General features: G+C 60.1%; 1 protein-coding gene across 1 annotated transcript; it reads left to right on the forward strand.

The window, feature by feature from the left end:
• The first annotated feature begins 27,402 nt into the window (after positions 1 to 27,402).
• Positions 27,403 to 57,040, forward strand: LOC119236926 (uncharacterized). Its single transcript, XM_037500857.1, has 6 exons — positions 27,403 to 27,526; positions 49,124 to 49,278; positions 53,821 to 53,919; positions 54,787 to 55,135; positions 55,395 to 55,478; positions 56,658 to 57,040. Exons 1-6 carry the CDS (start codon positions 27,403 to 27,405, stop codon positions 56,696 to 56,698), a joined length of 852 nt encoding a protein of 283 aa, XP_037356754.1. The 3' UTR covers positions 56,699 to 57,040.
• Positions 57,041 to 64,763: the final 7,723 nt, after the last annotated feature.

Genomic DNA, 64,763 nt, shown 5'->3' on the forward strand with positions numbered 1-64,763 from the left:
GCTCGCATCACGCTGTGTGTAGCACCTGTTTCTGTTTTCTGAATAACACATCATCTAGGAAAACATGTAGCCATGTTAGTGTAACCAAGCAACCAAGTTAATCATATACTGGGAAAATTAGGAAAAGGACTGTGCACTGTTAATGATCATTAATAATTTCTGAAACCATGTAAAAGTGAAGTCACATGATTGTATGACGTAATCACATAAGGAATTTCTGATGTGTAAATAAAGGCCTGCTGAGACCCTCGGTGGGAGATACTTGCACCAGAGAGAGAGTCTGTGTCTACCTCACTCCACTTCCCCTCAGCCCCCCAAGGTTTCGCCACCACCGTCCTCTCCTTTGGGGACTCCTGACAGGACATTCTGCTGGAGCGGGCCTCCAGCGTAGGTGATGCCCTGTGAGAAAAATGACACAAGGGCATCAAAGGGGAAAATGATGAGGAAACGCATCCCCGAGGACCTGCGCCGTACTCCCCCTGACTTCACACGGCCGGCGCCCCTGCACACGGGTGCCGGCCTCTTCCGGGTCACTGAGGCCCTGATGTCCTGCATCTCCCCTCGGGACATTCCCACAGCCTCCCGTGGGGGCCCAGCTTCCTGGACGTCCTTCACGTGGCAGGTTGAAGATGACACGTGTTTTTGACGTGCTTGACAGAATTTAAAGCCCTGACCTCTCCGCGGGGCTGGTGCCCCTCAGCCAGCACGTGAATTCCCCCCGCCCTAGTCCCGTGGGTGGGAGGTGGCCTTGGTCGCTGCTTCCTCCCGTCGAGGCGGGTGGCTCTCGAGCCGATCTGCTCTCCCACGCCGGCATGTCTTCCCGGGGTTTCGCTGGCGTGGCCATCTCTTTATTTTCAAATCGTGGAGCTCTTTCTTACGACGTCGCCAGTGCTCCAGCGATGAGGAAGTATGTAACTGAGCAGGTGAGTGCAGTGAAGATCCCAGCAGGACGTCCAGCCCCGGCGGCGCGGGGAGCACTGCAGCGCAGTCGCGGTCGGCAGGGCTGCGAGCTCACGGCCCTGCCCTTCAGGACGCGCCCGGCCCCCGCGCTGCGCGCTGAGCACAGCTGCGTTTCAGGAGGGGGGGCGGCCGGCCAGCCGGTCTGTCTCTCCGTGGCCGCCTCTGGTGTCTGCCTCTCCCCGTTCTGCCTGTCCTCCGCTCGTCTGGGGGCTTGCGGCAAATGGCTGCGCCTGCTGAGAAGTGGTGCCAGGGGTGCGGCAGACGCGGACGGTTACGGTTCTGTGTGAGAGGAGCCCTTGGTCCTTGAGCCTGGGCCCACCTTACGGGCGGGGCTCCCCAGGCCTGGGGCTCACGCACGAGTAATTCATCTCCTGACCTCACCATTCCTGAAGGACCGCTTGCTCTTCCCCTGCCTGGTGAAAGGCCAACGTTTCTACGACGTGACCGTCCCGCTGCTGCTGTTCCCTCCTGACAGGCTTCGCGGCAGACGTCAGTCCTGACTTCACGTTCCTCGCTTTTTACTCTCTCCAGCTACGTTTCTGCATTTGCAGCTCACACATTGCATGCCCTCAGATGATGGGAATCTTTTCTGGTTATTTTCCCGGTTTTATCTACCCTTTGACTAATTATTCAAGAGCATTTAGGATTCACTTGGACGAAGAGTCTCCCTTTCCCCAGAGTGATTTTCTGACTGATCCATCCTCTGGTTTCTTATTGGAAATGTCACCCTCGTCGTAAACTACATTTTGGGACACGAATGCGTCTGTTTCTGGGACTTCGCTTCTGCCTCCTTCATCTGTCTGCCGTTTCCGCAGCCATCACCGGAATTTTAATAACCCGGATGTCACAGGCGTTTGCGTGAGTCACCGTCAGCGCGCGCCTCTGACATTTCTTCTCTAGGCCCTTTGTTGGAGTTGTAATCCTTTTGTTCATCGATGGAGAAAGCGTCATCTCCGCGGAGAGTCAATGAGAAGAACGTTAATTGGGGAGGCAGCGTTTGATCTTGCTTTTTCAAGCACGTGGCAACCTTGACCCCCGTGCGGGCTCCTCCCGGGCTCTACCCCGAGCTTATGCCACATATTCCGGCACAATTCTAGGCCAGGCCAAAGTGCTTTCTGGTTCTGATTGTTACCTCAGCAGGATTTTTAAAAAGCCACGCTAGAGCGGGTTTCCACAATCCCCGTCAGGTTTCCATCATTCATGCAGACGCGGGGGGACGCGGCAGCCCCTCAGCGCCCCGCTCTGCTCTGGCGCGCACTCGCCCCGGGTGCCCAGTCGCCAAGCACACCGTTCCCCACTCTGCGCTCCGAGAGCTCCCCAAGCGCGTGGGGGCAGCTCCACTGTCTTCGTTCGGGCTTTAGGTCGGACGCTCTTGTCCTTTGGCCTGGAAAATCCCCTGGAAAATCCGGGTGCGGCTGCGCGGCCGGGGCTTCTGTGGTGCAGGCGGCGGCAGGAGCGTGGAGCCACGCCGGGCCGGATCTCCGCAGGCGGGCCTGGGCCCCTGAGGGCCTGCTTCTCCTTTGTCCGGCTCCTGGGCAGCTTAGACGTGAGGGCCCGGTGTGGGGGCGGGGGGCAGTGGCCACAGGGTCAGTCCCGCTGTTCATGGCATCTTCTCACGAAGGCTTTGGGCAGCCGGTTTCCAACTGGGCAGCAGCAGGCCTACCTTTTCCACTGGCGGCAGGGATGTGAGGGGAACTTTCCTGGTATCCCCACTAGGTTTTGTTCCTTGGGGCTGTGTAGCATGTGGAGGGTGACCGGGGGCGGGGGAGGGGGGGTTCTGCTCCTGGGCTCGCTGCCAGAGCCAGGATGTGGAGGTGAAGCCTGCACCTCACTGGTGTCCCCCCACTGCCCGTGCACGGCTCACTTTCTGGGGTCCCCCTTCGGAGACGGCGCCTTGGAGGTCACACAGGCAGCGCCGTGGAGGTCGCACAGGCAGCAAGGGCCACATGCAGCTCCCAGGCACTCAGCCGCCCCATCCTCGCCTGTCTGCAGCCAGTCCCGAGGCATCTGCCTGACGTCAGGTGGGACCTGCCCCAGGTCAGAGCCCGCGCAGGTGCCGTTCCCACCCCGTCTGCTCCTCCAGCGTCCGTGCTGCGTTTCTTCCATTTATTGGGGTAGCATTTTGTAGGTTTCTCCGAGGCCATTTTCATCTCTGCTCCCGGCCCAAGAGCAGCCCGGAGCAGCCCACCGTTTCCCAGCCCAAGTGCTGTGCCCAATACTCCTCTGAGCACTAGTCAAAGAAAAGTCTGATAAAGCACCTCGAAACCCAGTCTGCTGCCCTGTTCTGCAGGAGGCGTTCTCTGGGGTGCAGCCAGCACCCCACCTCCACATGGAGGCAGTTGGGTTCCTGTCAGCCTGCCCCATGACCCTCCCGTCACGGTAGCCCTCATCCTGCCACGTCCCCTCCTTGGTGCCCCAGCGCTCTCCAGGCTCCTGACTGCGTAATGGCCAGACGGGCTGCCTTTGGTCTTCTCCAGACTCGCACTCTGTTCGCGCCCCTTCAGGCTCGAGGCCTGCCTGGGCCCTCCCCGTCAAGGCCCGGGTGTCCTGGTCACCACGCGTCCCTGCCACGCGTCCCTGCTCCGGCTCAAGGAAGAACCAGTGGACATAAGTTTCTGCAAAGTGGACCTGAGCTCAGTAAGAGGTGGGGCTGTCCATCTAGGAGACCATCCCCCCAAAGCAGAACATGCCCCCTGAGGGGAGCTTCAGAGCTAGTCCCCAGGACTAAGGACCCAGGGCACGTGGGTGATGGGGGCTCTGAGTCCCCCTGCCTTCCACGTGAGCGCCCCTGTCCATGCGCCCGCGGCTGTGGCCCCTCAGGAGCTCCGTGATGCTCCTGTCCATGGGGCCCAGAGCCGGCTGATGGGCAGGCAGGGCTTGAGAGGCACGCGGGAGGCAAAACTGAGTGACTCGAAGGAGAAAAATGTCGCAAATCAATTTTTCTGCACTTAAGTCTGTCACAGTGGGGGAGGCAAGCGCTCTGCAGTATGTTAGACGCCAGCTGCGGTGAAGACCAGGAGGTCTCCCTGGAGGAAGCGGTGTTTGCGTTGCACGATCTCCAGGGAGCCCGGCAGGGCGCGTGGAAACAGCAGTGACATTCACTCGACGACTGTTACTTCCCGACTGCTGCTTCCCTGTTTCAGGGACACAGGGCTCCCGGGACAGAGTCGGGTCCCGGACAGAGACAGGGTGTCCCCCCGCTGCATGTCCCTTCAGGGACGCCTCGGTCCTAGCCACCCCTTCCTTCGGGAGAACACGCTTGGCTGCGGGGGCAGAAGCCCGCCCAAGGCGCACAGCGGCGATGCGGCTTCCAAAGCCTCCGTTTGCCGGAGACTCAGTGGGGCCTGGCAACGACGCCGTCCCCCAGGGCCTTGTGCCTGGTGGCCCCGGACGGCCCTCCGCCCGCGCACCTGGAGCAGGAAGCAGCGCTTGGCGCCTGCGTCGCCGCACTCCCCGGCCTGCCAGGCTGGCCCGGTTTCCACAAACCGCAGGTCAGACCCACAGGGGCGAGGAGGCTGCTCCTTGGCTTTCTGGGGCAGAGCGTGCCCCGTGGGGGCTGGCGTGTGGGGCACAGTGTAGGACAGGTGGCCGCAGGGGAGCAGCCGCCGTCACAGCCCAGCTCAGGAGGGGCAGACCACTCCCCGGGGGCTCGGGCCTGGCACGCTGCGCCCTGCACCCCGGGATCTCTCTGCCACCCAATGCCACAAGCGGCGGCCTCCAGCAGGCGGAGGCAGAGGCGCGGTGCCGGTGGCCGAGACGGGTGCGGCCGCACTGCTTCTCTTTGACTCGGGGATTTAAAGCAACTTTTAGTGGGGGCCGGGAAGGGAGACCCCTCCGCTGAGCCCCGCCTCTGCACGCCCCTGCATCCACCAGCGCTGTGGTGGTGCAGCTGACGCCAGAGTCCTCCCAGAGAACGCAGCGGTTCCGGGAAGGGACACTGCGGTGCTGGTCTTCGTCTTGCCGCAGGGGCAGCTGAGACTGAAGGGCAGCAGCTGGCCCCCCGTCCTCTTTCCCCGCACGTCGCTGGACCCCGCTTTCTGCACAGAGGCCGAGCCCAGCGGTGGGTGGTGCAGCCCGGGGTGTTTCCGGAGGACTCGGAAGCCCCATTGGTCTCACAGGGGCGCTGTGATTAATGGGTGCTGTGCGCCTGCCTCTGGGGTCCTCCCTCCCCCGCTCCCAGCCTCGCTTCCTGCCGGCCACCTCATGTCAGCAGCTCCCCCTCCCCCCCCCCCCCCCCCCCCCCCCCCGCATTCCCAGCAGGGCCTGGACAGCGGCAGCATCTGCCCCTCACTGCCTCCAGCTCCCAATCCCGTCCCCAAATGGGGCAGGCGGGGTTCAGTTTAATTTAGCTAAGCCCTTGGGTATGGCGGTCGCTCCGCCGGCCCCCTCCCGCCGGCCTCTGCTGAGCTTGTTGGTGACTCCGCGTGTGGCGTCGGGCGGCGACGGGAACCCTCGCGTCGTATGGATCCTATCGCTCACGCTCAGCCCTAGTTCTGCTTCACTTTTACACTGAGAGCATCTGCGAGCCAAGGAAAACGCGACTCTGCTCGGCACCGACTCCCCCGGCCAAGTGCATTCAGATCTAAGCAGGCACGAGCCAGAGCCGTCCGCAGGGAGGTGACCCCGCCTGCCGCCTCGCAGCCGTCCTGGCCTGCTCTACCTCTGGGTCACGGGGCGCTTGTTAGGTAAGGTCTGAGGGTGTTGCCGTGTGGGTCGGGGGGCTGCCCCGCTGATCTGGGCCTGGCGCTCGTCCAGGACGTGATGCATTGATGCGCCCGTGGGTGCACCTGGTGCCCGCCTGTGGCATGTGTCCCTCAGGGCTGCGCCTGACCCTGCCCTGTGTCCGAACCCTGGCCCTACTGACGGGGAGAGGTGCTGTGGGGACCAGACAGAGCGAGGGTCTGACCGGGAAGCAGCTCATAGATTTTGTTCTGTGAGGGCTCAAGACACACCCACACGCGGGCACGCTGGGTGGCGAGTCGTCCACATTCAGAGCACAGCTCCCCGGGGGCGTCCAGCTCTGAGCTGTCCAGACCTAAAGACCGGCGGGTGCCGGCACGGGGTCCGCTCTTCTCCTTTGTAGAAATGCACTGCAGGGCGCCAAGGCCAGGCCCCCACGTCGACTCTGGGGGCCCTTGCGGGTGGAGTGGGTGGGGCAGATGTGGCGCAGCTGTCCTGTCTGCCAGAGCAGGGAATGTGGGCACCAGGGCACAGTCATGCCCGGGGCTGGGTGCAGAGACAGACCTGCTCTCCAGGACAGCTGCCCCCATGCCAGGGCTGCGGGGGCTTGGTGAGCGGCCTGCGGTCCCGCCTGGGCCCAGCTGAGGGATGCCCAGCACCACGGCCACCCGCTTCCTTCGCCCGGACAGCTCCGTGCCTCCCTCCTGGCTCTAAGAGCAAGGATCGTGATCTCACCTCTCGGTGTCAGTGCCCACGGGTCCGCAGCCCCCTCCAAACCACCGTCACCAGGCAGTGGTGAGTGTCCGGGGGTCACTGTAAGGTCCCCCAGAGGGAGCTGCTCTCAGAAATAGACTGACCTACGCAAACAACGAGACCATAAACTCCAGCCTAGAATTAGATTTTCACCTGAACGTGACAAGAGCCGAGCGGGGCGGGGGAGGGTTGGGCGAGGCAGCGGGGAGAGAAGTCCTCCGGGGAGGAGATACTTAAGCTGATCCGTGTTGCAAAGCAAGTCAGAGCGTGTTAGCTGGCGAAGCAAGTGCAAAGGCCCTGGGGCAGCATGCGCTTAAGCAAACAAAGGAATCCAGGCCAGTGTCTCTTGGTCACAGTGTTGGGGAGAGAGATGAGGTGTTGAGACAGCGGGGTGCTCTGGGGAGCACGGCCGCTTCTCCCCGAGTTGTGGGAGGGATGAAACGGCGCTGAAGGTCTCGGTGGTGTGGCGGACAGCTGGAGGGGTGATCGCAGGCGTGGGACACCGTTCAGTGTCGGGGATCACATCCCAGGCAAGAACGCAAGATACGAGGGTGGCGTTCAAGGAAAGGAGATGGAGCACAGAATAAGCTGGAGGCAAATAGAGGTTTCTAGTAGCTTTGAAGTGAGTAGTAATAAAAATAAGCCAAAGGTGATGTCTGGGTTTTGGGATTTGTTTGAGGGGACTGGGGCCCACAAACTTGCCTGCTGCGAGGGGCCCCGCCGCCGCCACGTGACGACAAAGCTCACTCGGCGTGAAGAGCTTTACTGGGACGGGGGTGTGGAGAGGGAGGGTCGCAGCTCCCAGGGAAGCACCCACAGCCACCCAGCCCTCGGTGCAGACCCCAGGCACCCTGTCAGCCCAGGCGGGGCTGCCGAGGCCTGGAGACACCAAGGGTCTCGGGCACCTTCCGGGGGGACCTACGGGAGAGGGGCAGGTGCCGGCCTCCCCACGCCCTCCCCTCGCGGGATCGCGAGTCCCTGCGGCACGCAAGGTGCAGGAGCAGGCCCTGTCCTTCTGCACCCCCCACCCCTCCTGCTGCGCCCCGGCCCCCTCCTGTGCCCCTTCCCGCCCCTCCTTGCCTGGCGCAGGAACCTCCCTCGGGTCCCAGCCGCCGTCACTGCGGTGTCCCCTCTCCCGGGGTGCCCCCGCGCGCCCCCAGTGGGCCTCCACGCGAGGGGGTGTTTTGGCCCGAGCCGCCTCATTCTGGTGGCCGCGTCTGTAACTGGAGGGACAGTCCATGCCCCTCGGGGCCCAGGGCCCAGGCTTCTCTCCCGGCGTCCACGTTGCCTGGGGCCTGTTGGGCTTTGCTGACCCTGCCCTGGCCTCGAGGCTGCTCCTGAGACCCCGACTGGGTCGTGTCTCGTGTGCCCCCTGCGCAGAGGCACAGACAGACACACAGACCGAGGAGGCGGTGGCCGGGCCCCCTGGGAGGGCGGAGGCGCCTCGAACCCCACCCGCGTCCAGGACGCCCAGGCTGCCTGCCGACTCCCGGGAGGTGGCAAGGAGGCGGTGAGGCCGCCCAGCGCAGCCCGGGGCACCGGATGCAGACTCTGAGGTAGGGAGAGTGCGGGGGCGGGTGTGGGGCCCTGGGGTGAACGTGCTGCTTGGTGGGGGCGGAGGCCCACAGCTCCCTGGGGTGAGCGCCCCTCGGTCCTTCCAGAGGGCCCTCGCCCCCTGTCCCCACCCTGGGGAGCGTCCACAACACAAGGGGACGGAGAGGAGGTGGGGGAGGGGCCGCCCCCCAGAGTTGGGAGTCTATGAAAAGCGCCCCCACCCTGACAAGGCAGCCCCCCGCAGGCAGGAATCCGAGGGGCTGAGCAAAGACTTTGCGGCTCAGCGCCGGCCCAGCTGCGGCGAGGGGCGGGGGACCTGCTGACCGAGCTGTTGCTCACACCGGACCTCGTGGGGTGCTGGGGCCTCATGGGGTGCCAGGGGCACGTGGGAGGGGGGCGTCTGGGCCGCGCAGGGCGGCTGCTTTGGGCACGGCGGGAGGTGGCCAGCGGGCGCGGGAGCGGGTGAGCCGAAATGCCCCGTCGCTGCCGCCCGGTTCTGCAGGGTTTCCCTGCTGTGTCCTAAAATCTTTACCACCAGCCATTTCACATCCAAACGGTTTAGAGGATGAAGTTTCACATAATTGTGGCCCCAGCAAAATCTGTTCAGCTATAAATTTCAACGATTGTTTTTAAGATGCAAAAACATGGAGGCTGGATATATCCCTATCACCCGCCTGCCGGCCTGCGGGCCTTGCTGGCCGCGTCCCACGCTGCCCGAGGTGGCCTTCCTGACCCGCCCGGCTGGCTCGCTGGGGCCACGCCGCAGTCTGCGGGCATTTCCTTTCTCTTCTACGGCGGGTGCCCCCCACCGCTCCCCACAACACCCTGCTCCCGGCTTATTCCTGGGGGAGCTGCCTTATTGCTTTGCTTGTTGAAGCCACTTCTTTATAACCCAGGACTCTAGTTGTAGTTAAAAATCCCAGCTTTGGAGTCAGACTGGAACTTGACCCGCGTCTCAGCTGCTGAGCTCGGGGCTGGGTCACCTCCCGGTCTGCACCTCAATATTTCAGCAGGGCCTTGACATCCTCCCCTTTAATTTACTCCGTGTCCAGGGCTGAATGCATTAAAATAAAGTGATGTTTATGAGCCATTCGGCAGTGTGCTTGCAGCAAACCCAGTGATGAAAAATAATAACTAGGAAGTGGGGGTGGCAGTGGGGCATCAAGGTGGGACTCAAGGTCACTGCAAAGGATTCAAAGGCAAGTTGACGCTTTGCTCAGCCCAGTTGGGTGAACTTCCGAGAGCAGCGCTGCGCGTTTCCTGGCGGAGGGGATGCCTCTTTAATAAGGCCGTTTTCTTGATTATGCAATTAAAGCCCCATGGCTTGTGAGACACCCTCGGGGGTTCAGCTTTTCCAGAGAAAAGTGGCTCTACCATGTTGCGTGTGCGCGTCGACTGCAGTCCACCCGCAGCTCAGAGCGCGTGGCAGGACAGCGTGTGTGTTTTAGAATCAGGGAAACGGGATGTGGCGGGTGCAGGCTTGGGGGACGCACTTGCCTCCCGTGCACAGAGAGCTTGAGTGTGGCTGCGTGTAGACACGCCTGGCCCTTGGGGGTGCCCGTGCCAGGACGCAGCTGCCATTTCTCCAGGGAAGCGGCGTGCTGGCAGAGGTTGGTAAGACCTCAGTATGAGATTCTGCCGTGCGCTCCCAAACGAGCTGAGGTCCCCGCATCTGATGTGGCTGAGGCACCAATAAACCCGCTTTTTTGAGAAATAACTGCCAGTGTCACTGCAGAGCAGACTCACAATTCACCGATGTCCCTGGGCCAGTGGGTGGCAGGCCGGGCTGGAGCAGAGGTTTATCTGACCGAGGAGTCCCGATTCCTAGCTGTTGCTGCCAAACCAGCTCCCTGCAGGGTTTGCCTTAGAATCCATCGACTCACTCACCCCTTTCGGCCTGGGACTGACCTGCGGGGCTTCAGGAAGCTGATCCGATGCCCAGGCCCAGCGCTCCGCGCACCTCTGACAGCTGTAATGGGCACCTCCCCTGCGCAGAGCGGGCGAGAGAGGGGCTTTCTGCACTGTTGGCTTCCTCTGGAGGAAGTAATTGGCCATCCTGACCTTTCAGGGGGCGCTTCCCTGGAGAAGGGAGAGTGGGCGGAGGATCCAGGGGGCGTGTGTGAGAAGGGGCTTGCGAAGAAAGAAGAGTTTAATTATACTTTCTGGTGCCAATTTGGAGCTGAGACAACACGCTGCTGTTTTTTCTCCTCTAACCCACTTCGTGGTTTGTGCTAAGCATCGGCAGAAACAATGATTTCCAGGTCTAATTGCAAGCGATACGAGAGGCGCAGGGCGGTCCAGACTTGTCTCCAGGGACAGAGGTGGGTAGGCTCATTGTTTGGTAAAGACGGTCAAATTCAGGACTTCGGATGAGACCGTGAAGAAAGAGGAGAGTGGACTGAACAGCTCAGAAAGCTGTGGGGACACTGCAGTGACTGATTAGCGATGTCTGCGGAGGGCACAGCGTCAGAGAGACCGGCTTGCGCTCGTCTGAGCTACTTACCTGCCTGGACGTGCAGATAACACCTCGCGTTGCTCCCCGCCGGACCGGGTCTAACATCGCGTGGCGTGGCCCGGACTGGTCTATTAAAATAGGCACTTGTGATGCCTGGACCCCTGCTCAGTCGAGGCAATAGTGGTCCCTAGAGCAATGTGAAACGCATGATAAAAATGGAAAGACTTGCTCTGGCCCCTGGATAAGCCCGTTGGCAGCGTGAATTTCTCAGGAGGGCGTCAGCTTTTCCAGATGACTTGAAAGGAGGGAAGGAGCTGATGGTTCTAGCTCCAAGGATAGTGAACACGCCTGTGTTGCAGCCCCAACTCTCCCGAAGTGTCCAGGGCACCAAGCCAGCTGTGGGGACAGTGATGACAATTTGCTGAATGTTCTAATTGAATTAATAACGGAAGAAGGTATGAAGCATGTTAATTGGATTCAACTTGCTTGAAATCCTGGCTGCCAGTTGGCTAGAACTTTGGAAAGAGCCGTGGAGATTTTTCATCTTAGCAGAGAAAAATAAATGAATGCGAACCAGCACGGAAAGTTTCCGAAATACGTAGCACAGCGCAAATCTCTACCTGAAAGGATTTCCCTGGAAGCCCAAAGAATGATCTGGACAGAGTGGGCTTCGTGGACACATTCACCTGCTCTCCACTCCTGCTGCTTCCCCAGGAACATCAAGGTCTGTCTTGAGCTAGAACACGACTTGCAAGAAACCTGATTTTGTTTTCAGCGGCGGAGCCTTTGAAATACAGGATGTCGGGGCGGGAGCTGCCTCGGCTGGGGACGAGAGTGGAGGCCATGCCTCCCGTGCGCGGGCTCTCGCCCTGCGGGACTCTCCCTGCAACGTCTGAACCTCTGATCTCCTCCAGCCCTGCACTGTGTGAAAGAGGAGCTGCGATTCCCATGCGCCTGGGGCCGTGGCGGCTTCCTCAGGGTCACGCGTGAGTCAGCGCCTGAGCCGCTCCCTGGGCATCAGCGCCCGGAACGCTGTGCCCGCGTGGAGGCCTCCCCCAGGCGCCGCTGTCCCCGGCACGCTTGTCCGCGACATTGTTGAAATCCCTGGAACTCGGTGGGGATTTCGCCTTTTGAGATTTTGCCTCTGAGAGTCCGTTTGTTTCGGAATCTGATGTTTGGGTGATTTAAGACTCAGAAGCATTTGAATGAGCTCATTAAAACTTATACTTTTTATTAGACTGTTTACGTGCTAATTTATTCCTCGAAGTCACAGGCTCCTCGGGGCAGAGTCTCAGCGTAGCGGAGCTGTCGGCTGAGTGTGTGTTGACACGACTGAGCAATGTGAACAAACACTCAGACGCTAGGGGTGGAAAAGGAGCTTCTGAAACGACCCCCCAGCACCCTTGTGCAGCGTGTAGCGATGTGCACCCCGGAAGCTCCTCTGCACTGACGCCCCAACTTGGTCATTTCAGACGGGTGATCCCCCAGAGCTCCTTCCGTGAATGCCCCTCACCTTCCAGATCCGTCTATGCACGTTTCTTCCTGCATCATTGCACCGCCCCGGCCTGTGTGTTCCGTTGCGTTCTTCTTCTGGGGTATTTTATCGAGGTAACATTACGACACTGTGTCCCACCCAGGTGTTGTCAGAAACGTTATCGCAGTTCCTTAACTGCGATGCCACATGTGGCATCGCATGCCACACGGGCCCCGCTGGTCAGAGTGGCCGCTGGCTTTGAAAATGGGGGCGATATACACCGTGGACACTCCTCAGCTGTCAGATGAACTGATGCCGTCGCGGAGCTGGGAGGGGTGACGCTGAGTGAAATGGCCAGGAGAGAGACCCAGCGGGCGCGCTCACGAGTGTGTGGGCACGAGAAGCCCAGCGAAGGGCAGATAAAGACAAGCTTGAAACCGCGGCCTGCAAGCGGACGCGCCTGAGGCCTCCAGAGGGGGAGCCGGGGGCAGCGAGGAGCAAGAGGGCAGGGGGCGTGGGGAGGGGATGCGGGTGACGGGGTGGTGGGTGCACAGGGCGGGGCTGCCCGATGGGGTCCTGTTCCAGAATGCCGGCAGTCCTGTGAGCCGGCACTGCCTCGTTGGAAAATAGAACCCAGCGAGACACAGCCCGTCCGTGTGGCTGGGACACGGGGTGGGCGGGCGGCCGGGGAGGGCGACAGGGGCTTTGGTGGCGGGCTGGGCGGTGCCTGCACCCCTGCAATGGGACATACTTTTAACAAGACTTTAAGTGAAAACAATCACCGTGGCCTGTTGGTACCACCTGGGTGTCCACCCGAGCAGGGGAGGCTCTCGGCAGCCTCTCCCCGCCAGCCGCCCCAGCCCTCCTGCCAGGGCCCACGAGACCCCCGGCACCCCTCCCCGCCCGCCGGATGGCTCTTCCTCGGCGTGGCCTCTCCCCTGCCCGCGGCCGCCCCTCAGCTCCCCCCGGATCCTCCCGGCTCTCTGCCTCCTGGTGCTCTGGGGCCGGCGGGGCAGGGTGCCCGCTGCCTGCTGCCCGCTGCCCCCTGCCCACCGCGCACACGTGGGAGGCTGAGGGAGTCAGGCTCCTGGGAGCAGCCGCTGCCCCGGGAGGCAACAGCTGTTAAGGGGCCCCGGGCCGCGGCTGGACGAGCCTCTGAAAACTGCGGTGCTCACAGTGGGGCGGCCAGGACGCCCTCGACCCCGCCACCCTCCTCCCGCTCACGAAGCCTCAAAACTCAGCTGTCCCGACCCAGCACTGGCTTGATGGAGCCCGGCCCGACATCACCTACCACTTTTACAGCTTCGTCTGTGGGCAAGAGCCGGAGGCCGTGGGCGGGGCCCTGGGCAGGTGGGCGTGGGGAGGCCGGGCTGGGGAGTGTGCCCTGGGGCTGGGGTGCGGGAGGTGGCGGGACAGCAGGACACGGGACAGAGGGCGGGGACTCGGGCGAGAGCCCTGCCAGGAGCCTGAGGACCAGGGAGGACGTCCCCAAGCGCGGGGCTGCCGGCGGCCGAGGCAGCTGTGTGTGGGCGCCGCGGGCCCCGCAGAGGCCTGGTGGGGAGTGGACAGAGGCGGGCGGGCATCTGGGAGTGGGCAGCGCCAGCTCCGCAGTGGAGACAAATGGCATTATTTTTTATTGCTATTGTAAGTTCAGTTTGAAACTGCATTGTTCAAGATAATTTTTTTGTGCTGAAAATGAGAATGCACATTTTGACTGGACAGCGTTAGAATTCTAGTAAATTATATTTATCGTTAAATTACTGAGCAGTAATTTGTAATGGTAAGAAAAACACATTTTTTTATTTTTATTTTTATTTTATTTTTATATTCCCTATACAATTACAACCCCCTTATTTTGACCCAACCCCTCCTCCCCCCCCCCCCCCATAGTAAGTCTCTGGTTCATAATTGTTTGTTGATTTTGATTTAAGAAAAACACATTTTTAAAGGCAAATGCTGCCAAGAAACTGATCAAAGTCATTGGTTCGAGCTTATTCTGTCCCTTTTATTTTTCATGTGCGGGCAGGGTGATGCTGACAGGGCTTCCTGACTGCGCCCAGGTGTGCTGCGTGTTTATGTGAAAAGCACTGGAAAGTATGAAGCATTTAAAAGCTGAAGTGCAGTCGGTGTCATTCATGGGTCCACATGCTTAGACGGCTCCAAAAACTCGCACTTGTTCACCAGTCCAAGTAGTCGCTGCAGTTGTCGACGTCTGCGAGCATTTGCATGAACGCAGAATCGCAGCAACCGAGCCCCAGCATCGGGCTGACGAGGTGATGCTGAGCGTGCTTGGAGAAGAGCCTTCCACACGCCAGCACTCGCGTGTGCCGCTCGCTGTCCAGGCTCGCGGGCGTTCAGGCATGAATACTTGGGTTTTTCCTGAAGTCAGCTTGTGTGTCTTACAGGGTTACTGATCTTTTTTGGTAAGTGAATCCTCTCGATCTGCAGTGTGTTTTCTTCAAAATCTGCAGGAAACTCTTTATTCAAATTCTCAAACAGTGGCGCGCACGGCACATGTGCTGCTTGGTTTTGTTTGCAGCTCTAGAAGGTTGAGTTTTTGCTTTTTGGCCCCAAATCTTCTTATTGACAGTCTTCACCCCATCTTTTGGAGGAATAGTAGTAACTTTGGGCAAGATCTTCCAGCACTAGCAGCAGAGCTGCTGCCACACCTGCTGTGGACCTGAGGACTTGGCTGTTTGAGAACTTTTCGGGGGTGGTTTTCCCGCCGCAGGATTTGCAGGCAGTCGGCGCGCGCTGCAGTAGGGACTCCACGCTGCCATCAGCCGTGCCTGGTGACCACCTCGGCAGACCCTCCTGGGCTCCATGGCCAGCCCTCCCCCACCCTCCCACCCCGTGACCTTGCTTTTTCCGGAATGGGGTGAATCCCACGGGGCTGCTCACGGGCGTGGGCCTTGCACACGGGGAGATGCGCTGGAGTCGTCTCGGCCCACCGGCAGCTGGCCCAGCCTGTCCTTCATCACCTGGGGGGCATTTGGGGTTTAGCAGTTATCAGTTGAGTGGCTGTAAACACTCGTGGGCAGGGTTTTGTGTGAACGTAAGCATGTGATGACTGAATTCCATAGTAGGTAGGTTTGTCTGCCATGGCAGAACCTACCCGGCTGGTTTTCAAAATGGTGGCGCTAACACTTGAGCTTTTGTAAAGTTCTTTTCTTATATTAGTTGTGATAACGTTGATTTACATCACTGGACGTGTTTCAGGCACCCGGGCCACACCCCTACAAAAGTATGTCCGCCCCCGGCCACAGCGCCCCCGCGACCCTCCACCGCTATCCGTGGCCCTCCCCTTGGGTCAGACCCGGCCCTCGCCCAGCCTTGCTCTGGAGTCAGATTTCAAGGGTTGCTTTTATCAGCTCCTTAGCTTTATTTCCTTATATTTCATCGTTATGGGATCGTCTGGCATTTGACGTCCTCTTTCTGACTTATGCCCCTTAAACCCACTCAGTTCCATCCATGTTGTCACATGGCAGACCTTTCCACTTCTTGTGTCGTCTTCTGTTTCTTTTAACAGTGTCGCGCAGTTTTCACGAAGTAGGTCTTTCACCTCCTTTGTTAATTCCTAGGAATTAAATTATTTTTGATACTATAAATAAATTATTGATACTATAAATTAAATTATTTTTGATACTATGAATTTTGATTTCTTTCTTTTCTGGTTCATTGTTTGCATATAGAAATGCAACAGGCTTTTGCGTATCAATTTTGTAGCCTGTGGTTTCTCTGATGGGAGGGTCAGAAGGTTTCAGTGGCATTTTCATGGTTTTGTATGTGCATCGACGTGTCGTCAAGAAGTTGTGAGAGCCGTTTTCCCATTGGGTTCCTTTTCTTTCTCTCCCCAAGTGCTCTGGTAAGACTTCCCCTACCGGGCTCGCTAGCAGTGGTGAGAGTGGGTGTTCCTGCCTTGCACCAGATTTTGGGGGAAGCCTGCAGTTTCTCACCTTTGAGCATGAGGTCACCTGTGGGTTTGACAGGACAGCCTCTGCTATGTTGCCGTGGGTTCCTTCTAACCCTACTTTATTGAGATTTTTGAACTCAGTAGGTGGATCTTGTACGACACTTTCTCTGCATCCCTTGCTGTGCTAATGTGGTTTTTGTCTTTCCTTTTGTTGATGTGATGAAATACATGGGTTGATTCATGTATTTTGAGTCATCTTCGACTCCCTGGAATAAGTCCCACTTGGCCATGATGTATGATTCTTTTACTGGATTGTTGATTTGGTTCACTGAGATTTTCTTGAGGATTTTTGCATCTCAGTTCAACAGGAATATTCATCTTAATTTCCTTTTCTTTCTATTTCTTTTTTTTTTTTTTTATGATGTCCTAGTCTGCTTTGGTTATCAGAGTAGTGTTGGCCTCATAAAATGTGTTTGGAAGCTTTCTTTCTTCAATTTTTTAAAAGCATTTAATAAGGATAGCTATTCATTTGCTTTTGAAGGCTTGGTAGCGCACACTGGTGAAACCATCTGCTCCTGAGATTTTGCTTTTTGAGAGACTTTTGTTTAATGTTTCAATTCCCTGCTTGTCATTGGCCTGTTCAGATTTTCTGTTTCTTCCTGATTTAGCCTCAGGAGATATATGATAAAATAATTTGCCCATTCTTCAACTTAACTAATTTTTTGGCACGAGGATGTTCACAGCAGTGTGCGATGAGCCTCTGCATTTCTGTGATGACTGTCGCCACTTCTTCTCTTTCATGTCTGATTCTATTTATTAGCGTTTCTCTCTTTTTTCCCTTAATGAGCCTAGGTACAGGTTAGAGCATTTTACCTTTTCAAAGAAGCAGCTTTTCGTTTCACTGATCTTTTGGATTGTCTTTTCAATTTCTGTTTCATCTACTTCCACTCTAATTTTGATTATTTCCTTCATTTATAAAGTTCTTAGTGAACAGCAATTATTAACACAAAGCATGCAAACTGAGTGAGATCTTTCCTTATCAAGCAGGAGGAGACCGAACTGAAACCGCGAGAGCATATTTAAATTGAATTCACATGCAATTCAGTCATTGTGGTTGGAGCTTGACTTACAGGGAAAACCTTTTGCTGGAGCTCCTACGTTAGCAAGATAATCAAATCAGAGCAATAGGTGATTTGAAATATTTTTCCAAATCTTTTAAAGAAATAACTGAATTGAAGCTAAACCATTACATAATATTTGAGGACAGAGACTTTCCCTTTTAGCAGGATGGACAGCTCACAAGCTCACGCCGCATCTAGAGAGAGAGCTCTCTTGGTTCCTCCTCACCATCAGTCCCTCTTCCACACGTAGCTCACAGGCCGCAGCGGCTGAGGCTGGTGGACCAGGGGCTTGTATCAACTCGGGGCCTGCAGGGAAATTAGAACAAAAATTAGCCCTGCCCTTCAGGTGCATTTTCTAGTAACTCGACAGCCAGCAGGGGAGGTCCCGCGTGCAGACGTGGTGGCCATGAAGCGTGGAACGGAAGTGGCATTTGCTCTTTCCCCCTCTGAGGTGCAGGAAGCTCTGAGACTGTGTTGTTCTGGGAAGGAATCGTGCGCGCTTACCGCCTGGGCGCCCGGTCTAGCCGGGGAATAGGCCGTGACATAAGCCGTGACTGAGAGGCAGCTGAAAAGCTGCATTAGGCAGCATGTGCTTGGGCAGAGAAGTATATGCCACGGAAACAGCCAACCAGGACGGCCGGAGGCGGCAGCGGGGGCTTCGAGGAAGTTGGTGGACGAGCAGAGAGCTGGCGCGGACTCGGGAGGCAGCTCAACTCCAGAAACTGAAGGGAGAGGGAGGTGAGGCATCTCGGGTCACCCCACGCTCCCCGAGTCCTCATCCAGACTGTGTTTGGCAAACGCGTCAGCGCTGCATTGTCTGTCATGTTCCAGGGGCGACGGGGGTCCCCCGGACCTGAGTGGAGAGAACACGGTGGGAGCGCCCGCTGCATGTATGGTGCATTAACACTGAAAAACACACGTCTGAGGAGCAGCCTCAGTTTGTAAACTTCTCGAGAGCGACATTGTCTGCTTCCCACCCACCTCCACACCTTCTGCTCCCGCTGCACGCCCCGCACCCGCCGCCTCGTCCCGGCACTCAAGAGTGCTTGGTAAATATCAGTTGCGATGAATCCTCGGCCACCTGACTCTGGTGGGATCCCCGGTTCGCGGGGCTGCGTCTCCAGCTCGCTCTGTGTGGTGCTGGCAGGTGCAGCCGTCGGCCGGGCTCACGGTCGCCAGCCCGTGCTGCTGCTTTCTGGGGAGCACTCGGCCCAGCCAGCCTCGCTCCAGAGCCAGTGCTCTCGGCGCTGCCGGGCCCGCTGACCCCTGGCTGACCCCTGGCTGGCCGCTGCCGGGCGAGCCAGCACCGAGCCCAGATGGGAGGGGGCCGGGCCTCTCCCTCCTCCAGCCCCGGCCAGGCCGCGTGTCCTGGGCGCACAGGCTGACTCTTAAGGCTCGGCTCTAAGAGCGTTTCTCCAGGATTTGGAAACTTATCCTCCTGCTTGAAAGGGCTTCCCCGGCAATTTCTCTGTGTCTCTGCCCTGGGTGCTGATGAGACACGAGGCAGCTGTTCTCAGTTCGTGAAAAATGAAGCGCGTCGCTGGCATCTGTGCCCGCGCCGCTCGGGACCGTGCCCGCGGCGCGGCGGAGACGGGGTGTTCATCATCCCCGCGCGGGCGGCTGCGGCTCGTGAGAGGGAAAAAAGAGGAAAATAGGTTCAACTTTGTGCAGACACCTGTGAGATGATTGAATTTTAATTCAACAGCGAAACAAAGTGATGAAAATGTTCATTTTAAGATCCCGCATTAACGTGTATTTTCTGGGCGACTTTAGATCTGCGGGTCGCGCGTCAGCTGAGGTGGGTGTGGAAGTCTCGGCGCCTGAGAACTCCGGGCGGCGGCGGGCGGGTCCGGTTCCGTAGCCCAGGTGGAGGCTCGGGCATCACCCCCGACTCAGGTGGGAGAGCAGGTGTTAAGCAGAGGGGACGGATCTTAACAGAAAAGAAGGAATTTTCTAAAGCCACGCCGAGGCCGGGCTCGCGAAGGGCGGAGAGACACTGGTGGGCGTCGTTCGGTCCAAGCCAAAGCCCAAGAGGGAGCTGCTTATTTCTCGTCACTGGACGGCCAGGTCCGGGCTCACGCTTGCCATCGGGGCCCGTTTCTGGACTCCCCTCTTGTCTCTGGCACCCCCGTGCGTCAGCCCCCCGGCCCCAGGAGGGCCCTGACCGCCCCCGAGAGGCCCTGGACAGCATGGTGTCCTACGGCGGCTCAGTGCCCCCACATCAGACATAGGGGCTGTGGCCAGGCGCCTGCTGTGACCCTGGCTGAGGCCGGGAGGGGCTGGGCCCGCGTGCTGGCCTGGCCGGATGCAGGCCTGGGTAGGGCCCCCCCAGCAGCCGTGCCCCCTCTCGCAGCAGGCTGAACCAAGATGTGGGGGGTGTTCCCCACTGATGGCAAGGCTCGGGGGCTCAGGAGAGGCAACGGTCACCGCCAGCGATGCTCATTTCCATCAGGACGCGCGGAGAGAGTTTAGATCTGGGGTTCCCAGTGAACTTGCGCGGGGGTCAGCAGCGGCAGACACGCACCTCCACAGAATGGTCCTCCGGCTGCAGCTGGTGCGGAAGGGCCCCGAGGCCACCACGGAGGCAGCCCTTGCCTGCTCGTCTTGTCCTGGAGGCCACCCCTGTTCGGGAGGGACAGCACAGCCAGCCTGGGCGCTGCCGTCCCGTCCGGTCCTTGGGTCTGGGGGCCACTGCCCGCCTCGTCGCAGCCCAGGCAGCATCTGAGTGAGCTGAGTTCAGACCAGGCGGTGCCACCTGCCACTGCCTGGCATTTCCTTGCCCCTGCCCTGCTCTCTGGCGTCCTCGGAGCCGAGCAGAGGCTGTGCCACGTCTCTGATTGTGACTCCCACGTATTTCTGGGCTGAGGGGGGACATCACGCAGCGGGCAGCTGTGCCCCTCCGGGCCTGCAGCGTCCGGCACTGTGTTCGTCTGTCTGGTCTCCCTGCTCCTCATCTGTAAAGAACATTGCAGCTGGAAACCCGCTCTTTGCTACCCCTATTTAATTTCCTGCCCGGGAGAGAGCACGATCATGAATTTCAGTGCTTATAAACTCTATCCGTGTTTCTCTGCCTCATGTTCATAGAACATACATAAATTTTGTTTTGCATTTTACGTAACTGATATAAAACCGTATGTATCGATAAATCATATGACCTTGGAGTCCACTGTTTTTACCACTTGTCTAGATGTGTGGGCGTGCACACGTTCTTGTACACGTGTGTGTGTGTGTATGCATATGTGGAGAGAGCGAGAGCTTGTTTTCCCCGGCCAGAGGAGGGGTTTAAGCGATCAGTTCAATTCCAGTGACACAAGCATTAACTCAGCCGTATTTTTAGGTGTTTTTTTCCATGTTCTTTCTTTCATTTCCAGGAAATGTTGACCCCCAGTCAGTAGCCGCGGCAGTTCTGAAAACAAGCACCACACTGCCAGATGCGCCTCCCGCAGCACAAGCCCTGGGGGCAGCGCCGTCGGCCTGTGCCCGGCGCTCAGGGCTAGTCATGAAATTTTCTGGGGAGCCCTGTGCTTTTCTTTGGGATCGCAAGGAGAGCTCTAACCTGCAAACTCAAGCCACTGCCTTAGAGCGTTCATAAAATATTTAGCACCCACTCCGGCTTGTAGACTCAAGGCAGAGGCGGTGGGGATACTTTTTATCCCTCTCAGTAGCTAGGAAAATGACATTTTAAAAAATTTCTTATCTTTTTTTAAAGATTTATTTATGCGTACAAGAACTGGGGTGCAGGCCAGAGGTGTGGGGGAGGGGTGAGAGGACTCCCCAGAGACAGAGTGGGGAGCAGAACAGGTGGATCCACTGAAATCCACCACTGAGGGGAGCAGCAGGGAGACAGGAGAGGTCTGCTGCGCCCTGGGGGTAGCTCCCTGGCCGGGGATCGAACTCATGCTGCAGAGGCTGCCGATAGCTGATAGCACTGAGACTAACCCCTGCGCCACCGGGGAGGTCCTCTTAGCATCTGTTTTATGTTTTCACTGAGGTGACACTGGTCCCTGCACTGAGACTAAGAGGCGGGTCCCTCCTCGGTGTGTCACGTCGGAGCAGGCAGACGTTCGAGAAATGAGTCTCAGCAAAGGTCAGACGGCTCACTTCACACTTTGGAGACTTGACACAAAAACCCTAACTCCGTGCTGGCCTTGTCTATGAAGGGGCCCCCCCCCTGCACTCACTGGACTCAGCTCGCCCAGGCCCAGCCCCACACGCGCCACGAGAACCTGGGAGAGGCCCGCGTCCAGCACGGGCACGCAGGCGGGCGCCCGCCTCTCCCAGCTCCTCGGGCTCCAGGCTGTCGCAGCTGCGAGCCTGTTTGTCACGCCCCACGGTGACCTCGCGAGCCTGTTCCCGTGACTCCGAGCCTCTGCCCATCAGAAGTTGCTGATGCCTTCACTTGCGAGCTGTCTGGAGAATTCTAGTCCCTTAGAGGTTTCTTATCTCAAACCTAGAATCAACCATTTCTCAAAAAAAAAAAAAAAAATAGAAAATAGAACCTGGTTCATTTAAATTAGAAAACGACAGTGGAGCCTGCAGTGTAGACGGGGCTGCTCTGCTGCGGGTTTTGTATCCTCTGCCGCTGGCTTCTGTGCACAGACGGGAAATAAGTGGGGGCAGGTACTTATTAAATACGAAATTGTTACTCCAGCTTCGGACTGCGGGACTGTGCTTGAGCGCTTTGCTTCGCTTCATGCCTCATCTCTCGTGCTGAGTTCCTGGGCCTCCAGCACCCCTCACCCGCCCCCCGCCCCCATGTCCACAGCTGTGCGCGTGACCACCAAGAACTGCCGAGATGCGTGTTTGCAGGTTTAGGATTAAGGTTGAGGGCATTTCCCAAGGACTCAGCCCAAACGTTCCGCATCCGAAACCCTCCCCCGTGGCTGCCTGCCTTCCGCACCTGCGCCCCCTCCCAGGGCCTCGTGTTCTGAACGGAAAGGAATCGCCTTCTTGCGAGGTCCTGCACCTCCTGCTGGGCACAGATGGGCAGTCAGAAGTCAGGGAGCAGCAGCCTCCGTTCTGGGGGTTTAAGTGCCTCCCGGGGACAGAGGGGGTGGGGCGGGCGCATGGGCCCCAGATCCAGAGCCCGCTGGGAGCTCCCGAGTGCCCCTGCCCACGCGGAGGGCCTGTGAGGGCACGTGAGCACCGCAGGGCGAGCAGCGCCCCCTTGGTCAGGCCCTCTCAGTGCCTGGGAAGAGCGCGGCCCCGCGCTGGGAGGGCGAGGAGGGAAGGCAAGGACAGGCTCTCACAGAGGCCCCAGCAACGGCAGAGCAGGGCCTGGAGCTCATCCAATGCTGGGGGCTCGCTGCACTCTCACGCGCCTCAGGGCGGAGACCAGGCTCCTGGGCCTCTCGGGCTGACCTGCCTGCCGCCCCCCCACGCCGCCCGCCCTCCCTCCAGCTTCTCTCACTGCACAGCGCCCGGGTTCAGGTTCTGGGCCCGCCCCCAGGTCGCTCTGTGGCCTCCCCGGCCAGGCCCGCACGCACGTCCCCGCAGAGTCCACCGCATCCAGGCGGTCCTTCCCGTGTCCATCTCTGGTTCTCTGTCCCCCGGGCTCCGTGTGTGGAGCGTGGGGTCCCCCACGGGCGGTTTCACACCACCAGCTCCATGGTGCCCCCGACCCAGGTGTCCCCATGCCGGCGCCCTCCCTCCCCGGAGGCCAGCCAGGGCCCCACTGTGCCTCCTTCCTTGCTGGACGAGCCTGGCCGACTCTGTGACTCGGTGGCCTGCGCTTGGCCACAGAGGACGTGGTGCTGGACTGGCCAGTTGAGTCCCAGCTCGCAGTCCCAGTCGCCGTGGCTGTTGGCATCCAGCCGCTGGGTCACCGCGACGCCATCTTGGTGCCTCTGCCCACAGCACTGCGCGGCGGGGGTGCGGGGGGGCTCGTGTTCCTGACCCCCTCGAGCTCCTGAGGTGGTTTCCATGATGCCTTGCGCTGGTCACCTGGGCTCACCATGGCCGTCCCCCCCAGCAGGACTTGGTGGCCACTCGCAGCGTGGCAGGGTCTGCTGCATCTCGGGCTCAGTCCCTCCTGCGTACCCGGACACCCCGCGTTCACTGTAGTGCGACACCGAGTGCATGTTAAAGGGGCGGACGGAGGCACAGACTAAGGAGTGTCGGGACCAGGGAACTCCTGGGTTCTAGGTAGACAGAGGCTGAAATGGCTGCCGGTGCATCGGCGAAGGGCCGCTGGCAGAGCGTCCTTGCGGGGACCCGTGCGTTGTACGGTCTAAAGAACTGCCGGGTGGTCAGAGACATTCACTCTGCCTGGGGCCCTGCGGCGTCCAGGGTGGGGACAGACGGAGGCTGTTGTCCTCTCGGGAGCTTGTGGGCTTCTCGCAGGGAGAGGGCAAGCTCGCCGACAGCCCCACTCCTGGGCGAGACCCCCAGGGCACCACGTTCTTCTCAGGGCCGGGGTGGGGGGGTGCAGTGACCACGTCCTCTGCTGGGAAGGGGCGAGGAGCAGGTGAGGGCCAGTCCTCGGCCTCCAAGCCTCACGCCCATGCCCTTGGCACCCGCCTTCTCCAAGTGAGGCGCAGACCCCAGGCCCCCCCCACCCGACCTCTGGTTCCCGCACCAAGTGGCACCTGTGGGAGACCCGCCCTGGCAGGCTGGGGAGAGCCCGTCTGAGCCTCTGGTGCAGCCTGACCCCACAGACACGGAAAGGCGCCAGGAAGCGTGAGCCCGGACGGCGTCTCCTGAGCACGTCAGGCCCAGCGAGCCGGCTGGACTGTCCCCGGTGGGGGCTGCTGGCCGCAGGCGGAACCTCCCTCCAGCCCTGCTGCCGGCCGCGGCCTCCCTGCGCCAGCCTGTCGGCCAGACGGCCGTGGGCCACAGGCCCCGAGCTGTTTCCGGCTAGTGGGTTGACGCGGGACGCGGCGCCCTCCTGGCGGAGCCCGGCTTTTCACAGGAAGCACATTCTTCAGATAAAATAATTTCTATTTTGCGGGCAGGATTTCAGGCCCCACCGGCTGGCAGAAAGAAAATATGCTAATTTCTTGCTTCTCAAATACAAGATCCCATTGTTCTGCGGGTGCGGCGGGAGACAGCTGTTTGCAGGGTTTCCACGTCACTGTGAGAAATAGGTTCCCCCCGGGTGGGCGCGAGGGGATGAGGCAGAAACTCAGGCAGCGCCACAGACGCAGCCTCCTCTGTGGCTTCACCACCCGCCCGCGGGGTCACGTGTCCTGGTTTCGGGGTGCTGGGGGGTGAGCTGCGTCTTTAACTCAGCACCTCTTTTAAGTTAAACTTGCAGGACCGCGGGTGCCCATTTATGTGAATCAATCACTAAAAAGGGTATTATTCTAAGTAGCAATTAAGACTTAAATGTCATCCTTTGATTTCTCCCTGGAAAGCATTTGTTTGTCATCCTATGACGGAGCCGCTAAATGGGCCACATCTGGAGAGAAACCGAGGCGGACGCGCCATCAAGCCTCATTTTCCGAAGGCGCATCTGCTCCTCGGGAGAGGGGCGGCCGCGGGGACCGGGCCGGGCGGGGGCGGCTCGGCCGTTTCCATGGAGAGCGGGGTTCGCGCATCCGCTCCCCGCGGGCCTGAGCGCGCAGACTTGGGGAGACCCGGGCCGGCGCCCGCTGGGGTGGGGCGCCCCGTGGTCACCTGGCGCCCGAGCACGGGCCGGCCCCCGCGGGGTCTCCCCACCACCCGGGGGGCGCCGAGCGCGCCCGTGTCTGCGGGGAGAGCCTCGCGCGGGGCCGGGGTGCGCGTCCAGGCGAGGGGGGCCGCGCGGAGCTGCTCTGCGCCCTGGGGCGCCCGGCCTCCACCAAGCGCCCAGCGCCTCGCCCTTGCTGGGCGGAGCTACCTGAAGCCCATTTTCATAACCGCAGAGGAGGAGACCGTCTTCGGAGGCGGGAAGTCGGTGCCGCTGCCTCGCCGCTCGGCTGTGGGCGCGCAAGGTGCCCAGGGGCTTCCGCGGCCCCTCCCTGCTCGTGCCCAAGGCCCGCAGCCCCAGGCGCGGCCAGGGCAGGTGAGGCCGCAGCCCCAGGCGCGGCCAGGGCAGGTGAGGCCGCAGCCCCAGGCGCGGCCAGGGCAGGTGAGGCCGCAGCCAGGTGGGCGCGGCCTGGCTCCTCCACGCGGCCTCCCCCCGGGGCGCGCGGAGCAGGGTCCCCCAGAGCCTGGTGACACTAGCGACCCCGGCGTCGGCTCCAGCCCCGTGGCAGGAGGTGGCGGTGCCCGGCCGGGGTCGGCACAGGCTCGCGGAGGATGCAGCCAGGTCCCGGGGCCGAAGGGCGGCCGGGTAGGGTGTCCACTTGGGGAGCCACTGGGGCGACTCCAGCACGCCCGCCGGGTCCACCCCCGGCCCGCCAGGTCCACTGAACGGAGGCCGCGTTCGGGCTCCTGAACTTTGCGTGGGAGCGGTCACCGGGGCCCCATGCCGCACCCCCACATCCGCGCCAGCCCCGTGGGCCTCGGCGGGCCCAGCCTTCACGCCGGGCTGGAGGCCGCCCTGGCCCATGGAGCCCGCCCTGCTCAGTCCACGTGCGGCTGCTCGGCCGGGTCGGCGTGGCCCGGGGTGAGACGCCTGCCACCGCCTGTCAGTGCTCCCTGGAGGTGCCGCCGCCTGGAGCAAAGCTGGAGTGTGTTCACGGCACCGGCGCCACCCTCCCGCCCTGGCGTCCAGAACCCGCCCACCCGGCGGTGAGCTTGGGCCTGCACCTGTGCCCTGCCCTCCAGCGACTCTGCTCAGGATGCAGGTTCCTCCCCTCAGATTCCATAGGTGAGGGCGCCCTGCTCTTTCCTGCAGGCCAGGTCTCGCTTCAAGTCCCCAGCAGGCTGACCAGGTTCCGGACAGTGGCCATCCGTGGGTGACCGGGCAGGTGACACCCGCGTCTTCCTTGCCAGCACCCTCTGGTGAAGCTGAGGCTGTTCCCGCATCGTGGCCACTGTGGCGGCGGGACTGCGGCTGCTCCAGATGTGTGAGGGCAGTGCGCACCCTGTGGAGGCTCAATGATCCATTTCTGGGGGAACGGGCATCTGCCCCCCTAATGTCTGCTGATCTACACCCCCAACATCGCTCACAGCCGCTTTCCTCCGCAGTCCCGCCTGCGTTGTCACCCCCAGTCTGAGCACAGTGGGCCCAGCGGCCCCGCGTGTCTCTTTGTTTTTAAGAAATTGTAGAAAAGGTTTGGTTTCACTGAATACGGGCCTCGGAAATCGCTTCTGCGTAAACCCCGAGTTAAGTACGAAAGGACTGAGCTGCTGACGTCGCCCCAGCTTGTGCTGAGCTTAGAGGGACGGCTTCGCCTCGTGCCAAGTGTGATGCCAGCCGTGCGTGTCGTGTGTGGCCTTGGCTCTGCGGAGGAACTTTCCTCGGGAATCCAGTTTGCTGAGAATTGCTGTTGCCGTGGAAGGATGTATGTTCCTGAATTTCTTTTCTGCATCTAGTGAAATGATCACGGGGTTTCTGTCTCTCGTTCTGTTTAATTGGTGGATTAGGCGCTAGTTTTGTGGGTGATCCCTGCTGGCCTTCCGGATGAGCCCTGTAAGGTCAGGGATGGACACGGTGCAGGTTCTGATCCAGCAGACCAGGTAAAGGAGGAATCAGGGTCCTCCGTGGTTTTGCAGGTTTTTATTGGGATTACCAGGTACACGGCAGGAAGGGCACTGGGGGGCCGGTAGGCTGGCAGGCCTCCCAGCAGGTCTTCACTCTGGGCTCTCCGGCCTTCTCTCGGCTTCTGTTTCTCTTGCTTCTCTCTCGGCTTCTGCTGCTGGCGTCCCCGTGACGCCGCCCTTAAAAGCCCAGTCTCAGCCCAGGTGAATCCCATCTACCTAGGCCCACAACCTACTCCAGGTGCCCGCCATCAGGCATGCATTCGGGACCAGAGAGATCCATCATCTATCCTGATGGCGGGAGGGCAGAAAAGCCTGACATTTTTCCTTACCCTACAAGCCCCTAGGACCGACCGCGGTGTGCAAGCTCCTAGTGGATGTGTATTTGCTCAGGAGCTCCTAGTGCGAGCTCCTAGTGGACGTTGCATTTGCTTCGCTAATATGTTGTTGAAAACGTTTGCACCTGTGGACATCCGGGCACCGCCTGCAGGGCTGCCCTAGTGCTGGAGCCACCTTGGACAGCAGGAGATGCCGGCCTCGGAGATTGAGTTTGGGAACGTTTACTCCCCTCAGGTTTTTGGTGCAGTTTGATAAAAATTGGTTTTCTTTTTTAAATGTCTGGTAGAATTTACCAGCAGAACCACCTGGTGCAGGGAGCCTGTGATGACCGACTTAATCTCCGACTTAATCTCTCACTTCCTTCCCGCATTTCCTGCTTCTGTGACTCAGTCTGGCTAGATGGTCTGTATCTGGTTTACCCAATTTATCCAGTTAGGGGCATAATGTTTCTCTCTTGCTCTTCTGTAGTACCCGCCGCGGACTTTCCTTTCTCACTGTTTATGGAAGGGCTCGTTCTTCCTTGTTAGTTCATCTGGCTAAAGATTTGTCCATTTTAAAAGAGCCGGTTCCTTTTGGAGGGTTGAGGATGACCGCCAGACGCCACATTGGCGTGAACGCCGAGGATGTTAGTCCCTGGATCCCTTGGGAAACGCCCTCGCTGCCCCCTAGGCGGGACACCGAGGGCTACGGGGCTGAGCGCTCGGGCACAGGCAGGGTTGGCAGAGGGCACTGGGCCCAGAAGCCAGGCTCCCCAGGATGGTTCCGCTCCACAGACAATCCATTTCCCGTTTAAATCTAAGCTAGCTGGGATTGGGTTTTCTGTCAGTTGCAAACAAAATAATCCTGAGAGACTCAGGCATTGAATAAGAGGTGGAATTGGAACCAAATCTTAAAGGTTGGTCAACCCCTTCTCCCCACTGCTCGGCTCTGCACTGAACCGCAGCGAGCATGGTGGGCGCGGGCGCAGCCGCTGGGTGCTCTGGACGGTCGCTGTTCCAGCCCCGGCAAACCCCGGTTCTGCTGCGGCAGGTGAGGCGGCACCAGCCATCTCGCTTCTACCCCGAGGCTATAAATGATTCAGGAGCCACAGGGGGCCAGGCCCCTGGGGGGCGTCCAGGTTGGTGGTGAGTCATGTCCCCTCCTGCGCTGACCAGCATGGCCGCCCTGCTGGGGAGGCCGCTCTTCTCTGGAAGCAGCCCTCTGCCCGCTCCGGGCTGCGGGTTCTCACCCAGGCTTCCTGTCTTGAGAGAAGCGTGGATTTACAGGTCTAGGAAATAGTCGGGGAAGACTGTTGCCCACACTGTTGCCCACAGGTCACGTGACCGGGTGTGGCCCGAGCATCAGCAGGCGCACAGCAGGAGGCAGCCGGGACCCCACGCCCGGCCATCTGGCCACATGTGGCCCTTTGTGGCCCCTTCCCACGTGGGGTCGCCCTCAGCCCTCCCCAGCCTTTGCGCTCACTCCCTCCTTATTCGCGTCTGCAGCGTGTTCATTAGAAGAATATCCAGTCCCTGGCGTCGCTCGTAGCGCATCTCCCTCGCCAGGATGCACCGTCACACATTTGTCCCCGAAGACCGAGGAATCAGGAGCCCCCTCTTCCTTCTCTGTCCCGGGGATCGTCTGACCACTCACCTGCTCAGGGGAGCCTGGTTGTTTCCAGCTTGAGGCAGTTACAGGTGAAGCTGCTGGGCCCCAGGGCCCAGGCTGTGCAAGCACATCCTCTGAGATGGTGCAGGCATGTCCATGAGCACATCTCCCACCTGCTTTAGTTTATTTTTGCATTCGAGAGCTGGGGTGCAGGCCAGAGGTACAGGGAGTGAGAGGACTCACCAGAGACAGAGTGGGGAGCAGAACTGGCAGATCCATTGAAATCCACTGCTGAGGGGAGCGGTGGGGAGACAGGAGAGGTCTGCTGCGCCCTGTGGGTCAGCTCCCTGGCCGGGATCGAACTCAGGCTGCAGCAGCGACAGCCTGAGCTAAGCCCCCAAGCCACAGGAGGCCCCACCTGCTTCATTCTTTCATGAGGCGCCAGGCTGTTTCCTCCGAGTGGCCCCACGAGTCTGCCTTCCCCCAGGACGGGGTCGAGGCACCAGTGTTTGCTGGATTCTCACGCGTATCTGGTGGGTTCACTCTTTTCTTGCCATTTTAAAATGTGTGTAGTGACATTTCATGCGGCGTTAATTAGCATTTCCCTAAAGGCTAATGGTATTCAAGCCCTCTCCGCGCGCTTATCGCCCGTTTATCTTCGTGGAATCTGTACCTGGTGCCCATTTTCTGACTCAATTGTTAGATATTTTATGTTACATTTCCCGAGTGTTTTCTCTGTTTTGCGACACTGGTCACTCACAGAGCGGTGTCCTTGCCTCGCCCGGCTCCCTCTCACGGCGGACGCCCGAGACGAGGGTCTGGTGCTCGGTCCCTTTCCTGGGCCGAGTTCCTGTCGCTCTCAGCCCCGGCCGAGCCGGTGCCGTGCGTCCTCGCGCTGTTGTCTAAGTGCCTGTCGCTTCAGTCTGCGACCGCTCCGCGGTGACTCCTCTGCCCGGCGGGGCCTTAGCCCATCCGTCCTCTCTTCCGGCTGCGGCCCTGGCGTCTTGGCCCCGGCCCCGGAGCTGCCCTGGACTTGGATCAGCATCGCGAGCATCTGTGCGTCCATCCTGGTCCTCACCGATGACCCGGCCCGTCTGCGCCTTCCTGGCGCCGTGGGCTTGTGTGGGGGCACGTGCAGGGAAGGATCCTCGGTGGGGTCCCCGTGGGCGGGGCTGGGAGTGGTGCTGCCTCATGGGAAACCGCAGGGGGCGGCCCTCGCCGGAGGCAGCCCCACGGCCCCGGAAAGGCTGCTGCAGGGTGCCCCCCCCCCCCCCCCCGAGAACAGGAGCCCGTGAGCCTGCCGGTCACTGGGTCACTGCGTGCTGCCGCAGCCCGGGCACCCTTCACCCGCCACGGACGCACACGCTTCACTCACCCCCCACCCCACCCCCGTGCCCTCCCGGGCTGCCCTCCCCCGTGGCCCTGGTGACAGGCGTGTTTTTCAGAGTCTGAGGTGACCTTCGCGCCGCTCTGCCGGCTTCTCTGCTTTGGTTACTCAGATTTCATGTAAGAGGAGCCGCCTGGCCTCTGCCTTTCGTGCCCTGACTTCCCTCACTCAGCACCGTCGCCTCGAGGCCCACGCACGCCGCCCCCGAGGCCCTGCTCTGTCCCTCCAGCCTGCTGAGCAGCGGCCGTGGGTGCTTCCCCGCCGGTTCTCTGCCCCGGACACCCAGTCCTCCGTGACTCGGCAGCCGTCGGTGCTGCCCTTTGCCCGGGGCCTGAGTCCTCCCGCACCAGTGCTCCCTGTTCTCTGGGAGAGCACCCCGCAGCGGCCGTTCTGGGCTGTGGGGCCTCCTCTGCCTCCAGCGAGGGCCTCCCCGTGCCATTTTCCACGAGTCAGCGCCACTCTCAGCCCCGTCCGCGGGGACCCCACCGAGGGTCCTTTCTGCACGTCCTTCCACATGCCTGCGGCTTTGTGTCTGGGGGGCCCTTCCCAGGGGCGAGGCGGCCCCGCCCGGTGGTGGGGGGTGACTCGGCGTGACCCATGGGCCTGCCCCGTGTGCCCTAGAGCAGTGTCTGTTTGGGGCTCTCGCCCAGTTTTTCGCCGGGTCGTCTGCCTGGCACTGTTGATTTGAGTGAGTTCCTCGTGCTTGAGAAACGAGCCCTCGCTGGCGTGTGGCGTCCAGAGCCCCTCTCCCGGTCTGCGGGTGGCCTGTTTGCTTCTGTGGCGTTTCCTTGACGCTTTCAAGGCCCAGAAGCTCTTTCACTGCACAGTCTTGATGCGGGTCTGTTCATTCCCAGGAACCGAGTCTTTATCAAATTGTTTTTCTCTAGTCATTTTCTCTATTTCTGCCATTCTAGTTATCGTTTCCTTCCCGCTGCTCATTTTGTCTCTTTCTAGGTGACTGGCATGAGCTCTGTAATGATTGAACAGTTTTCATCTTTTTTAATGTATACGTTGAGTACTAATAGTTTTCCTCACTGCACTGCTGTAGCTGCATCGTATGACTGTTGATATGTTGTGTCTGTGTATTTATCATTTGCATAAGGCTTTATTTTTCTAGAGCGATTTAAGATTTGCGCCAAGTTAGAGACACGGTGACTCCCCACGTGGCCCCATCTGCCACACGCGCACGGCTCCCCGGTTATCAACATGCCACCCCGGGCACACCGCAGTGTCACAGCTGACGGACTTCACAGGTGCCCCAGGCCCATGGCATGCATCACAGTTGCCCTGGCTGCTGTGTGAGCTCTAGACCAGACCACGTTTAGTGCCACTGTCAGGGGAGGGGGCGTGCGTGACATCGTCACACCTGCTCTGACTGGCCGGAAGCAGAGTGCTGCTGTCCTGCTTTCAGTGACAGACATGCTCTGGGAAGACTGCCTGCCCGATGTCAACTTGGTTTGTGTCCATAGATGCCTTCCTTTGCTTATAAAGCCTGAAGGTTCAAAAAAATGAACCAGGGACCAGAGAAAAAGAGGATGATGAGTTTTCCGTGGTTGGCGAGCCACGTGGCTAGCTGGGATGGGCCAGGCTCTGGTCAGCCCACAGGGGAGAGGCTGCAGTAGTGAGCTTGGGCAGTTTGGCTTTGGTGCAAATGGGAAGCCGTGGGAGTCTGAAGCTCAGGTCAGGGGCGCGTTCCGGATCGTCCCCTGTGACATGCTCACCTGAGCTGATGAGCTGGTGACCGGTGAGGCTCCCAGGGCTGGAGGCGGAGCGGCATCGCAGGTGGCACTGGCCCTTGACACGCTGTATGTGGCTTTTGGAACAGAGTTGTGCATGGTCAAAGCAGAGGCTGACCCAGACTTTTAAATACCTAATAGAAAAACACTGACAATTATTCACCGCAAGGCTAGGAGCACCGTCCCGTGGATCACCACATATACCTGTGATCTCCACAGTTTATTTCATAATGATGAATTATGCAATTAGGCTTCCGTCACTATAGATATAAACACCACAGAGAGGCTGATTACAGCTCCCTGTTCCCTTGGTGCATTTGCAGAATCAATTATGCAGTATCTTCAATATGACAAAGTGCGGGAGAGATGGCACAGGATTTTTTTTTATCCTCATTTTTGTATTGTAATTCGACAAGTAATTATCACCCCGGGCAAGACTCGCCGTGGCTGAGACAGGCCATGTGGGGGACGAAGACCAGAGCGAGACGCCTTTCCCAGGCTCGTCCTCGCCCCCTGCCCTGTGGTCTGTCTCCCCGGCTGCCTGCTGACTTGGAGCAAACATGTGGGATCATTTGGTTTAGGAGAATAATTTTTGAGGTGAAGTCGGATGACGCAGGACTGAGATATTTCTTCTAAAGCTTAAACACTTTTATAACCATCTAGTTTCTGCAGTGCACCATTTTAAAGTGACTTTTCATTTGACCCTCAAATGAAAAAAGAGATAAGCAAGAGGTTGCGAGGCTGAAGTGGGGGAGCTGAGCCGTCGGCTCCCTGCCTGTGCCACCTCTTCTGCGCAGGTGACCCCCGAGACGCACCTTCTGAAACTAGACCTGGTCGCAAACACGGCAGCTCTGCCTGACTCGAGTCTGTGTTTGCTTTCTCTGACTTTGCAGATGGGAACATCATTTGCTCGATCATTTATTCCTTGCATGTGTATTGCATGTCTGCACTGTCGAGCGCTGTGCTGTATGGAGGATACAGCAAGCGTGCTCGGGGGGGACTCGGTGTCTGCCAGCCTTGTTCTGCTGCCCTTTCAGTCTCTGTGCTCCATCCAGTGCCCCGCTAGCACCCATGCTGGTGTCCACGCTGGCGTCCACGCTGGCGTCCACACACACCAGGCGTCTTGTGTCCTCACTGCCCTTCTCTTCCCCACTCAGGGCCCAGCACTGGGGCTCGGCCTTCCTGACAACCCCCACAAGCAGAAGCACCCACCTGCCAGGCGCCCGTGGACGGATGCTAGAGAGCATGGGCGGCACCCCACAGACAGTGCGCCCTCTGCATCCCGGCCTCCCAGAGCCCCTGGCTGCAGAGGGGCCTCAGCAGCCACCTCCAGCCGCTCCTCGTTCTAGAGGCCTCTTCCTTTGAGGAAAGGCAGACCTCTCATCCCAAACTCATCCCTCCCCTCATGCCTCCAGCCGAGGACGCAATGCAGCACGGGCTGCGGTGCCAAACAGCACCCACAGGTGACCCAGCCAGGTGTGGCAGGCGCGGGCCCTGCATGTGGGGAGAGTGGACAGGCCGGCACACAGACGCCGCACCCGCATAGCCGCTGAGTTAGGTGTTTATTGGAATTTAGTCTCTACCAGCACATCTGCACGAGCACTGTGTGTGTGAGTGTGCATGCATGTGCGTGTGCACGTGTGTGTGTGTTCCCTAAAGGACCCCATGCTTGGGGGGGTGCACCGCCCTTGGCATTTGGGGGCTGGTGAGGGTGGGACGAAGCCATGGAAATACAAGGGGTCAGGTTTCCTGGCCTGTTCAGGGGAGAAGCCGAGCTTCACTTCAGAGCTGCGTTGCCCGTGGGGCAGCCCGGACGCGCTGTCTGTCTGTGAGGCCGCCCCGGGCAGGCTCGGCACCGCTGAAGTGGGTTAGTGGTTCCGTCCCACGTGGAGACGCCCCATCATGTGCTCTGGCTCATTGTACACAGCAGCCAAACGCCCCCTTCTTTCTGTCTAAACGCGTGAGGCCCAGGGAGCAGATTATCTGGGCGTCCTGGAGCTGCTTGTGAAGGTGCTGGACGCCAGCGGTCCCCCCGCCCGCCCCTGCCCCGCCTCCTTCCCGTCTGGCATCCAGTGATGGAGCTGCCCCGGCCCTGCAAAGCCTTAGGAAAGTGGTGCCGAGGCGGGGCGGCCCCTTGGGTGGGCTCGGGACCCGGCGAGCAGCCGGCTCAGCCCCGGGCCGCCCATCTCCCGTGAGAGCAGGACACGCTCCTGAGGCGCGGCAGGAGGCTGGAGGATCAGGGCGGCTGCAGCTGCCGAGACACTGCGAAAAATATCAAAGAATTCAGGAGACTCGAAGGTGTCGGCATGGAAGGCCGGACCCCGGCAGCAACGGGACGGAGCCTTTGCTTCACTCGCGCGGGGCTGGCAAACTCCTCCCGCGGCGAGAGAAACCCTCCCCACGCCCGGCCGGCGTGATGGGCTGGGGGCTGAGTTGAGGGGGGACGCAAGGAGGAGGGACCGTGTGTTGGAAATGATCTCGGGAACTGAACGTCACGGCTGGATGTGGAATGACACCCTGAGAATGTCCCCGGAACCGAGAGTGACATTTAAGCAACTGAAAACACCAGCGGAACGAAACTGACTCCCGGAGCACATTTACGTCCAGGCGGAGACGGCAGCACGAGCCGCTTCTGGAAAAGAAGGGGATTTGCGAGGACGTGGACGACGCGGCTGTCACCGCAGCCCCCTCCCTGGGGCCGCCCTGCTCGGCCCGCTGAGGTCCTCGGTGTCCCCGCTCGCCCCACAAATGCTGCCCTTTGGGTGGGGCCGAAGACCTTGCAGACCCTCACCTGACCCGGCCTCCGCTCCTTGCTTGCTCCCGGGCAGCTGGTCAGCGTGAGGCTCCGACCGCCCCCGGCCTGGGCCGTCTGCTCACCCTTTCCGCACCACAGACCTGTGTCCTCCGCTCCTCAAACACAGCGCAGCCGTGGAGCAAAGTCCGGTGGTCAGGCCAGAGCGGGGCTTGCTCCCCCCGGGCTGTGCTGGCCTCATGGCCCTGCCCATCACCAGCCGCCGTGGATTTTCCACTGGACTCTCACCTGTTTGGAGTGGACTTAATCCACACTGCCCACGGGCACGCGTTTAGACAGAAAGAAGGGGCCGTTTGGCTGCTGTGTACAATGAGCCAGAGCACATGATGGGGCGCCTCCATGTGGGACGGAACCACTAACCCACTTCAGTGGTGCAGAGCCCGCCCAGGGCGGCCTCACAGACAGTGCGTCCGGGCTGCCCCATTGGGGTGGCACCAATGGCCCCCGGCTCTAAGAGTCGGTTGGTTACAAGCCACCTGCCAAGGCGAGCAAGCCTGCCTGCTGGTGCCGCACGCAGCATCCCGGGGCTCCCAGGGACCTGTGCCTTCTGGGCAGTGAGCACGGCCCGGGACACACAAGGCCGGTGCTGGCCTGGCCGTGGGGGTGGCACCTGCCCGTGGGCACTGTGGTAAGGAGGCTGGCCCTGGAGGTGACGTCCATCCTCCAGTGCCCACAGGTCCGTGCTGTCCCCTGGGCCCCGCAGTCGCACACACATCTCGTCTGCCCAGCAGCCCTGAGGGTTTGAGTCCGGCGGAGATGCTGCTCCCCATCCCATTCCCAATGCGCCACTTGAGGGGCTTGGATCTGTTTTGCGTATTTTGCACTCACTATGGAATTTAAAAAAGGACACATACCTCCTGTGGCCTATTCCTTAAAAAGGCGGGACTGTAGCCGGTTGTTGCTCTGCTTGTCTGGGGTCAGGATTCCTTGCCCCTCCCCCCATAACCACATGCTGTTGAACAAGGGCTGCACAGCGGGACAGGCAGCGGGCCTCTCTCAGATTTGCCTGGATCTGCTTCCAGACGCCCATTACCAACCACGTCAAACGCCCAAGCCCAGGAGTCCAGAATGTTCCGTTTCCAGATGGCCTGATGGAGTGCCTCCCTGGCTGGCGCCCACACGTGTGCAGCACTAGGAGTGGGTCACAGTCTGGTACTTGTGAGGGGAATGTGAGGCTCAGGGTTCCATGGAAGGGGGGCGTCAGAGCTGGTTTGTTAGCTCATATCTCACCAAAGCCTTAACACTTGGGTTGTTAAGCCCCAGAGAACCTGAGAAAAAATAAAGGTGAGAGAGATGAATAATCAGGCGTGAATAAATCACACCACCATCACGGTCACCTCCGGCCTCTGTGATCCTAGTAACATATTCAGAATGTGACTGTCCAGGCTTCCCAACACTACTTACTGAAGAGACTTTCGTCACTTCCTTATAAACTCTTGGGTCTTTTGTCATAAATTAGTTGTCAGCACATGTGTGGCTTTACTTCTGGGTCACCAAATTTGTTCCACTTATCTGTATGTCTGCTTGTAGTCTAACACCATGCTGTTTTAATTACTGTCACTTTGCAGTGTAGTTGAAGTTAAGAAGGAGGTTCTTTTTTCTCAGGATATTTTGTGCTATTTGGGGACTTCTAGAGTGCCAATAAATTTAATTATTTTGTTGTATTTCTGTGAATAATACCATTGGGATTTTGATAGGGATGTCGCTGAATCTGTATATTACTTTAGCTAATCTATTCATTGTAATGATGTTATTCTTCCAATCTATGAACACGGAATATCTTTCTATCTCGTTGTGTCTTCTGTTTCTTTCAGCAATGTCACAGTTTTCAGTGTACATGATTTTCACATCTTTGATTAAAGCTGCCCAATTCAGTCCTTTGCCAAAAAATTGACCCTTTGATCATTGACCTATGACCACTTCCCTTCTGATCACCACTCACTGGACTTACAGTTTAAAAGTTTGTGTTTTAGTTGGTTGATTGGTTCATTGGGTTTCTCTGTACATCATACAGAGTGAGTGGAATCATGTGGTATTTGTCTTTCTACATCTGACTAATCAGATGGAGACTAATTACTAGTCATAATACTCCGTAGGTCCATCCTCATTGAAAATGGAGGCTAATTACTTACAATACTCTCTAGGTCCATCCATTTTAAATATATGACGTGGCGTGTGTTTTCAGGTGGAGTGTTAAGTACCTTAAATATTATATATCAACAAAATCTCAAAGCAACCCTACGGGACATAATAGTCATTCGTGAGCAGAAGTAAACTCAAAGTTTAGAGATATTGACTGAATTATCTAAAATCAAACTATGGTTAAGGACTGAAACTATACTTTTATTCAAAGGCCAGCTTTTGCCAAAGTCAAAAAAACTCTTATTATGCTGTGCCGCAGTTATTTTCGCTGTACCTAGTCCCAAGCTGTGAGCTTTATGAAGGCAGGAACTAAGTATATTGCACTCGATTTATAAACCTTATACTCACTCCAAGGAGCAGGTACTGAATAAATGTATATTAAATGCATAAATGAGCCAATGAGTCCTGTTGGTAAATGCACTTAATATGACTTTAATTGTATGAGGCGCTTTGGCAACACTTTATGAGGAGACAGTGTGTCTCCTTAGACGATGATTTACAGGTGTCCCCACTGTCTAAAAGTAGAACATTCCTTCTTGGTATGACTTGGTAGGCTATTTTTGGGGACTGAAAATACTTAAAAATTTTCCGTATAAACTAATGGTAATGGCATTCCCTGACCCTAAAAATTACCTAGCAAATCATAGCAAATAGGAATATTCTATTCTGGGCTGGGAGGGGAAACACATACTTAGTTTAAACTTGGGAGGCAGAGGTTGGAAGAACAGGGGTCAAATCTTTCAGCCTCTCTTGATGTCTCACCACATCTGCAGACCCTGCAGCTGCACACGGGGGTGGCTGTTCCTCCCTGAGGCTAAGCGCGCTGAGGAGCTATTGGGCGCACATGAGCGTGAGAGGCCGTTGTCCATCGGCTGATGGACGGGCGCTGTGGGCGGGCGAAGCCAGACAACGCTGACTGCTGCTGTGGTGGGACTCAAAGTCCCGGAAATTTGCTCAGAAATTGTTTGGATTTTCCATAAGGTCCGGGAGGAGTCGCTGCTCCTGGTAGCGGCCAGAGTATGTATTTAAAGTGCAGGCTAAAACGGGGGCGCGCTCCCCACTGACCTGTCTGCCTAGTCACGCTGGACCCAGGGTGCCAATTACCGGCAGGCTCGGGGCCTGTGTTTCTCTGCCACCGTCTTGCTCAGTCCTAGGGCGTGTCAGGGTCACCGTCTGAGCCAGAACGTCTTTCTGTTTCACCTCAGGATACTGCTTGGTAAACAGCATAATTTTTAGCATCAGGAAAAATAAGAACAGCCGCGTCTCTCACTGGCGTAACCTCGGGATGTCACGTCGCTTTGGGTCAGACTCTACCTTTCACGTCAAGCAGGTGACACCCAACTTGCGAAAGAACATCGCGGAAGAGGCGCGAGGGTGGGGGGTGGGGGGGCACCCCTGCTCCCAGGGCTGCAGCGCCCCAGGGCAGTGTTCCTGCTGGGAGCAGTGACACCGGGAGACATAGAAAACTCTAAGAAGGGGCCCGGCCGGCATTTGAGAGTGGGGTGCGCCGCGGGGCCTGGGAGCCTCGGCTTTCTGGGCGCACAGGAGCTTCTTGGCTGCGGCGTGTGGCGTATCCCTGGGCCGAGTCAGCCGCCCCTTGCCTGCCTGGGGCAGCGGCGCGGTCCCCGGCAGGGCGGGCACAGGCGGGCACACAGGTGCCCCAGCTTCCAGCCCAGGACCTTGAGAGTGGAGCCTCGGGAAGGGGGCCTGCGCTGGGCAGGGCGCGCCTGGGCGGGGCAGTGGCCGCCTGAGTCTCCGGGATGGGCCTCGGGAGCACCTGCGCCGGGGACACGCTGCGGCCTTGTGCCCACACACGGGCCCGCGTCAGGCCGCACAAAATGCTCTGGGTGTGACAGTCCCGAGCGTGGCCAGCTGGGAAAGGGCGACGCCTGGAGACACCCGGGGTGCTGGCGCGGAAGCCGCCCTGACGGGCCCTGGAGCCTCGGTCCCCGTGACAGCCGAGGGAGCGGCTCCGGGTGCGGGCTCCGGGGTGTGGAGAGTTTTAAGGCGCTTTCATTGTGCGGGAAGTGGAGAAAAGCACTAATTTATGATAAATGCTAATAACGTAATAATATTAGCATTAGAGTGATTCATTTAAAGTGTCTAATAAGTGATAGTGAAAAGAAAAATGGCAAAAATAACAAAGAGCAAAGCAAGACTAGATTAATTTTAAAGGGGCGAGTGAAGACGGGGGTGGGGGGGGGCAGAGGGGAGTCCCGTAGAAAACAGGGTCGATTTCTGCACTGAGCCCAGATAGTGACGTGTCATGTGCATCTTAGTGAACAAGCTGTTCCGTTTCTGAGATTATGCGTGAGACCAGATTTTAAAGACTGGCACGTGGTGCGCAGGAGACACAATTTAAAGAGTAGGAACACGTGAAAAGTGAGTTAAAAGTACAAAAGAAAATGGACTCTGCAAACCCATGAGAGTCGCTTTGTTAAGCCAACACCAAACAACGTCCAGCCTAAAGGCAGACGTTCTGGAGATCACGTCGACAGGTTCACTATGATGAGAGACTTGACCCCGCGCCACACCCAACGGGTTCAAACTATAAAACCAGCCGAAGAACCTGACCTATAGAAAAGGAGAATGAGCCCAATCAATAATCATTGCAAGAGATTTTTAACATCTCTCGGTACCTGATAGAGCAAAGAATTCAGTAATAATATCAAAGATTTTTATAACACAATTAACCAAATCAATCACACATAGATGCAGCCAGCAGTATCAGTTTTTAAAAAATCTACATGGAATATTTTCAATGTTGGCCATTTCATATTGAAACTACTATATAACCTTCTCCCCCAAAACCTCCTGTTTGGAGTCTGTGCCCTGGGAGAACTCCTGGGGAGCACCCCCAGACAGCAGGGAAGACCGAGGGACTCTGTGCCCACCCTCCGGAGCGAGGAAGAGAAAAGGCCAGTCTGCCCATTTTATGAGGCCAGGACAACCTGGAAGCCAGTGCGGGAAAAGGCCTTGTGAAGCCAGAAAGTCACACGCCGACCTCTGCTAGGACGTGGTCATAAACCTCTTCAATAAGACAGTGGAGGGACGGGGTCACACGCTGGTGCTTCTGGGAACACAAGATGTGCTTGACCTTGGCAAGCCAGTCGGCGTAAATCACAGCATTGGAAGAAGCGGGAGAGGTGCCATGTGACGATCACAGTGGAAGCAGAGGACAGACAGGGTGACATCCAGGGGTGGGTCATTATTTATATTAAAAAAACTCAGAGCAAACCTATGCAGGGCTTTCCCCACCTGGTCAGGAGTATCTGCAAAAATGTCTACAAAATGAGTCCACTTCATGGTGAAAACGGAACGTTTTCCCTGGGGTGTTGAGGAAAAGGCAGCCGCGTTGAGCCTCTCCCGGCAGCCTAGGCCGGGCAGCGCGGCACAGCAGGAGACGGCGCAAGCCTCAGGACAGAGGAAGTAAGAGGACTCGGCCACCCTGACGTGTGGCGTCCCCGTGGATCTGCAGGGAAGTGATGGAATACACAGGGCGGCGACATTAGAGAAAAGGCAAATAGAAAAATGCCAGCTTTTTAAAGATACGATTCACAATTGCCTAAAACAATCTAATGGGGGTGAATGAAGCCCAGAGCAGCCCCGAGCGGCCACGGGGCTCACAGACCACCATGGAGGCCGCTGGCCCCGGCTCCCGGCTGCCCCGCGCCCACGCCACGGGACCGATGCCACAGCAGCGCCGGCCCCTCAAGGAGCTGCAACCTGAAACAAAACCAGCTCGTCAAATCAGCAAGTGACCGGCCGCGGGGCGTGGAGGCAAGGCGGGCGGGCGCCGACAGCCCCGAGGAAGCTGGGGGGGCGGACGCAGAGCGAGGCCGGCTCAGCACGAAGCACAGTGGCCAGCAGGGCTGCGGTCAGCGCCAGAACGCGCAGAGACCGCGGGGACAGGAGAGTGAGGAGAGGCAACACCTCGTGTCGGGGCACAGGCGGGAACCGGGTAACACGGCTGCTGGGCGATGCCTCCCGAAGGTGGGCGGGTCGTGCTTGCAGAATCTGTGGGCGCATCACCCACAGAGGAGCGAGGGTGCAGGGGACCCCGCTAGTAGGGAGACATTCCCAAGTCCAGCCCTCCCCGGGCTACCCTGTGCGGTGGCAGGGGTGCGGGAAGAGAAGTTCCCCAAACGGGCAGGACCTCGTGGCTGGCGGTGGGCGCCGGGGTGGCGTCCCAGGAGCGCGGCTCGGCCTCCAGAGCTGGGGGCCTGGGAGGCAGGTGCTCCCTGGAGTTCAGAGGGACGCAGCCCCAACGGCTGGCTTTGAGCCTCGCCGGGGAGTGTCAGTTGGGCCTTCCAGCCAGATGACAATTGTCCTAAATGTCCCCGGCTGGCAGTTTTTGTCTTTTAGCACCTTTGGTGATGTCATCCCGCCCTCTGGCCTGAGTGTCTGCTGAGAAGTCGCATCAAAGTCTGATCCAGGTGCATGTGTAGCTTAGTTATTTTCCTAGCAATCAAAAATTTTCGTCTGTATCTTTGTTTATAGTTTAACAATGACGCGTCTGGGTAAGGAGCTTTTTTTGCACTTAGAAATTTGGGCTCTTTTAGCGACTTGAACGTCCACGTTTAATTCTTTCATCAGGTTTGCCAAGTTCCCAGCTACGATTTCTCTTAACGGGGGTCTCTGCTCCCCGCTGTCTCTCTTCACCTCTGGAATTCCCATTGGCCTTATCTTTCTGCTTCTAGCAGAATCTGCCGTTCCTCAGAGGTTCTTCATTTTCTTCCATCTTATTTGTGTCTTCAGTTTCCGAGATTCTCTCTTCTGTCGGCAGAAGTCTTTATCTTCTCAGCTTTGTACGCTTGTCTTTATTTCATTCCGCGTCTTTTGCGTGTTTTTAAATGTCTTATTCTCTTCAACGAAGAACTATTTCTGTTCCTGCATCTCTTTTCTAAGATCCTGCACCTGCCTTGCTGTGTCTGCCCCTCCAGGGCGGCTTGGAGTTCTTAAAAAATTGTTATCCTAAAATGCGTCTGTCACATCCGTGAGTCTGTCCTTCCTCCCGCGCTTGCAGCCACTCTCAGCTCCGCCATCTGTGCGGACGCTCCTTGTCTGCAGGCAGCTGGGGCACCTTATTTCTCCCGCCAGGCCAGCGGGGCGCTATGGATTTAACTTCGTTTGTTGATCTCCTTTGTTTAGCTTGGCAGCAGGGAAGGAGGGAGGAGGTGCTGGAGTCCAAACTTGCTGTCAGTCTGGCAGGGACAGAGGTGTGGCGCCGCGCACTCCCTCCCCGCAAAGCCAACCGGGACCCCTGGTCCCCAGCTCCCGCCCCCCACCCTGGGCAGCAGTGGTGTGGCCCCCCTTGGGCTGTTATGAGAAGGACTAGCCACTCCCTGGAAGCTGCTCCGAGGGGGAGGGGGGTGGCCAGGCCCCCCAGAGAGTGCGAGGCGGGGCACCCTCCCCGCAGGGGCGCGCATGTAAGTGCACATGATGGTTCTTTGTGGAAAATTTATCCTCAAATCAATAGAAAACACAGGGCGGGAGGTTGCACGGAACCACAGCCTCTCTCACACTCAAGCTGAACATCCCAAGCTGCAGCCAGTGAGCTGCGCGTGCAGGGGCTACTGGGGCGAGAAACTGGGGGCCTTCAGGGCAGCGCGGGGCGCCTCGCCCTGCGAGACAAGACCCTGTGGGCAGGCCGGGAAGCCGCAGTCAGGACGGCGTACTCTGGGGCCTCGTGGGGGTGTCTTTCCTGAGGCGGTCAGGCCTGTGCTGTGAAAACAGAAAGCACTTGAGGGCCATGAGAAGCAGGAGACCTTGAGCGCCAGGGCTAGCACCCCGTGCCCTGAAGTGGGGGCCCAGCACAGCTCAAGGCGCAGCTCGCCTTTGCTGTGTTCAGAGGCCCGGTTTACGATGCTGTGCGACTCGGGGTGCAGACTCACCTTCAGGTGTCTGCTCCCACCCCCCCAGTCTGTGGGCCCCTCTCGCTGTGACCCCCACGGCAGGGACCCCGGCTCTGCAGTCGGGGCTCAGGGGTGCGTTTGGCTGGGCCCTGCCCGCTCCCAGGCGTGCTTCCCGCGCGGTCCTCGCGAGGCGCTCCAGGTCGTCTTTCCCCTGTGGTGTATTCTGCTCGCGGCATCATGTGGGCAGAGCACTGCCCTGAAGAGGCCTCGAAACAGAGCAACCCCGAGTGGCGACTTGTCTGGATGTCACCCCCGCCCGGGAGCCTGGTCCGTCCGGCCCCCCAGAGCAGGGGAAGGCCTCAGACCCGTGCCGGCGGGCCCTCCCCGGCGAGGCGGGCGTCTGGGCGCCAACTGGGCTTAAACTCCACAGCTACACGTGGCCGGGCCTCGAGCCCGCTGCTCCATGACTCTGGCAGGGCAGGCAGAGCGGGTCCCCAGATAGAACTGCCATCCCGCTCTGGGTCCCCTCCACCCCACGGTCATCACACTGCACCTTTCCTGTCGGCCCCAGTGGATTGCAGGTCCCTGGGGTGGAGGCCATGCCTGTTATATTTAAATGGCTCTCCATGCAGCACACTCAGCGAAGGCCGCTTGTCACAGCACGACCCCCGTGAGGAGAGACGCAGGCAAACAGGAGCTCTGGCCGTGCCAGGGGAGATGCGGGAGGTTGAGGGACCAGCAAGGCGTGACCAGAGGGAGAGACACTGGACCCTGCAAAAGCAGGTTGGGCTGGGGAGTGTCATGAGGCCCAGTGTCTCCTCGGGGCGTCTCAGGCCAGGCTCGTGCCTCCTGCAGGGGCCGGACACGGGACCCCTGCTTCCCTGACGTGACATTGCAGGGGAGGGCCAGGCCCTCGAGGAAGACACCGCTGGGATGTTGAAGACAGCGCGTTTGGGGGGACAGAGACCTGACACTGGGGGGCCTCGCTAAGGCAATGCCCTCAGCCGTCTCAGGACAGTGAATGTGCTGGGGGTGCTGAATTTGGTGGTATCCGCATTTGGGGCTCCGGGGCCGTCACCCCCAGACCTGCTGGTAGGCTCAGTGCTAGCGTCGCTCAGCTTCCTGGTGGGGGTGACAGTGGACTCTTCTGTGCTGAGAATCACAGTTCTTCTTAACCAAAGTGGAGGCCCGGTCAGTAGGAGGGCTCGGAGGAGCCTTCCTGGAGTTGGAACAAGGAGACACCCTATTTCTCTATAATTATTGGATTTTTTTTTTTTTTTACCATATCTGTAAAAAAAAAATGCCTGGAAGTAAGCTAGTTCACATTGGAGATAGAAAGAGCTCAAGCTTCAATAACTGCAGAAGACAAATAGTACTTATTCTGGATGGAAAAAATTGTACAAGCCTCTCTGATTTTATCCTTTATGAATAAGAAGGGGAAATAATTAATAAAAAGCTTCCTAATGTTATAAGATCTAAGTCTCTTTCCAGCCCTGAGGATAGAAGTGACTCTAAGCATAGAAGGGAAAGCGCTTCCTCTGCCACTTCCTACTTTAGGCTTTAAATAAAGGGAGTATTTTTATTGCAATTGGACTATGAATTTTACAAAATTACCAATAACTGAAGACAGAGAAGATCCAGAGAGGACTATAATTTTGTGTGCAGTGAAGTGACCTTTAAATGGAAAGTGCTAGGTGGGTTCTGAAGGGCTCTGTGGTTCTCACAGGTGAAGGAAACTCGTGGGGAGACAGGCGAGGAACCGTGGACTCAATGCTTGTCTCTTTTCTGGAATGGTCCGTGAAGTACCTTTATTAACTGCAGCAATAAGGAATGTGGCCTTCTCAAAAATTCAGAATTCTGAGCACATAGTGTTGCTAATTACAAAAATAATGAATACATGCAGTTTCCTGTCTTCATAATTATTTTATGTTTTCTTCTTTTGCAAAACACAAGGCAGTTACCTGCTGAGATGCAATTCCTCATCCACAGAGGAAACCAAATTGTCAGCTGCAGCTCGCTGGAATCAATAAATAGTCCTAGGTTAATGCTTGTAACTGAAGCACACCGTAAAAATCAAGGCAGATGTGTTTGAATTGGAGGAGGGAAGCATTTCTATTATCTTGCTTTCCATCGAGCAGTGTGGATGCGAAGACCAGCTTGCTGGGGCATGGCCATGGGGCGCAGGCGGAGGAGCGCGGAGCTCCGCGTGCCTATTCACAGGGCTCGTTTCTTTCCTCAGTGGCTCACTCACAGAGAACTCTCAGAGGCGAGCTCTGGCGTTTATGGAATTCAATTTAAAAAAAGTTACCCATGATAACATAGAGGAGCACTGTGGTCGTTTGGAAGCCGTCCTGAGAAGCGCTTGGTGACGGTTAGTGGGTCTTCTAGGCCCACTGTCCCCTCGGCCCCCTTTGTTTTGAACCAAATGAAGTTTCCCCGAGTGGCAGGGGTATTATTACAGCGGTTCTCAAACCTCAGTGTAGACAAAGTCTCCTCCAGGACTTCTTTAAAATGCAGATTCCCAGTCCTGTGCTAGTGAAATTAACTCATGTGGCCCAGAGCGGGTTCTGCGCCCAGAGCCTTCATTCAGCAGTTAGTCCTGGCGTGTGTTTTCATGGGTCACGATGTGAAAAGCGCCTGAATCCTCCAGGGTGTATAGGTGGGAACTCAACTCTTTTTATTTAACATCTAAGACAACAAAACTGAGTGACGTCAAGCACAGTGCTGAGAACACCTCCTTGACAATGAACCGCTCTCAATAGTGAGCTTTAACGCAGGGATAGCAAAAGCCAGGTTCTCTGACCACGAAACCCAGGCAGAGTTCTTGAATTTCTCTTCCTCAGTGAACAAATATTCCTCTAAATTCTAACAATCTTTGTGTCAGTAACACTGAGTGATGAGATCATACTTACGAAAACACTATCCAAGCACTTAGTACATAAAGCGTGCTCAGAAATTGTCGTCTTGTGTGATCACTCATCGGCCTGGCTCGTTCACGTTGGAGACATTAGACATGACGCCTGAGAGACAGGCGGCTCCGCAGCCCCGCTGGAGCTGACGCCTGTCAGTCGCCCCTGCCTGGCGGAGTGCCTGCCGAGCACCAGGGGGAGGTGCCCACCCACCTCCGCCACGTCAGCCCTCCCAAGCCAGCACGCCCCGTCTAAGGCTGACACAGCTGCTCGTGAAAAGCATGTTCTTTCTCACTTTTATTTTTGCTCATTTAAATAGAATGTCTGTTGTTAGCTTCCAAGATCTTCTCTTCATCTTCGGTTTGCAGTAATTTGAATACAATATGTCTGGTTAGGAATGTATGTTTGTGTTTTTGTTTTGCTCTTTCATCTGTTTGGTGTCTCTGAGGCCTGCTGCGCCTCGTCCCTGGCCCCGCGTCTGTGTGTCTCTCTCCCATCCCTTTCTGCTTCATCCTCCTCCTGGAATCCCAGCTACATGCGTGCTAGGCAGTTTCATATTTTTGCACAGTGACTGAATGCTTGATACTTTTGATTCCACTCTTATTTCTCTTTGTGTTTCAGTTTAATTATGGATTTATCTTCAAGTTTGTTTATTATTTTCTTACCCAAGCTGATCCATGACAAGCATGACGACACTGCTTTTCTCTGGGACATGTTAGTTATTCCTGGACGTTTCATTAATTCTCATGGTTCTCATCTCTGCTGAAATTCTTCGTGTGATCATGTTTATTGTCCAATGTCCCCACTAGAACTTTTAACCTATTAATCATAATTATTTTCTATTTCTTGAGAGTCCCAACACATGGTTCTCATTTGAACCTGGTTTTATTGAGTTTTCTCTGGACAGATTTGCCTTCCCTTTATCCTGAGTCTTGGAAATCATCCTAGGCCAGAGGTAGATGGTAGCAACGTGTGGGCCTCTGCCCTGCCTCGAGGGGTAGAGTTAATTTATTTTTCACAACAGGTGCGCATCTACGGTGGTGTGTAGATCTAAGAGCTTATGTACTGATTTGCAGTGAATTGAGAACTACTTATTTTTGCAAACTTACCGAAAGTGTGCGTTTTCACTCGCCAGGGTTTCTATTTCTGACGGTTCAGGTTGCATCTTTATGTTATGTAACCCCCGGGGCTAATTGCTGTAACTTCAGTTCACCTCACGCGCTGCTCTTGTTTTTTGAACAAGACTCTGCTCTAAGAGGCCCGCAGCTCTCCTGAGTGTATCTTTGAAAGTGAGGTTTTTCTGTCATGTGATTTCTCGCTTTTATTTATCGTGCGTTCTTTTCAATTTGGAGGCATCCTGTTAGTGTCTCTCGCCGTGGCGGCTTAGGGACGATGAGCTCCTTTATCCTTTGCTTGCCTGGAAGGTGCTTGATCCTCCTTCAGGCCTGAGCGACAGCCTTGCTGAGCGCAGAGTTCCTGGCTGAAGGTTTCTGTCCTGCCACTCCCTTCCGACCCGCGAGCTTTCTGACGAGGCGTGTCGGCAGCCTCATCACGTTTCCCTCTCGCGTGGGGGGCCTGTGGGGGCCGCCAAGACCCTCTGTCTTTAATATTTGCCATTTTAACAACAGCGTGCCTGGACGTGGGTCTCTGAGTCCTCTTGTTCGATCCGTTGGGCCTCCTGCCCTGGGGCTCTGCTTCCTTCTGCGAATTAGGGAAGTTTTGGGTGATTATTTCTTGAAACACTTTTCTGGCCCTTTCTCTTCTGAGACCCCCACGACGCAAGGCTGTTCCTCTTAGTGCAGTCGGAGACCGCACAGGCCATGTCCGTTTTGTTCAGTTCCCCTCCTGTGTGTCAGCTTTGCCTTCGCGCTCACCGTCCCCGCCTCTCTCGCTGCTGGTGGCGCTCCCTCTTTTACTGAGCCCCTTCCCTTTAGTTCTGTCACTGCCGCGGCAGCTGGTGGCCGCTTTGGGATGTACCGTGATTTTTCTTGCTTGCTCGTCCTTCTCCTGAGATCAGCGAGCCCTGATTTTGCTTTCTCGGGTAGTTTTCTTCATTTCTTCCGTTTTTTCTTGGCAGAGATCGGCGAGCTTGCCCGCTTTCCCCGGCCCGCTGTGTGCTTCTGTGTTCGGGAAACCCCGCCCGTTCTGGCACTGAGGGCTCGAGTCCGCAGCTGGGCCCTGGCGTCTGGAGCCCCATTCCCCCCCCCCCCCCCCCCGCCCCGGTTTCTCGCGCCGTCCCTGGGGCTGCACCCACCTTCCGTGTCGGGAGCTCTGTGGGCGGCTGCAGACCCTGCCCGGGCGCTGCTGGGCTGGGCGTGGCCTCAGCCCTGGCCTAGGCGTGCACAGTGGGTGGGGCCGCGGGCCCCCGGTGTGTGCTGGCTGGGGCTCCTGTAGGCTGTGCCCCCTGCGCCCACGGCCACCGTGGTGCTGGCTGGGCGGCAGCCCACGGGGTCAGTAGGTGCTTGCTGCACAAGGGTGGCCCTCCGCCAGCTGGTCAGGCCGCAGGTGTGTTCGGGGTGACTGGGCTGCTGGCAGTGAGGCAGCATCTGCCCTGGGGGCTGGGCGGGCCCTCCTGGGCACTGCTGAGGTTGCTCGATGGGGGCCCTGCTGCAGGGAACGCGAGGCTGGGTGTGCCGGCTGTGGGCCTGCTGGACGAGGGCCCTGCTGTGGGTAGAGCACGCATGGAGGCTGGCGAGGGCGGTCTCGTCGCCCTTGGGTTATCAGGCAAGTGCAGCACTGTGCTGTCTGGCCATGCTCGGGGGCCCCGGTGCTGGCTGCAGGGGCCTGGCTGCAGTGGGCCCTGTTGGTCGTTGTCTGCGGGGCCTGGTTGACGATGCCTCCCCTCAGCGAGTGAGCTCGTGGCAGCTCCCTCGGGGCCTGGTGGTGTGGCGCCTGGACACCAAGGTGCTGCCCACTCATGCCCGTGCTGTAAGGTGGCCAGGGGCTGCCTGGTTGCTGCTGCAGGTCACTCTGGTCCTGGACCATGCCCAAGTGTCCCTGGCCTCCCAGGCCAGCATGAGGACCACACCGGGTCCATCTGCTGTGGGCTGGGCGTTGTCCAGCGGTGAATCCCTCGGGTCTCAGGGCGAGGCTGCAGGCCCGCAGGGCTCGTGCCTGTGCCGGCTCCTCAGCCTCCCTCAGGCCCTTCCTGTGGGTGCTCCAGGGGCCCGACCCCGGCTCCCGGCGCCCTTGTGCCTGCTGGGCTACTCACTGACCCCGCGCCTTCTCAGTTTTGCCCCCTGGCCCTGGAGTGGGGGAGTGTCCCTTTTCCTCCTCTCCCGGCCCTTTTCCTCCCAGGGGCCCGTTTTGCCCCCTGGGGCGGAGGCTCTGCTGTGCCGGCTCCGCAGCGCGTGACGAGCCATGGCCAGTGCAGGCCTGCAGCCGTGGGAGAGGCAGGCCCACAGGCCCTGCGCTCCAGTCGGGGATTCTGGCGCCCGGGCAGGAGGGCTCGGGGCAGGGGCTGGCTGGGGCTGGGGCGGGACGCTGTCCCAAGAGGAAGGGAAGCCGCTTCCCCGCAGCGCACACGCCGTTCTGCTTTCACCAAAGTTTTCTGGGTAAATGTACCTGCTTCTCTGTGTCCCCATTAAAGGCCAATTTTAGCAGAATTGTCTCTCCAGTCAGTCAGAGAGAAATAACACAGTATTAGGAGCTTAAACCTGGGCGTGAGATAAATCTAGATTTGAAATTGCTCTGTCCTCTCCTAGTGCCCTTGAGCTGTTTGTCCAGTTCACTCGAACTTCATTTCCCTCCCTCCAAAATGATGGAAACAGGATCGTATTTAAAAAATAATAAAATAAAAGAGCACTCGACTGAGCGCATTTTGAAGCTCTCACCGGCTTTATTTGCTCCCGTGTGACGCCGGTGCCCTCCCTCCCACAGGCGGCCGGGGCCGTGCACAGCGAGGGCTTTCACAGGCCGAGGACGCGGACACAGAGGTCATTCTCGGCGAAGAAACCGGTCAGCTGTTGCGGGGTGACCTCCGTTCAGGGGACAGCGAGCGTCTGCCCAGCCGATCCACTGCCGGCGCCGACCAGGTAATTCCCCAATAACTGATTTCAGGTTCTTTCCCAGGGCCACACGTGACCAGTCTCAGCTGGGCACACGCCTCGGCTCCGTGACCCCGGGGACCGCGGTCCTGCTTGCAGCACGGCCGCACCCCTCGCCCACGGGTGGGAGTCAAGCAAGGTGCTGCGTGTGGATGTCTGATTAATAGCAAGAATTTGGTGTTTTTAAGTTGGTTTTGGTGCCATGTTGTGAGGGTCAACATTTTCCCCTCCAGGAGCAATAGTTTATCTAGAAATTGTATGTCCTGGCGCGACGGCCGGCTGAGCTGGAGGCTCCGCTTGGAAACATGCGGACGCCACGTCTCCACAGCAGAGACGTGCAGCTCCTGGGCTGGGTCTCCCTTTGCCTCGGGCCAGTGGCCCCTTCCCCGGGGCCCTCTAACAAGCACAAAGTCGCATCCAGGAGCGCTGCTGTGCGTGGCGATGCAGCCCTTCAGCACAGGGGCCTGAGACGGAGCTCAGCTCCGCCGGCCTCACCCAACCGCGTGAGCGCGTGCGAGTTGTCTAGCTGCTCTGTGCCTCAGTTTCTCTCTAAAACAGCCAATAAGGCAGATCTCTGGGCAGACAGCTGCGGGGCGGGGGATAGACAGAAGCTGTCCTGGTGTGAGGTGCGGGGAGGGCAGCCTGGTGACAGCAGCGTCGGGGACACAGGCGGAGACCCCAGGGGCGGCTGCAGCGCTGCTGCCTGTGCAGCCTCGGGCAGGCGCTGCAACTTCCCACCTGCATCTGGAAGCGGGTACCAGGAGCGTATGCCCAGCAGGTAGGGTGTGGGTGAAGCAAGCCAAAGCAGTAGACTGAGGACGCCACTCAGCCCCAAGTCACTCTCGCGGGAGTGCGGCAAGCTGGGGTGACCTAGGCAAGGAACTGGGGTGCTCAGGCCGGCTTGGCTGGGAACCGGGCCACCCAGGCGGGCAGCACCAGGCCATGCTTCTGGGAGCCGCCCCAGGCGACGAGCCCTGTCTGAGCGACTCTCATACCCCAGCTGTCCCCTGAGGCTGTTTCAGGCCGACTCCAGCCTGTGCCTCTAGTGCACCTGCAACGTTCCAATCCTGCTCTTTCCAAGATGCATCCGGTTCTGCGAGCGCTTGAACCCGACTGGTGCCGCGGGGTGCACAGGCCGGGTCTCTTCCAAATTGGCTGGCCCAGGCTGGGCGGGCCTCTCTGCTGCCCGAGTGCTGCTGTCCAGGCTCAGACTTGAGTGCACAGGAAACCACCTGCTCACGGCGCTGTCCACGTGGGCCTGGGTCCTGGCCAGTGGCTCAGACGCGCCCTGAGATGCCCCAGTGATGGTGACTTCTGCCGCCGCCACTGCTTCTCCATGGAAACCCATGCTGCTCTTCCGGCTGTGCGTGCCAGGCCTCCAGCCTGCCAGCGTGTGTGCTGCACCCGGGCGAGGGCCTGTCCGCGCCGCCCACCTCACCCGGCAGAGGGCCATGGACGCCCGTCCTGCCTTTGCAGACGCCTCACTCAGGGAGGGCGACCGCGCCATGAGGAACGGGGCCTGAGGCAGGCGGGCCCACTGGGCAGGCCTGGGCTTCCAGGGGCCTCTGAGCTGCTTGTTAAAGCTCATTGATTTCCGCGGCCGGCACACAGGTCCGTCCCCCCACAAGCTCTGCTGACACTTCAGCCTTAATTGAACAGCGAGGCTCCTGCCGCCTTCCAGCGGCTCTGCCGATAAGCTGTCAAAACAGCAAACACTCGGGATAAAATGCCGCCGCCAGCAGCGAGACCCGCTCTGGGCGATGCCGGCGCATCCCGGGTGCCGTGCCCAGTGGTCAGCCGTGGGCGCGGCGGCTGATGGGGGACGGAACCAGCATGCTAAGCCCTGCTCCACCTTTCCCCATCGCGCTCAGCAGCGCAAGAGCAGGCCACCGGCTCCCTGGCACCGGCCCCAGCCAGGCCATCATCACCCCTCGGACAGCCCACCTGGCACAGCTCAGTGTAAAGAAAAAAATCAGAGCCTTCAAAGGTTTGCAGATGCACCTGACCACACTGGGCCTGCGCAGCACCACCCGGGCAGCAGAGGCCTGCCCAGCCCAGCCCAGCCCAGCTGGTTTTGCAGAGAACAGGGCTGGGCTCTGAGAGGTTGTGCAGGCTGTGGCTGGTGCCCCTGAGCTCCTCTCTCTGGCTGGCAGTGGCTGTGGCATCGAGCTTGATCTAGGCGAGACACAAGGACACGCCTGGCCCCCAGCCTTGGCCATGGGTACCCTCCCCAGGGGTCTCCGTCACTGGTGCTCCCCAAAGGGAGAGCGGTGGTGTGGACAGAAGTGGCTCCCCCCACACACACACAGGACGGTGCCTCCTGGGAAGTCACAAGTCCCCCGCATGCCCCGCCACGTGGGGCGAGCTGCCACCATGGCAAGCCTTTAAGGATGTTGTTTTGTTCCGTACCACAGAGGCTTTCAGGAAGCCCCTCGCCCACCAGAGTCCAGCTAGCACACCCCCTCGCTGACGCCGTCACCTGTGAGATGCTGGGGCAACCAGGTCGGGGCTAGTTGGGATGCTGGGTGCATCCGCAGGGGGCCCTGCCGTCAGGGAGGAGCCACGTGGGGTGTCGGCAGTGACAGGGAGCTTGGGGTGCCGAGGGGGCGCCAGTCAGCCTTAAGGAGCTTCCCGTCCACTCGCCGGCCTCCACCGAAGAAGACAAGCTCTTCTAGAGCCCGCTGTTCGCCAGGCCTGTTCGTGGCGGCCAGTTGCAAGGCCTCGGCGCCCCGGGCGGGGTCTGGGAAGAGCAGGTCTAACCCCACGGTGGAATGCTACTCAGCCATGGGGCGGGTGCATCTCAGCACGTGTGGCAACATGGATGGAGGTGGCCGGGGTGAGGCTGTGAACAGAGTCGGGAGAGAGACAAACACCGGGGGCCTCGCCCGCGTGTGGGGCAGGGAGACGAGAGGAGGGGCCGGGCAGCTCCAACCAGGAGCCAGCGCTGGCCGAGGGCCTGCAGGGGCAGGGAGCAGGAAAGCGGGGGCACAGGCCGCAGGTGTGGGCACAGGCCTTGAGCCGCCTCACTCCAGACGGAAGGACCTCCGGCTGGCTGCCGAGTGTGGTGGGGCGAGCTCGGTCGCCCGGGCCCAGCCTCGCCGGCCTCCCAGGGACCCTGTGGTGCGAGCCTGGCGGGCTCCTAGGGTTTGGCCCTGTCACCGGCCTCCGGGGCTGGTCAAGCCCGTCGGGCCTGCTGGCCCTTCCCGCCGCCATCCCCCTCCCCGCCACCCCCCAGTGCGGCGCCGGCATTTCCAGCTCCACTCAGTGTTTGCGAAGCTCCCAGATGATCTGCGCTGCTCCGCAGAATGTTCTGTACGCTTATTAAAATAGAAACTAGACTCCCCTCCCTCCACCAGAGCAACGTGAGGGGCTGTGTCTTCTGTGCCCCTTCCTGCCTGGGCCTCCGTGGCCGGGGCGGCGGGCTCGGCTCGGCGGGCGTGTGCAGGGCTCCCCGGGCCAGGCCACGCGCTCACCCTCCTGCTGGGGTCCAGTCCTCGCGTGGCTGCCCGCCGGCAGCCCAGGCCTTGGGCAAGGCAGGGCCGGCCTCCCTCCCACAGGCCGCTCCGCCCTGGCGTCCCTCCCTCCCTGCCGGCCACGCCTCCAGGAGCTGACTCGCGACCACCCCCCCAAAGCCCCGCATCTCCCACTGGCGCCACAGTCACTGCCGGCCGGGCCAGCCGGGCCATCGGGAGCCCTGTGGACCTGCTGACCTTGTCCTCGAGGAACCCAGAGGCCCGACGGGTACCTCGGGTTGTCTCTGCCCTTCATCACAGCCACAGGTGCCCGCAGGATGCGCAGGTGCCGGCGGCTGTGCCCAGGGCGAGCGCAGTGCGGAGACCCCACCGCGGCCTGGGGGGCAGCGCCCGGGACCCTCCAGTCAGGGGAGCCCAGGAAGGAGCCAGACTGAGCGCCCCCCTCGGCACCCCAAGGGGCGGGGGGAGGGTCTCCCCAGCGGGGACCAGGCGGGCGCTGCCCTCAGGCTGTTCCCTGACTCGGGCCGTCCGGCAACCGCGCTATTTCTGTGGCAAGACTGTGTGTTATTTTGTCCCATATGGCGCTTTGAGAGGGACAGCATGAGGGAAGGAACTGGGGAAGCGAGTCAGTCTGGAGAGGGGGGGCTTCTAGGCGGGCGAGGCACAATTTAAAGGCAAAGAGGCAGGTTTCAGAGTCACCACCCCCCCCCACCCCGAGGCCAGAGCTCAGCAGGGAGTCCAGGCAGGCGGCTGAGCAAAGTCAGGGACTCTGTGAGTGCCCCGACCCCCTGGAGGAGTTGGGGGGTGTGGGAGTAGAAGAAGGAGAGGCTGGGGCTGCCAGGCGGCTCCCCAGACGAGGGCCATGAGCTCAGGTGAGCTGGGGAAAGAGCGGACAGGCCGCCCTGGGCCGGGCTGAGTGGGGGAAGAAAGGCGTGGACGCGCCATCCCGGAGGGCAGAGCGGCTGGACGACCCCGAGCCCCCGGGGGAGGGGGGGCAGCTTCACCCCTGCCCAGAGCCCGCTCAGGGTGCATTTCAAACCCAGACCTTCGTTTGCAGAAAGACCTACCCCCGGAGCCGATCCCGGACCTGGTTCCTGTCCAGCGGCTGTCCCGGCCTCCGCACCCCGGAGCTGCGCTCCCCTTCGGAGAACGTCAGGTAAACTGAGCGCCACGGCGTTTGACCGGTCCCCCAGGCGCCGCGTGTCCTGTGGCCAGCGCGGGGCACATGTGTGGACGCGGCGTCAGCACCGCCTAAGTCAACCCAGGGAGATGCGGGGTGCGGCCCCGGCCGGGTCGTCTGGAGCTCAGTGGCCTCCCCTGGGCTTGGGGTGTGCACAGGCCCGGGTGCGCCAAGTGAAGCCCCGTGAAGGCAGTGCCCAAGTCGCCCCATGCCATGCACCCCACTTTGCCATAGCAGGGGTGCAGAGGGGCGTCCCGCCCGACCGCCTCTGCCTGGGGACGGCTGCACATGCCAGTGGCGTACCCCATGGTGGCCTTGCAGGGGAGAAGCGTCCACTTCTGGGGGGGCGGCCGCCGTGGGCAGGCCCTCGCACGAGGCCCCCACCCCCCACTGGAACTGTCATGTCTGTTTCTGACTTTTATGTTTTTTGAGCCAGAGTTGACCCCTTGAAAACGAACCATTAGGTGAATTTTAGTTTATTCAGAGTCGGGCATCTCACACCACTGTCTCATGCCGGATACTCCCATCACCCCCAAAACAAACTTCTGCCCAACAGCAGCCAACCCCCTCCACCCCCGCCCGGCCCTTGGCGGCCACCACCCACCCCGTCCCTCTGGCTCTGCCTGCTGGGAACGTTTATAAAAAATGAGCCCAACTGAGCATCCCCTGCGCTCCACAACAGGCTGCCCAGCGCCGTGAGAGCCCGCGGCTCCTTTACCCGCCGGCTGGTCTCCAGGGTCGCGGCCCGGGGCGCTGTCCTGCACCGGGGCGGGACACCAGCCGCCCCATGCTCGGCCACGGCGCTGTGCACAGTCGTGTCCTCACGGCTGCTTCTCCACGCAGGTGTTGACTTGGGGCGACCTGAGGGCTCCATCGCCCTTCAGGTTCCAAACGTCGACCCGACAACTCACGTCTGCGGCCGCCGTGCAGAGCGTTTTCGAGGTCCCAGGCTGCTCCATGTGCTTCGATGGCACCAGGTGGCATCCATGGGGTGAGGACGCCGGCCACACGCGGCGAGCCGGACGGGCAGAGGCGGTCTGCAGCTGCGTCGTCCATGGCGGGCATTGGGAGCGTCAGGCTGCTCGGCAGAGGGGCGCCGTGGGGCTGGTGTGGGGGCATCGCCTGGACCCAACACAGGGTCAGGGACACTGCCCGGCGAACCTCGCTGCACTACAAATAGTCCAGGAGACAGGTGAGTCGGAAAGGGCCAAGCGAAGCCTCACCCTCCAGGTTCTCCCCGACCCCCGCACTCCCTCCCAGCTCTCCCCTCCCAACTGTCCCCACCCAGCTGACCCCAGCTCTCCCCCATCTCCCCCTCCCAACTGTCCCCGCCCAGCTCTTCCTCTCCACACTCTCCTGCTCCCAGCTGTCCACCCTCCAGCTGCCCCTCCCAGCTCCCCCCACCCAGATCATCCCCCAGTTCCCAGATCACCCCCTCCTAACTCCCCCAGGGACACCCCCCCAGCTCCTCGTACAGAGAACTTTCTGCGTGGTCTCTGCGGCCAGGCTGGCTCTCCGGACACGAGCGTCCGCAGGTAGGGAGCCGCCGGCGCTAAGGGGCTCTTAGTGGCACTTGCCATCGGCGGGGCCTCAGCACCTGCCCTGACCACGGTGCCTGGGGGTGTCCCGGGTCCACCCTGACCTGGACAAGGACAGTCCCCAACGGAGCAGTGGCAGGGCCTGCTGTCCGTGGAGGCGCCCCTGACCCCCACAGCAGGAACCACGGCGGCAGCCCGGGCGGCCATGGAGCTGCCCTCCCACCCGCTGGCCCCGGACGTCTGGTGTGGAGCCAGCACGTCGCAGGAAGACCACGGGCCCCGCTCACTCAGGGTGGGCGGTGAGGCCTTGGCCTCCGCCGGGATTTCGTTCCCGACGACACACGAGGCTGCCGGCGCTGGACGCGAGAGGGAGGCACGGGAGGAGAAGGTCCTGGAAAGCAGGGGGACGCCTCACTGTCCCGCAGCTGATGCCCGCTCTGGCACCTGCCCTCACCCCCTTTGCGCCGAGACCCTGCTCTGCCAGCACCGTCCCCGGCTGTGACCACACACGGAGGGACTAAAGAAGCCAGGGGCTCTGCTCTCCCTCCAGGGCGGGGGGGGGGCTCCCCAAAGGGCTCAGGGCCGGGCAGTCACCCCCCGGCCAGGGCCTCCACTCTGACCTTTCCCAGCGGCCCTGAGCCCAGCAGAGCCCGCTGCCCGCTTGGGCTGGGGCCTGCGTGGAGTGGGGGCGTGGAGGTCGGCCGCAGGGGCTCCGTGCAGACCGCAGGCCTCTGCCTGTTTCATCTACTGGCGCGCAGTAGGTCTTCACAGGCACTGCCCGAATGGTACAGCCTGCGCGTGAACTCGCTGGTTTTGTTTTAAAAACCAACACTTACAAAAGCCCAAACCCCACGGCGCGGACGCCCAGCGACCTGCTCAGGAGGCAGGTGTCTACCCCCCACCCCGAACAGGCCTCCGGGGGCTGGTGTGAGCGCCCAGGGTGGGCCCCGCAGAGGGCAGGAAGGGGCCTGCGCAGACTTGGTCGGCTCTGCCCTGGGCTCACCCTGGCGCCCCCAGCCTAAGTGGGCTTTTCTGAGCACCCCTCCCCGCCCCCGCCAGCGGCACGGCCCAGGGCCACACTGCACGTGGGCAGGGCACCTGCGGGTGCTGCGGGCTGGGCCGCTGCCCCGGAGACGGTCCCTGGCCCACGGGCTGCCCCGTTTTGTTCTGCTCTAGGAGGAAGCGTTAATGTGGAATTTACTGGAACACAAACCTGAGGCTAATGGCGCAAACCGACAGAAAGGGAAGCTGCTTCTCAAGCGCGTGAACTCCAGGAGTGGTTCCCACCAGGGCTCAGCGACCCTCACGAAGAGCAGCACGCGGCCCCGGGGATGGCTCGGGCGCTTCCAGTTTCCTCGAGGTGACCGGGCGGGGGTTCGGCAAAGATACCCAAACGCCCAGGAACGGGGCGGCGTGGCCCCGCACCCCCACGACCGTGAGCCTCTACGCTGCACCCGGGCAGCACTTCCTTGCCCACCTTGAAGGTGCGGGGTCACTCGCTGACATGCAGACCGGGTGCGGCTCCAGCCGCCCGACCCCTCCTGGCTGTGCAGCCCTGAGTGCTGCGGGCATCAGCTCCTGCCAGCACCCAGCTCAGAGGGCCTGTGGGGCGGGCGAGCCAGCCCCGGCAAGGCCCCTCAGGGGGGAGGGCCCAGGAGCCGGCTGCTGCCCGGGGGCAGGAAGCCCTCAGCTGCGGGAGCTTCGTGGGGCTGAGGACAGTGTGGGCCAGGCTGGCCACTCAGGGACAGATGCACAAAGACCCCGAGGAGGCAAAGGTGCAGGCAGGGGCCCCAGAAGTCTGACGTTCCCTGACGGGAGCGAAGAGGCCCAGGAGGATGCAGGAGCTGGGCTGGGGCAGATCAGAGGCCTGGGAGGCACAGGCTTGCTCCTAAGGCCTTAGGACGTCCGAGGTCGGCCAGATGACATTTGTGACACATGTGATTCAACTTAACAGACATACTCTACGTTAAAAATAAACCAAATGTCAAAGCCTACAACCTACAACTCAACAAGAACACAGAGAATGGGCAGGGCAGCCCAATGGGCTCGTCTCCACAGAGAACACGCAGGTGCCCAAGGCTCGTGGGGAAAGGCTCATCCTCACGTAGCGCCCAGGGAACGCACAGCAAAGCCGGGGCCTCACCTCCCACTCTGGTCTCCCACGAGACCAGAGACAAGGGTTGGGGAAGGTGTGGCGGGCCAGGAGCCCCGGGCACCACGGGGGATTGGCCCAGCCTGCAGGGCGGTTTCTCAAGAGATTCCAAAGAGCTGTAGCACGGGGTCCGCAGCTGCTCAGCCCATCAAAGCACGGATGTGCGAGCACCTCACTCCCTGTCCCTGCAGCGCCCCCCTCCCCCCCGACAGCAGCTGCGTCGCAGCAACAGCCTAAGTGCCCAAGCGCAGGGCAGGGGGTTAAGAGGGTGGCATGCATTTACACAGAGCAATACTACCCCGCTGTGAAAAGGACAAGCTCTTGCCATTTCAACATGGATAAACGGGGGACGATGCTAAAGGGAATGAGGAGACAGGCAGGCCAAGCCCAACCCTCGAAATCTGCTGCAGAATCGAGGCTCCCGGAAGGGGAGGGTCGGGAAGGGGAGGGGCTCACTGGACTGTTGCGGGGGTCCAGGCGGTGGGTGTGGAGGTGCCCTCCATCCAAGGAGAGGTGACCCGACCCCCGAAATCACATACAGTGCTGTGAACCTACGTGACATCCTTGGACATATTAAAAAATGAATCTTTTTCCCGAGATGTCGAGAGCCGGTCACGCTAGCCGTGCACCGTGAATCGTCCGCCACCAGAAAGCTCTTCCAGGAACGCACCTTGTCATCACATTTATCAAAATTGATACCTAAATAAAACATTTTATGGGAATAAAAGCATGACCCTCAGGGAAAGACAAGCCCAATAAAGCAAAACTATTTTAAAAGCCCTATTCACGTAATCAATATGTCGAACCCGAGCACCCCTCGGCTGCTAGGCCCGCGGCAACCACGTCACCCCGAAGCCATCACTCGTGGCGAGAAGACACGTCTGGGTCTCCAGATTGACACAGACAGGCCTGGGGTGCTGCCCCTGACCCCGGGCTCAGCAGCACCGTCTCCCATGCCCTGGGAAAGCTCAGGGCTCCCTGCTGTTGGGGCGCCAGGGGCAGCGGCCACCCCTGCGCAGGCCAGCAGCTGCCACGTCCACCTGTCCACCCCCGGGCGGGTGTCCTCGGCGGGCATCCTCACCGCACGGGAGGCAGGGCTCACACCCAGCCCCACCCTATGTCTGGAACAAGCAGCAAAACCAGGCATAGTTCAGGGCCAGGCCCGGCCGTGAGGCGCTGCCCAAGGCCAACATTCTACCCGCGGCCCCCACGGGACCTCGCCCAGGGGGGTCCAACACGGCTGCGGTGTTACGGACATTGACCTTCGGACACGGGCACCCGCGGCCCCTCCCCACGCCCCCGAGTGCCCTGTGAGGTGCGTCTCAGGCCAGGAAGCCCGCGGTGTGGAGAGAGGCGCGAGCCAGGGCCACTCGGCAGAGACCCCGATCGGGGAGCCAGGCCCGGCCTGCCTGCGTCTCTGCAGAACCGGGGGCCCCGTCCTCCAGGGACCCAGAGGACATGCTCCAAACCACCACGAGGCGCCGGGGCCTGCCCCGCCCCCAGGGGAGCAGTGGAGTCGGCGGCGGTGAGTGGGGAGGACGGAGAGGATGGGAGGACGAGCCAGGCCGAGCAGAGAGTCCAGGCGCCCCACCCGCCCCCGCTGACCGTGGGGCCTTTGTCAGGCAAACTGCCTCGGGCTGCTCTCAGATCAGCCTGCGCGGGTGACACCAAGCCGCCGCCAGCCGTTCAGAAAGGACAAAACTGGTCTCCCTGGGAGTGGGCTCGGGGGACAGCGCGGGGATGGCTCGCCCAAGTGTCCGGCTCCGCTGCCCCAGGGGCTTCACTTGGGAACAGTGACGCAAACAGCCGCCTTGAAGCGCGTGGCCCCGTGTAAACACCATGTCACCCATGCCGTGCGCCGCACACGGACACGCGGCCTGCTCCGGCAGAGGGCGGGCTCCCTTGGGCGCTCCCAGCCCTGCCTGGTCTGCGCCTTCCCCTCCTGGAGGCCGGGCCACGGTTAACACCAACCGCAGGAGACCGGCAGCGCCCCGGCCTGCTGCGCTCCGGCCTCTGCTCCCGGGAACCGGCTCCCCACGGACCACGGCTTCTCCTGCAGAGACAGGCACCTGTGAGGCCAAGGGTCCCCATTCAAAAATGGCACCTCTTGTTGACATTAAGGGGAGCCCTGAAATGCTTCCCACAGAGGCACGTGGAACCCCAGTTCTCCACCACCCGGGCCGGGTGGAGGGGAGCCGGGCAGCCCGGAGCTGGGGCGAGGACTCGCAGCCACGGGTCCAGCTCAGAGTGGCTGCGCTGGGACTGCCACACCCCTGCTGCTGCACCCCCAGGCTGGAAGCCCCCCACTTCACCAGTCACATGCCCGCCGTCAAGGTCAAATGGAGGCCATCTCCGAGATGCCTCCTGTGCAGCCAGGGTCACCCGAGGCCACTTCTTGGCATTATTAACAGCAGCAAACACACAAGTTAGAATTTAACTTGCTTTCAGTTGCGCAGCTTTTAAAATTGAGGTTCTAATGAGTTCCCTGAAAAGTGCTGTAGCTGCGAATATTACGTTTCTCCTCTTGGCGCAGAAATGGGTTCTCTGATGAGCTGCCCGCGGGCTTGGGGCGGCGTCACCCCAGCGGTGGCCTCGAGGGGCCCTCACCCCGCCCCGGGGCCCCATGGAGGAGACGCCCCTCCGGCGGGCGGGGTGCCCAGCCGTGTCTTCCCACAGGACTCCCCCAGAGGCGGTCAGGGGTGGGCGGCGTGGGGGACACCCCCGCCCGGGGCGCACGCGCGCTGGGAACGCGCCGTGCCCCGCAGCTGGACGTCTGGACACCGAGCCTGGGGCGGCGCTGGCCGCTCTCCGCTTGCTCCTGCCGAGCCTTCCACGCGGAAACGGGGGCTTTTTTATAAGGTGAAGTAGATGACCTCACCGCGGCGCCCACAGCCCTCCTCACTCCCCCACGGCCGCTGCCAGAGGGGCCAGGCCTGCCGCGCCGCCCCGCCCCACCCTGTCCAGGGCCCTGGCCATCTCGCCTGCCCCGCCCCGCAGGCCCCGCCCCGCCCACTCCAGGGCCTGGCTCTCCTGCTGGCCTCACGCCGCCTTTCCCCTGTGACTCACTGTTTTGCAGCCACCCCAGGCCAGGAAGGTTCATTGTTGGGGCTCCCAGACAAAAGGGTAATGTGGGGCCCCCTGCTGTGGAATCCTACACCTTTAATGCTGAGCCGGACAGACCCTGCCGTCTCCCTCAGCCTCTCTCTGGCTGCCTCTTGTCTGCCCCGGGTGGTGCCCCGCACCCTCACCCTGGCACAGCTGCCCCCACAGACGCCCGGCCCGTGCTCTGCGCCCAGGGTCACAGGCCCACGTGTCACAGGCCCAGGTGTGGTGCCCGCCGCAGGTGCGCGCAGAGAGGCCCACGCGTGCGGGCAGGCGAGAGAGCCTGACACCCCCACGGCTCTGGCAGCTGCAGCCCCAAGCGCGGTGTTGGGGAGCCCCGGCCTGGTTGGCATGGAGCCTGGCAGTGCTCCTGCCCCGCTCACAGGGCAGCCCCCGAGGCCTGTCCTGAGTCGGGCTCCCCTCTGAAATGGACTCAAAGGAATCAAGTCACTGGCCGTGGACTCGGGTAAAGCGACCGGCTGGGTCCTGAGACTCCCAAGCGGGATGAGAGACGGGGCGTCGCGGGCCGAAGGGAACTACTGAGGCCGAAACTCATCTCTGGGACGCGGCAAAACGCTCTTGACTCGGGCTCGGTTTCTGCTTCTGCTTAGTCCAGAAGGAAGCAGCGCCGGTGGCAGTTAGACAAGGCTGCGTTTCAGAGCGACGGGAGGGAACAGTCAGGAGGCCAAACTTTAGCTCTGGCAGCTCTTTGGGAGAGTTTCGCTATCTCTCCTCACTAGCGGAGTCGCCGGCCTCCGCCAGCCCGTCCCGCCAGCCGGCCCAGGGAGACGTGGGAGGATGAACAAACACGCTGCCGAAGAAGTGATGGCCCGAAAGGTGAACTTTCCACTTAGAAACAGCTATTCTTGCCGAAGCTCCCCGGGGGCGAAGGGTCCCCAGCTGAGATAATTGCTACTTGAGACTGAAGAGCCAGGCGGGAAGCCAGACCAGCACCCCAGCGTGACAGCCGGTCGGTCATTGAGTAGATTCCCGGCCCTTGATTAAATGTCATCGGATGATGAGCTGATTCATCCCGGGGCTTTCTGGAGGAGCCCTCATCAGTGCACTGGCCATCGCCCAGAGCCCCGCAGTCCTCTGTGGCACAGAATTCTTTCAGAAAAAGTTTCAGGGCTCAAAGTTTACTTTCCTCCCGGCACCTCGTTCAGCTGGCGTCGCGCGGCGAGACCGAGGAGCCTCCTCGGCTGTGGGAGCGGCTGGGTTACCTAGCGCCTCCCTCTGCTTAACTGGACACAGGCTCGCGCGCGCAACATGCACAACGATGCCTCAGGCCAATAAAGCTTGATGCAAACCAACACCTTGAGATTGCTCGCCGGCCACAGGGGTCACCACCCAGCTTCCCAGCCACATCCCCCAGCCACCAGGTGACTTTTTTTGTCCCTTTCAATAGAAAAGGCCCCTTTCTCTCTCCCCCACGACTGGTCTATCCATGGACAGCAAAGACTGAAAGACGGGCCCGGGGGCACCAGCCCTGCTCCCGGGCAGATGTCCCGTCGGCACCGGGACCCTCCTCACGTGTCCGCAAGCGCGAGCCCGTGCCGGCCATTCCAAGTGGCCGTTCTCTCCCGCGGAGGAGGCGGATGAGACCCTCCACCTAAAGCTGCGGGGGCGGGGCGGCCCGTGGACTGTGGGGGCGGAATGGGGCCTGGCGGGTGGGAGGGGATGGCAGCCCCTGAAGGGGGCCCTGCACCTCTGAATCAGTGTCGGGAACCAGCGTTACCCTGTAGGGTAAGTGAAAACTATCAGGCTTTTCCACACTCCTGCCATTAGCATTCATGATGGATCCCTGCGGTCCTGCGTCATGCCTGAGGGCGGGCACCTGCAGTGGGGTGTGGGCATGCATGGGTGGGCGCACTTGAGCCAAGAGACTGGGTTCAGAAGGCTGGGGCGGCAGAGACGGCGCGGTGTGGGGTGGCGTGGTGTGGTGTGGCGCGGCGGCAGCACGAGTGGAGAGGAGAGCAGCAGAGCAGCAGAGCGCCCAGAAAGAGTGAGGATTCGCGGGGGGCTGGGAGGCCTCCAGCCTGCCATATACCCGGGCGCCGCACTACTATGCTGCAAACAGCTCCCTAAAAGCCCGGAAAGCCACCGAGGGCTCCCCTTTACCCGTCCGCCCAGGTACAGAGACTGCTCCGTGCCTTGCTGGCGCCACAGACCCCAGTGAAAAAGATTAATTAAAAAAGAAGCTCTGGATTATGAACGAGCAGCTTCCGCGTACTCAGGTGTAAAATAAGAAAATAAAACCCACGTCGGGGGCCAGGCGCGCACGAGTCTGAGACAGTGTCGCGACGCAGCCGGGCGCTGTAACACGCGGACGGAGGCCCCAGAGGGCAGCGAGTGAGACCCCGGCCGGGGAGGACAGAGCAGCCCCGGGCCAGGGAGCGGCCGCGCAGCTCGGGCCCACCGCCGGGACAGAGGCCAGCACTGGCCAGTCACATGACAAACGACTCGACAAAGCAAAACGCTGATAAACTAGTGGACGCGGCGAAGGCTCCCGCGGCGGAGAGACGCTGGGGAGATCGGGCAGAGGGCGGCGGCGGGAAACACGAGGCCCCTGGACAAGGCGGCTGGGAGAGGCCACGACCCAGCGCGGCGGGGAGATGGAGCCGGGGCACGGCCAGGACCCCCCCCCCCCACGAGCCCCCACGCGCCCCTGCGCGCCCCTGCACACGCACGGAGCGGAGGCCAGAAACTCAGGGGTGCAGGGCGAGCCACACAGGATTGAGGTGTCTCAGCTCTGGAGGCCCCTGAAGCTTTAAGACAGCTGCCCGTGATCAGACCCCGCAGGGCGAGAGGGACGTAGGCCCCGGGGGAACCCCTGCAGAGCCGCGTCCCAGCCCGGGCGGGCGCCCCGCCTGCTGGCAAGAGCCGCTGTCCTCTGAGATCCGAGCCGGACGCCAGCACGGTCTGTCCGGCCCCCACCCCGCCCACGCCAGGACTATCCAGCAGCAGCCTGGGCTTCTCAGGCGTCAGACCCGCACGCCTCACGCGGCAGTCTCGGCTGACCCCCGTCACCAGCCTCCCCGGGCCGCAAACAGACACCCGGCAAAGCAGCCCCAGGCCCACAGCCAAGACCTGACCATGATGGACAGTGTGACGCTGGCCCTGGGAATCCGGTCAGGGGCGCTTCTCCCCGAGAGCCTTCCTCCCCGGGACGGGGCAGGGCTGGAGTGAAGAGGAGAGCCCGCGAGGCCCTGCCGCCCTGGGCCTCTCCCAGACTCTGCACGCCCGGCTGGGCAGTTGCGGCCTCAGCCCGCTCGGCCCAGCCCAGGGAAACCAGCCGGCAGCACCTTGGCCCGTGACCGGCTGGCGGGGCTGCTGTCCCCGCCCAGCCTCCAGCTCCAGGTCTGCCCCTCCTCCGAGCCCCGTGTCTCCACGATCAGCACATTTTCCAAAGCCGCAAAATCCCCTCCACAGGCCAAGCCTGGGACAGCCCCACGCCGCATCCGCAAGGCCGCCAGAGGGGGACGCTGCGGCCTGAACGGCCCCCTCTCAGGCGCTGGGAACGTGGCCGCTGTGGGGGGGCGCCCTGGGGAGCCGGCCCGGGACGGGGGTCGCTCGCCGGCAGCCTGGCTGGGCTAGAGAACGGCCGCCAGATGGGCTTTTCACACCGTCTCCCTTCTAGCGGGAAACCTCTTCCGTGAGAACGCAGCAGGCCTGTCTCCCAGGAGACGCCATTGTCCAGAGTGTAAGGTTTTTGTTTTTTAAATAAAAATTAGATAAATATTAACGCAGGAGCCGTGTTGAACACCTGGGGTCACCGGAGGTTGAGGAGTTTCCCCCGAGCACCCGCACGGCTCCCGCGCCCCCTCACCGCCCTGGCACCAGCCTGCGCGCCTCCATCCCTGCGCCGAGAAGGCCTGAGATCTCGGCACCCGGATCCGCGGCGCGCCGGAGATGCTCCGTCCGGCTGTTGCAAAGAACCATCTGGAATCAGCTGTGATGCATCTGGGCAGATTGGTCACGGGCCAGGTTTAACACTGGCTGGGTTGCCGCTCAGGGGCTGGCTATTT

Source organism: Talpa occidentalis, unplaced genomic scaffold (assembly GCF_014898055.3).
Source record: "Talpa occidentalis isolate TD23 unplaced genomic scaffold, MPIMG_talOcc4v2.1 talOcc4.9, whole genome shotgun sequence".
NCBI classification, from domain to species: domain Eukaryota; kingdom Metazoa; phylum Chordata; class Mammalia; order Eulipotyphla; family Talpidae; genus Talpa; species Talpa occidentalis.

Bases quoted from the DNA above. Each gene is read 5' to 3' on its own strand.
- LOC119236926 (XM_037500857.1), top strand. From the start codon at position 27,403: ATGACCGCCAGACGCCACATTGGCGTGAACGCCGAGGATGTTAGTCCC. The intron at 55,136-55,394 runs GTGAGTCGGAAA...TAACTCCCCCAG, and splicing joins ACAAATAGTCCAGGAGACAG to GGACACCCCCCCAGCTCCTC. The intron at 55,479-56,657 runs GTAGGGAGCCGC...GTTCTGCTCTAG, and splicing joins CCGGACACGAGCGTCCGCAG to GAGGAAGCGTTAATGTGGAA.